Below are 72,089 nucleotides of genomic sequence, written 5' to 3' on the forward strand. Positions count from 1 at the left end.
ATTATTTAGACGTTTAATTATCTGCACTTTCATTTTCAACTTTATATCACGAGTAGCTTTTTTTTTTTTTTTTTTTTTTTGTCATTTTAAACAACTAAACGATTTTGGGTTCGAATGATTAATTGTAGGAAAGAGTACTGATTGAATACCTAAAATATAAACAGTTGCACTATGAGGTAGCCTTAGGAATGATGTTCACAGCTTAAGAAAGTGATGGACATACTTATGACATAGTTGTTGACCAAAAAAAAAAACTTATGACAGAGAAAGCTTGTACAACATGATACCTTGAATTTGTAATTATTGTTTAAATTGCCCTAAAATAAATAAATAAATAAATATAGAGAGATAAGATGATGTCATGCGCCGCAGGATTAGTCGAAGTATTTGCTAATTGCTGATGATGGGACTATGAACGAACCAAACCAGTTACTACATGAATTAGTTTGATTGGGTTACGCTAAATAGTACATATTAATCTGAGACTAACACCAATCTAATGTCGTGATATTATATTATTACTATGCGGTTTGAAATTGAACAAAACCGAACCTCGCCGAACCTGAAATATAATAAATCCAGAATCCATGAATATGAAAATCTCGCGTATTTGAAAATGAACCCTAAATCATTTATCATGAGCATATATCTGATTTTAATATATCAAGGATATAAGAGTAGAAATTAGTCATATATAGAAGCAGGCAACAGAATGGGATCAAGATCCTTTCCGGATTCTCTTTGTGAGGATTCTAAGGATTCTCACATCTTATCTATTTATGGTACATCGTGAAATCAGCTTTCGTTAGATACTGTTTGTGTTTAATGTTCAACAAAAATTCAAAATAATTTCTGACCATACGATGTACAGTGAACGGATAGGATATGAGAGTCCTCCTTAGAATCCTCATAAAGAATCCAGATGGGATCGAAATTCATCAGAATGGGCTGCATGGGAACTACATTCTTAAACATCGCCAACCAAAAACATGGAAATGGCAACCCACAAAGCTATACTAAAACGAAAATTTTATGGTGCTTTGGAGTATACTTTGAAATTTTAAATCATTAGATCTTGATTATTATATCATTAATCAAGATTTAAAAGCATCTCTACTAAGAGATGGAACATGCCTTAAAATAAGAATTTTTCATTTTTTCTTGGCCGGAGAGCTCTTCAATGGCGCATGCAAATTGTCTTTGTCGAAATATGTAAATAAAATGTATATTTACATTTTTTTTTTGTTGTGATCTATATTTATCTGACAAAGGAATAGGGCTGGCGGCAGAGGGAGAAAGGGAATAGAGATGTGAGTTTGTAGAATTGTAGGGGAATGTGTGTTGTTATCCCTCCTACATTGTGCCTTTATTTATAATAGTAAAAGGAGAGAAGATATTCCTTCTTCTCCAAGTAATACAAGTTGTAATAGGAAAGGATAACTAGAATCAAATCTAATCTAGGATTTACACAATCATACTTAAACTAGGAATGTTCACAACACTCCCCCTTGAGTGTGTAAATACTCAAGGTAGATTCAGCATCATGCAAAAGTTGAGGAAGTCGACTCGTCGGCACTGATTCCAAGGAACAACGCTTATTCTCAATAAGGTAGGAACTTGCATAAGTAGTAAGTCTCACTAAAAAAAACCCTAAGGCTATGGCAAAAACCCAAGTAGGGACAAAATCCATAGTCTAAGGAAAAATGTATTAGAAATGCAAAGTCAAAAGAAACATCTACAGGACGTCATCAAGGATATGACCAGCCCAAGGTGGGTGCCTCGTTAAAACCTAGTTAGGTAGCAAAAACTTATTAGGAAAAATGCTCCTAATCGTAGGGAAAAAGAGTACATTAAGATCAAGCAAGTATCTACAGGATACTCCCCCTGAGTTTGACATAATTCCAAAGAGAAATAGCAAAGTTACAACTCAGAAAGTTTACACATACCAATTCCATGAACAAGCTTCTGAAACGTCACCTTCGGTAGTGATTTGGTGAAGAGATCGGCCAAATTGTCTTGTGAACGGATTTGCGTGACTTCAATCTTCTGATGCTCTTGTTGTTGATGTGTAAAGAAAAACTTCGGCGTAATGTGCTTGGTGTTGTCTCCTTTGATGTAACCCTTCTTGAGCTGTTTGATGCAAGTTGTGTTGTCCTAAAAAATCGTTGTCGGGGCATTAACGGCGGGATGAAGATCGCAGGAGCTTCGAATATGGCCCACTACTGCTCTCAGCCAAAAGCATTCCCAAGTTGCTTCATGTAAGGCGAGAATTTCAGCATGGTTAGATGAAGTGGCAACTAAGGTCTATTTAATTGACCTCCAAGAGATTGCGGTGCCTTCAACAGTAAAGACATAACCCGTTTGAGAACACGCCTTGTGCGGATCGGATAAGTATCCAGCGTCGGCATAACCAATAAGGCTAGAATCAACCCGATGAGCATAGGGTGCGACATCACTCAAGGATTCGTAGGGATAGAATAAGCCCAAATCCATAGTACCTTTAAGGTAACAGAAGATGTCTTTCACACCAGTCCAGTGTCTGAGTGTTGGTGCATTGTTGTATCTTGCTAAAAGATTAACAGCGAAGTAGATGTTGGGTCTAGAGCATTGAGCTAAGTACAATAAAGCGCCTATCGCACTTAGATAAGGAACTTCAGGCTCCAAAATCTCTTCATCATCCTCCTTCGGACGAAAGGGATCTCGTTTTGCATCTAGCGTAAGAACGACCATAGGAGTACTCAAAGACTTCACTTTATCCTCATTAAAACAGGTACAAAAATATATGTTGCCAATTGCACAAGTCCCATTCCCTAGCTGCGCTTTGACGTCAGATTTAAATGATGAAGGTGTATAAGAATTTGTGCATGTATTAAAGAAAGCAGAGGGAGAGATTGAGGAGGAGAGTTGAATTCTTTACCCATCATCTGAACTCAAACCAACGTAGCATTGATGTTTCCATTCCAAACCATATGATGATGGAGATAAGAAGAGGCTAAAATATTTATGTGAGTTTTTTTAGTCCTTAAAAAGATAGATTATTATGATGAAACTACCAACTAGTCCTTTTAAAAAAAAATTGATCAGAAGATATGCCATTAAACATCACGGCCCGGCCCCTTAATTATGGAGAGAGAAGAGAAAATACAAACGTCTTTGTTTTTCCTTCCTTTTCTTTTATTCCCGTCATTGTTTTCTTTATTTTCTTTTCTATACAAGCTCTCTATCTTGCATGCTCACCGTCAACTACCTCACTACCTTGCTTAGTTATAACTTATGTACCTTGCATTTAAATAAGGTCTAATTAGATTATTAGTCCTCGTTGTGATAAGGTAGTCGGAAGATAGCCTCTATACTTAAAAAAATTAGGATTTAAGCTCATGTTGTGAATGTTAGGATTTAGATCCAAAATTAAAAATTTCATCAACTCTTTGTTAAGTATTAGCACATGAGGCTCGCTTGTGAAGCTAAAACGGAACTCTATGTTAATTGTTAGCATGTGAGACTTTACCTGTGAGGCTAGAAGAAATGATTCATCGAAATAATGAGTCACCATCGATATCGACACATCTGAGATCGCCAAATGTTCGGGAGTTCCTCTATTCAATCTTTTTCCTTCTTCTTGTTATCTTTTTTAGCCTCACACATGATCCATGTGCTAACTGTTGCGAGTTATATATTATAGTTAAAGTGTAAATAGTAGTTTATTGTCCCACATTGGTGAAGTACATATGTAATACCAATTGTAACTCCATATATACTCCACTTTGGAGATTAATAAATATATAAGAAATTCCCAAATATTGTCATATATATTTTTGGTATTTACCATGTTTAGTTTAATGTGGCATCAGAGCAGTTCGCTCTTAATGACCTGTGTGCTTTAATTTTGTGCCCACTTTTTTTAGTGATTTCCTTTTAAAAAAAAAAACAGTGAATAGTGTCGCGCTACAGTGCGTGAACAGTGATCTTCTACAATGCCGTAAACAGTGATTGCTACAGTCTGTGAATAGTGCTCTGCTACAGTGCGTGAACAGTGATTACTACAATGTTCTGGTAAATTGTTTTCATTTTGCTGCGTATCTTTTGTGCCTTTATTGTTCGTGATTTTGTTTAATGGCTCAATATAATCTTAGTGTTGTTATGCATCTTGGTGGAACAAATAAATAGATAATTGATACTGGGCCCCCTGATCATGTGACTAATGACCCTAGAGTGTTTGATGAGTTATGTAACTATGTTTGTGATCCGCATATTACTAGTGCAAATGGAGCATCTTCCTCTATGAAGGGTGAAGGCACTATCTCTCTGACTCCAACCTTATCACTGGTCCGTGCTTTACTTGTTCCTGATGTTAAGTGCAATCTTTTGTCGGTAGGAAAACTTCTTGATACCTTATATTGTTCCGCTCACTTCTACCCTACATATTGTTATTTTCAAGACATTCATACTCAAAAGATAATTGGTCGTGATAAAAGAATAGAGGGTTTGTACATCTTGACTATGGAGGATACTGTTATTTCCGGTTCAAATAATCATCAAGTTTTAAGTGCTAAAGTGGATGACAGACATCAAATTTGGTTGTGGCATCGACGATTGGGACATCGATCATTCAGTTATATGAAGCATCTATTTCATTCTTTCTTTCGCACTTATAGTGATTCAAAGTTCAAGTGTGAAACATGTGTCATGGCTAAGAGTCATCGTGCTTCCTTTCCCGTAAGTGATTCTAAAGCTACTTTGCCATTTGATTTAATACATTCTGATGTGTGGGGTCTGGCAAAAGTTACTTCTAATGGATAACGTTGGTTTGTTACTTTTATTGATAATTATGCTCGGTTAACTTGGGTGTTCTTGATGAAGATTAAGAGTGATGTTTCGTTACTTCTTCAAGAATTTTGTGCAATGGTGTCTACTTAGTTTCAGACCAAAAGTTAAGGTATTCAGGTCTGATAACGGAAGAGAATATGTGAATCACACTTTGGCATGCTTTTTTCGTGATCATGGTATTATTCACCAGACAGCTACTTCATTTACACCTCAACAAAATGATGTGTCCGAACAGAAGAATCGTCAAATAATAGAGGTTGATCGCTCCTTGATGTTGGATAAATGTGTTCCTAATCATTTGTGAGGTCATGCTATTTTGGCTGCTGTGTATTTGATCAATCGTGTTCCAAGTAGGTTCTTGATTTTCAAACACCGCTTGATGTGCTACAAAAACATGTTTCTCTTGTTTCTATATCAAAGCTTCCTCTGAAAGTGTTTGAGTGTATTACGTATGTGCATGTCTACTATCATCAGCAAAGTAAACTTGATGCATGTGCTCTCCGATGTGTTTTTATTGGGTATGCTAACAATAAAAAAGGTTATAAGTGTTATCATCCTCCGACTCAAAAAACTTATATTACCATGGATGTCACATTCCATGAGGAAGTTTCGTATTTTGTGAAGCCCTCTTCCGAATCTCTACTTCAGAGGAAGAGGGGGAGTGAAGTGCAGATTCGAAGAGATGTTATGGATGATGTGCTACAGTCAGAGTTGGGAACATAAACTATTATATTGCGTGATACTGATCAGTCGGTTATAGATAATGATCGGTCACTTGTCATTCCCGGAACTATTTCTACTGATGACAGATCAGATGTGCCCAGCGAGTTGCCTGTTAGTATGTCTGACGAATTACCTTATGATGATTTGTTGCATATTGCTGATATGTCTAACGAGTTGCCTGATGATGGTTTGTCCAGTGATGATTTTTCTAACAGTTTGGTACAACATGGTGGCATACATGAGGTAAATTCTAACAATTCTTTTACTTATCAGTTGCCTCCACGAGTTAATCGTGGAAAACCTAAAGTACAATATGAGCCTGATATGCATGCCAAAGCCAAATATCCTATCAACAATTATGTGTCTACTCATCGTTTGTCCAAACCATGTGCATCTTACATATGTCAGCTATCTAGTGTATCAATTCCAACAAGATTGCAAGATGCTTTGTCTGACCCTAAGTGGGTTAGTGCCATGAAAGTTGAGATGGAAGCTTTGGAAAAGAATTCTACTTGGGATTTGGTTCCTTTACCAAACGGGAAGAAAGTTATTGGATGTAGATGGGTGTTTACTATTAAGCACAAAGCAGATGGTTCTATTGACCGATATAAAGCTAGATTAGTTGCTAAGGGTTATACTTAAACCTATGGGGTGGACTATCAGGAGACTTTTGCTCCTGTTGCTAAACTTAATACTGTGCGTGTTCTTCTGTCCTTAGTAGCAAACCAAGATTGGCCTCTGTTGCAGTTTGATGTTAAGAATGCTTTCCTTCATGGTGATCTTAAGGAGGAAGTTTATATGGATCTCCCACCTGGTATTGGAACATCTCCTGGAAAAGGTGTTGTATGCAGGTTATGAAAGGCTTTGTATGGTTTGAAACAATCTCCTAGAGCGTGGTTTGGGAGGTTTACAAGTTCAATGAAGAAGTTTGGGTATATCCAGAGTCATTCAGATCATACGTTGTTTCTAAAGCTACAAAATGGTAAGCTAACTGCATTGATTATTTATGTTGATGACATGATAGTGATTAGTGATGATCAGAAGGAGATACTATGCCTTCAAAATTACCTAGCTACTGAATTTGAGATGAAAGAATTGGGTGAATTGAAGTATTTTCTTGGAATCGAGGTTGCACGATCCAAGCATGGTATTTTTCTGTCTCAACGGAAGTATGTTCTTGATTTGTTAGCTGAAACAAGTCTGTTAGATTGCAAACCTGTTGATACTTCGATTGAGCAGAATTACCGTCTGAGCTTATTTCCATATCAAGTTCCTACTCATAAGGAATGGTATCAAAGGCTTGTGGGGATATTAATTTATTTGTCTCACACTCGCCCTGACATTGCTTATGCAGTTAGTGTGGTAAGTCAGTTTATGCACTCACCTAGTGAAGCTCATATGGATGCAGTAACCCGTATTTTGAGGTACTTGAAGATGGCTCCTGGCAGAGGCTTGGTTTTCTCCAAGAATGGTCATTTGAATGTCGAAGGGTATACAAATGCAGATTGGGCAGGTTCTATCATTGATCGGCGATCTACATCTGGATACTTTACGTTTATGGGTGGTAATTTAGTTACTTGGAGAAGCAAGAAACAAAAAGTGGTGGCTAGGTCAAGTGCAGAAGCAGAATTTTGTGGTATGTCTCCTGGCGTATGTGAGTTGTTGTGGTTGAAAAAATTGTTGAGAGATCTTGGGTTTAAACCCAATGGTGCTATGAAACTTCATTGTGATAACAAGGCTGCTATTGAGATTGCTTATAATCCAGTGCAACATGATCAGACAAAACATGTGGAGATTGATCGACATTTCATTAAGGAAAAATTGGATGTTGGAATTGTTATGTTTCCGTTTGTGGGATCTGAAGATCAACTTGCTGATGTTCATACTAAGGCTGTGTCTAATAATGTGTTTTTCAACTCACTTGACAAGTTGGGCATGCGTGACATCTTCGCACCAACTTGAGGGGAGTGTTGCGAGTTATATATTATAGTTAAAGTGTAAATAGTAGTTTACTGTCCCACATTGGTGAAGTACATATGTAATACCAATTGTAACTCCTATATATACTCCACTTTGGAGATTAACGAATATATAAGAAATTCTCAAATATTGTCATATATATTTTTGGTATTTACCATGTTTAGTTTAATACTAACAACTAACGGAGAATTGACGAAATTTTCAATTTTGGGCCTAAATCCTAACAAACTTCACGACATGAGCTTAAATCCTAATTTTTTATCCACATGGGTTATCTTCCGACTACCATATCACCATGGGGACTATTAATCCAATTAAGCCTATAAATAATAACACTCAACCATACTATGTATGTGCAAGTCGTATAGATAGACAACTTAACCAAGACAATGTGTATGTCTTCGTGCACTTGAGAGTAACTTTGACACAACATTATAAATTAAACAGAAAAATCGAAATAAAAATCCTAAGCCAAAATCCATTAGCAATCTGGAATCCAACAGAGTTTGAAAAATAAAAGCTCAAGTTTATTGATTGAATAATAATAAGATAGCAAACCCTAGCTCCTTTAAGAGGTATCTCAACCCTAGACTTGCTTGGAAACCTAAAACGAAAAAATATAGTGAAATCTTAGAATTCTACTTTTGATAATAAACGAAGGAATTCAGCTAAAATTCCAACTAGTCACAACATCGTAGAAGTTAGTCATGATAGTGGTACTGTTTTCTTTTAGAACGACTAGTCATGACCCAAATCAGACATTAGTGTCCAAATCAGCAAGTTTTTCTACATCCAATCTGGTGGTGTAAAAATAAAAACCAATATATGTACATAATTTGAAAGATAGGAGAAGAGTAAGGTGGAAAATTTGGAACCATTACAGGGTGACTTAGTGATTGAGATGAATTTCAAACCCGTATTTCACACGGCATGTCCTGAGTTTGATCTTTAGCACTAGTAAATTGCACAATGGTAACCAATGAGAAGCTAAAATGTCTCTATAGGTCTATCCGACCTCCGAAATGATGGACTGCCGTGGCGAAGAAAAGTGGAAATTTTGGAGGTCCAAACCAAGTATAGCACGCTTTGCGTAACGCAGTTCCCGGGGATTGCTCAAATAGATTCAGCAAGCGTGAGAGCAAAGGCTGTCAAAACTCCACCAGCCACTACAAACGTGGTTGCTGCTTTTTGGACTCCCTAAACCCTAAAACACAATGCAATGCACTTCTTTTTAACTAAACCCCCATACAGAATCTCATAATTACCACATTAACACCCCTTTTAATTTGAATTAATTTGAATTTTGCCCATTTTTTTCTCAAGGTTTGAGGTTTGGACCATTTTTGGTGTTTGGTAAGCCATAGTTTGATCATGTTTTTGTTGATTAAGTTTTGATTCTATCGGTAAAATTGTCCCCTTGTGTAACTACAGAGAATGCATTATCCCAATGAGCACCAAACTTTGTGCTAATTAAACCCACTTAATTAGTGCCTAAATTAAGTTTAGCTAGCTGTAGTACAAAAAGGATAAAACTAGTAGTAGAGAGCTTGTCGTTTTACTAGCTTTTTCTTTGGCCAGATTGTCGTTTTACTAGCATAGTTTGAATTTCAGAGCATTTTTTAGAGGTCATGCACTCTCAGTCTGCCAGTTTCTATTCTTCTATTCTATTCCCACTTCAAACTCCTATAAAAGATTCCTTCTCATTCTGTCCCCTTAATATTTACTTTCTATAATATTTATTATTATTATTATTATTATTATTATTATTATTATTATTATTATTATATTATGGAATTTAGAAAAAAATAAAATATAAAAACCCATATGCAAGTATTAATGTTGAATAAAAATGTTATCAGCACTTGGCACTACACGATTCTGACCATTTAAAGTCAATGTTCAATTATTTGCAAAAACAAAAGTATGAAATGATTGTTGTAGGGAAAATAATTTGAGAGAGAATGAAAGAATTTTATTAGATAATTTCATGGTGTGTTATAATGTGAGGCATAGCCACATTTAAATAGTGGTGTGGCTATCCTATAAAATTACAAAAATATCCCTAATTCTATAGAGAGAATCAATTGCCTAATCAATTGAGGAATGAATGGCCTAGCAGTTATAGCAGTCAAATGAGGAATGAATGACCTATTCATTTGTGGAATCAATGGCCTATTCATACCAATTAGTGGAAAACCATAAATGTCCTGCAACACTTCCCCTTAGACATTTATGACTTCAGGCATGGCTCAAGTGACGTATGACCGTTACTGTGGGTGGTGCGGGTGCTTGGGTTTTGTGGGTGAGAGAGACATGGGAGATTCGACAAAATCAAAATCGCAAAATCGAGAAGATGGCCGATGCAGGTGCCTGGGTTCTGTGGGTGGTGCGAGTGCCTGGGTTCTGGGATGTCGTCGAGGACTCGCGACGACGATGATGTCGGGATGGTGGAGGAGATGGCTGACGGAGAGTGACGGAGTGTGGGTGGAAATGTGGAGGGGAGAAGGTTGTGTACCAGGACAAGCAAACCGTTTCGGAGGTGAACTCGGCGGATCCTAAATCGGAAACCGAGTCGAACTAGGACTTAGACTCGGACATTACGAAGCAGATTTGGAGGACGAAATTGGAGAAGTTGGGAGGGAGCGAAAACCGACGAAGCTACGCAGATCAGAGACAGAGGCATCCTGAGAAAGAGAGAGAGACTGTGGGAGAGAGAGATCAAGAGGGAGGAGATTGAGAATCGACAGATCTGAAAGGGATGACTAAGGAGAGGAGAGTCTTCGAAAAGGTGTGAGAAAATAGGAAAGGAATGGGAAAATGTTACAAACAGGTCGGTCCGGGTACCCCTTTTTCTATACTTCTGGACTCAGCCCATCCCGCACCATTTCTCTTTTTAAAAATTAGGAACCGGCCTGTACCCACCGCAACCCGCTATTCCTATACCCGTTTGCCCACCCCTACATATAGTTCAATTATGCTTTATAAGATGTTTTTGGCATTGAGTGGCAGTATTTTTTTTTTTTTTTCTTTCTTGGTAGGACATGATTGTTGAGTAGCAATGTAGTGCAGTGCATTTAAATTTTCAAAATAATGGAGAGGAGCAAACAGTTGAAAGAAAGTAGAGACTAAAAGTAGGTGATGGTAATGAGTTGTACTGCCTAATCATATGCCGGGTAATTGCAGGTACCTATAATTAATCATAACTTTCACTTCTGTTTATATATATTTTTGGCTTATTAGTGGAAATGTCTCTTGAAACTGCTATTGAATCTCAGTTATCTCCTAAAATTGGTTTTGTCTCACTTTGCCCTTAGAAACTGACATTTTCAACTTTTTATCTCACTTTACCCACTTCTGTTAATGAATTGTTAAATGTAAGGGTATTTTAGACATTTCAATTTTTACATATTTATTTACCTCTATCCTACACATTAAACAAGTCTCAATTTTATTTTTGATAACTCTAATTCAAACGCATAAATTTTGGGCATTTTTACAAATAAATTATTCAATCAATAGAAAATTTCCGAGCAACAAAATCATTGTATCAACCAAAATAAGGGTTACATTTGTTCATAGAGCATCACTTGCAAGACATCCATGTATTTGATCGAAACTTAGCAATTGAAAAATATTCATTACAACAAAATCATTATACCATTAAGCTATCCTATCCAAAATACTTCCCAAACCAAAAAAATTATTTAAAGAAAATGTGCACCGTTTGAAACAAAAAATTTCACATTGTTGAGCATTGATTCCACTAGACATGAGCTTGTTCAGGAGCAAAGTGAGACAAAAACTGAGACTCAATGGCAGTTTTAGGGGGCATTTCGACTAATAAGCCTAATTTTTAAAACAAACGATGGTATCTTCAAATTCGCCTTTGTCGAGAATCGAATCTAAGACCTCTTACTTACAAGTGAAAAAAAATACTATTAGACCGCAATACTAAGTGACCATATCTGTTTATATATTTAAGATTGTAATTTGCATAATCCTTTAGAAAGAACACATATCATGATTAGAATAGAACTGTTTTGAATGATTTTGTTGACCTCACATGTTTCGTCCTTTTTATATTAATTTATTTAATTTAATTGATGTGGGATGTTTTGGCCTCACTTTCGGACCTGGATCATTTCCAAGGCAAACCCTCGAGATCCTGCTGAGCGATAAACATGGGCCGTTGGATTTCGATCCAACGACTATAAACAGGAGGGTCCTTCTTAAAGTTATAATAATTGTATCTGTTGGATCGAAATTCAAAGGCCCGTGTTTGTCGCTCAGCATGATCCCAAAGATTTGCCTCAAAGAGGATCCAGTTCCCTCACTTTCTGTATGTATCTCTGTCACTAGATTTTCTGGCCCCTAACTTGTGCTACCTATTCTCCATGAAAACAAAAAATCAAAAAAAAAAAAAAAAAAACTAACAATAAATTCATCTAAATTGTCCATAACAATGCTCATAATGTTACCAATCCATCTAAATTGTAATACATCACAATAATATTTTAAGATATAGTATTAATAATTATACAACCCTATAATATAAGTAAATTAGTAATACTTTAGGAGTTTAAAAATCCTCTCATTAATATTCCTCCGAAAAATGAATAAAATAGAATTCCTCCTAAAAACAAGTTTAATACATGATGAACAAATTAAATTCCTTACAATTGCAAATTCAACCGTTAACCAGGTTTTAAACCTCTCGATACATAATTCCCTCAAAAGTGGATGATAGAGAGTCCATGTTTTTCACACAATATTTATAATGCTGATACAAGAATTAACATTAAATTGTGATATGACATAGAGTTTATGAAAAGTCTCAATTTAAAAATGTCACATCCTGGCCTGGGGCGGACCACTTCCCGGGCCTGTACCACCACCGTAGCACGATATTGTCCTCTTTCGGACTCGACCACGCCCTCACGGTTTTGTTTCTGGGAACTCACGAGCACCTTCCCAGTGGGTCACCCATCATGTGAGTGCTATGACCACCTTCTCGCTTAACTTCGGAGTTCCGACGGAACCCGAAGCCAGTGAGCTCCCAAAAGGCCTCGTGCTACGTTGGAATGGGAATATACATTTAAGGATCACTCCCCTAGGCGATGTGGGATGTTACAATCCACCCCCTTTAAGGGTCCTCGTCGGCACACTTTCGACCAGGGATTGGCTCTGATACCAAACTGACACACCCCGACCGATATCAATGCATGCTGCCCGTCATGTGAGGGTGACGTAACCATATGCACAGTGCAAAAGCGATAAAGATAAGAGTTATACGAATAAATAAAAACCGAAAGCTACTAAAGTGCACTAATAAACAGTAAGTGCTAGGAGTGAAATACAAGTGTAAATACTCATATTCAGAGCATAGAAAGTCTAGGTGCAGTCCAGTAGGACAAGTACTAATTATACAGTACCATAAGATGTCCTACAATTATTTTAATATGTCAGAACCGCCGAAGTCCTTAAGGCCACCAACAGCAAGCTTACCTAAAACCTGGAGGGGCGCAAAACAGAAAGTGTGAATGGGCAAAAAAAAAAATGTTTTACAAAACCATTTCAGTTCTCAAAGTTCTAAACCCTCGCCGTAAAACATGTATAATTTTCCCAGAAGTGGAATATAAACATATGCATAAATATATATGTAAATATAACCATTCAAATCATGCTTCACATATTCATAATCATAAATATGCCATGCCAAGATATAACAGAGTAAGTAATTCAGGTGAGAATAAATTCATGGGAATATATTATGTTAGCCGAAACCCTTATGGAAGTCTGTACGGCTCAATTCATATCTCAATAGTTAAATCTAGCCGGAGTCACTATGATGACCTATACGGCACTCTACTGCACACGAGTCAGAACCAAATGAAAAGGTTTGTACGACAATACTGGGTGTAATATAATTATGCTCAATACTACTCTCTCATAATAGCTGGATGATAAATAGCTAGTCACCTACGAGTCAGAACCATAGTAAAGGTCTGTACGCACCAAAATTGGATCCAATATGAGAATATGGTGCGTGAGGTGACATTGTACAAACAGGCCTGTGCCATATCTTTGGCTAAATCACAATCACCCTAGGTGCAATTTTTTAAGCTCAACGTTATTCAATCATATGCCATTAATCATTAATTCTCATCACAAAACATAACTCACCTGGTACTTACCTGAGCGTCCACAACACCACAATTATATATAAGCATCATATACTAATTCATATACGAAACATAAATTTAGATGCATGGCATTCAAGGCATACTTTCATTTAAACGCATTTTTTGGGAAAATATCAGGTATATAATTATATACTAAAAAACAAAAGCTCACTCATTGATATGTCGAAGGGTCGTAACACCCGAGTCACCCTTGACTGTGCTCGTCCTCGGGATAAGTCTCACCTATATGCGAATGAATTGAATAAACGTTAATTCAAAGCACATAACCAAACCTAGCTAATAACTTCTCATACAATGCTCAAATGGGGTGTTTGAATATACCAACGTGATCTACACAACTCCACGAACATCCCCATATTTTTAGAAAAATTTTCCGACCACCCACGCACAGTCACGCATCGGCCAAGGCACGGCCAGACAAGCCGCCCACGCGCCAGCATATGCCAGGCACACTGACGGTAACCCTAACGACGTTAGGGAATATTCTGTTAAAAAGTAGCATATACCATTAATTATTAACGGTGTCATCTAACAGCGTTAGCATATTCCGTTAGTTTTGATGGAATATAGCTTCATCTTCTCTGACGAGTCGCCTGACGCCAGTGACTTCGCCGGTTTCCGGGTTGATTTTCAAAACCTTATATCTCTCTCGTTTTAACACCAAACTTCATGAAACTTGAACCATTTTAAAGATCTCACCAAGACGAATCAAACCATACCTGAGTCAAGCCCTGAAGCCGTCAGAAACCCGCCTAAAAAAGCCTTAATATTCAGGCCAAACTTAAAACTCGTCGTTCTTGCTATTCTGACATCCAAAATCTTCCAATGAACCACTCCTAGCCTCGTGAGGACCTCCTTAAGCTACCTATAAGCTTGAAATCACAAAAAACATGAGATTTTACGTTTGCATGAATAGTACCTCAAATCGAAAGTTATGGTTTCTTGGGTTTTTCAAAGTTTCAAGTCCTAAAAATGACATATACAAACTCAGGGACATGCAAGGAGTTCTAATCTTACCTTCTTGACGTAGATCTATGCTTGAAGTGTGAGTTTGGCGTTCGTCCGTACGTTAAGGAAGGAGAGAGAGAGAGTGACTCCGAGGGAGAGAGCACGGGAGAGAAGAGAGAATGAGAGTTTGTGTGTGTGTGTGTGGTCCACATGGGTCACCAACCAAAACCACAAAAATTCCTTTCTAATTTCTTCCAAAAATTAGGGAAAAATGAAAGTTTGAACCCCCATGTACATGCATAACACACCACAACGTTCACATCCAAAGGTAAAATAGTCAATTCACGTCATCTATAATTTATTTCGTGACAGGCTATGACAATTTGGTATCAGAGCCTAGATTTAGTAGTCCTGTATAGTTCTTGAATATTCTAATTTTTGTGATGTCTTCTGTCAGAACTATACCGCATCGTAGAGAGCCCCATCACTCAGCTGAGCCTAGTTTCCTTGATATTGCTCAATTATGGGAAGCTATAGTTAATGCCATTCGGTCTACGTTTCGTCCTCCTCAAATGACACATCTTAAGACTGTGTATAACCTGAAGCAAACTCATTTCATGGGAAATGAAGGACATAAGGGAGCGGAGAAGTGGCTTAATCATGTTGAGAAGACTTTCCTTGTGATGCAGAGTCAGGGGAATCTTCCTCCTGATAGGTGGGTCGAGATGACTACCTAGTTTGTAGGTCCGAAGCTTGCATCCTGGTGGAGACAGGAGTCATATCAGATGACACTAGAGGTTATAGCGGATTGGGAAGTGTTTATACAGTTGTTTCGGAAAAGGTTCATTCCTCCTGAGTACATTGATCGCAAGAAACAAGAGTTTACCCATTTGAAGCAAGGAAAGATGTTAGCAAATAAGTACTACAGGAAGTTCACTGATTTGTCTCGATATGATCTGGAGGTTACTACTAATCTGGTTGAGATGCTCTGTTGATTTAGGTTGGGTACTAAGAAGAAATGACGTTCTATAGCGACATCGACTCCCTGTGTCACTTACCAGGAGTTTTATAAGGTTTTACTGAGGATTGAGGACTCAGAGAACATGCCCAGTGAAAGTGAGGATGAGGAAGAAAAGAATGTGAACCAGAGGCGAGATGATAAAGGTAAAGGTCAATCATCTCAGGGACCTTGTAAGACCTAGAGTTTTAAAAGAAGCGGTCGCAATTCCAGCTCTTCTAGCGGAGGTTTGAGCTCTAATATGCTGAGTAGAGGTGGTAGATTTCCTTGAGGCTAGAGATTTCAGAGGCAAAGGGATTTTGGTGGTTCAGGTGGATCAAATGCTCATTTATGCTGTAGGTGTAATAATAGGCATTTTGGGAAGTGTATGAGAGGCAGCGGTGAATGCTATACTTGTGGACAGATAAGGCATAGGGCTGCTCAATGCCCTAAGAATTAGCAGAGGCCCCAACAGCCTTCATTCCCACCACCTATGCTGACCCAACAAGATTCAGGACAGTATCAGTACTCTCAAGACCCTCAGCATCATGGAGGTTCTATGTCATATCAACCACATTCAGCCGGTGGATCCCAGTGGTACCAAGGGGGACAGTCCCAGCAGGTAGAGATTGTTGTTAGCAGTGCAGGATCTTCGAGGCAGTTTGGTCAGCCAAGACAAGGATGTGGTGTTCATGCTAACAGAGGTCGTGGTGGACGGCAGCAGAATCAGGGACGTATTCATAACATGACATTGCAAGATGCTCAGAATAATCCTGATTTAATCATGGGTACGTAAATATTCTTGGTCATTTTGCTAAAGTATTGATTAATTGTGGTGCTACACATTCTGTTATCTCACATACATTTGCTCAAATGACGCAACCTTATCCTACACCTCTAGGATTTGATTTAGAGTTTTCTATGCCTAGAGGGGATAGATGTTTTGTGGATCGAGTATATCAAGGATGTCCAGTGATGGTGGAGGATGTTGTTATGCTAGCTAATCTTATGTTGTTAGATATTATGGATTTTGATGTGATTTTGGGCACTGATTGGTTACACTATAATCGTGCCAAGATAGATTGTTATGGAAAGACAGTTACTTTCCATCGTCCTAGATTACCTGAAGTTACATTTGTAGGAAAGCCTAGTGGGGTGAGGCATGGTATTATTTCTGCCGTGAAAGCCAACAGATTGTTTTCGAAAGGTTGTCAGGGATATTTGGCTTATGTGGTGTTGAATGACGATGCTCCTAGTAGTGTGGAGGATGTACGTGTGGTCAGCTATTTTTCGAATGTATTCCCTGAGGATTTGCCTGGATTGTCGCCAAATAGAGATGTGGAGTTCGTTATTGATCTGCTTCCAGGTATGAATCATATATCTTTGACTCCTTATAGAAGGGCTCTTGTTGAATTAAGGGAATTGAAAGTTCAGTTGCAAGAACTAGTGGTTTTATTCAACCTAGTACTTCACCTTGGGGAGCTCTAATTTTATTTGTGAAGAAGAAAGACGGAACCTTGAGGCTGTGCATTGATTACAGGCAGTTGAATCGGGTAACGATTAAAAACCGTTATCCATTACCTCGATTAGATGATTTATTTGATCAACTTCGAGGTGCCTGTGTGTTCTCTAAGATTGACTTGAGGTCTGGTTACTACCAGTTGAAGATTTGTAGTAAAGATGTCCCTAAGACCGCATTCAGGACTTGATATGGTCATTATGAGTTTCTTATGATGTTATTCGGGTTAACTAATGCACCAACAACTTTTATGGATATGATGAATCGAGTATTCCAGCCATATTTGGACAGGTTTGTCATTGTCTTCATTGATGATATTCTGGTATACTCTAAGTCTAAGGCTGAGCATGCTAGACATCTTAAATTGATGTTGAAAAGTTTGAGGGAACACCAATTATATGCTAAGTTTAGCAAATGCCAATTTTGGCTAGATCAAGTGGCATTTTTGGGACATGTCATTTTTGCTCAAGGAATTCAAGTGGATTCTCAAAAAGTGGCAGCTGTGGAGAATTGGGAACAACCTCGAATCGTCACCGAGGTATGGAGTTTTCTTGGCCTAGCAGGCTATTATAGACGGTTCGTTAAGGATTTTTCAATGATTGCTTTGCCATTGACGAGGTTAACCCAAAAGGACGTTAATTTTGAGTGGGATGATAATTGTGAGCAAAGTTTTTAGTAGTTGAAGTATTATCTCACTCATGCACCTGTTTTAACACTCGCAGATGATAGTGGTAATTATGAAGCTTACAATGATGCTTCTTTGAATGGCCTGGGTTGTGTATTGATGCAACATGGTAGGGTGATTGCTTATGCTTCGAGATAGTTGAAACCTCATGAGAAGAATTACCCTACTCATTGTTGGAAGTATGCCCACAAAGCTACTCATTTGATGTAATAGCTTTTTGGAATACTTAATGTATTAAACTTTTATATGGTTAATGAAGGGCAAATCTTATTGTTAATCACTATTTATTGTATCATGTGTTTAAGCAATAAGAGAATCCAAGGAATGTATTTGTTCTAAGAGATAAGTGATCTAAGTGAGTTAGATTATCGAGACCCTTCTCTTATGTTCATTCCTAAAACGTTCCTAGCCATAGGATTGCCAATTGGGCATTGACAATCCGCTAAGGTTAGTATGTGTTGTGTTGACTCAAGCGTGAGTATGACTAGTCTCAAGTCATTTGGTGTTGGACACTAAGACAAACACATAGGTGCTCGAAAGAGTAATCGAGTACACTGAACTACGATCAAAAGAGAGTTCGAACATACATGTCATGTATGAACTCTAAAGTTACAATATGCAAAGTAGTCCTTTGACCTGAGGCATCATAGATGTCTAATGGTTAGGTCCTTGATCTTTGATCATGTCAAACGACATTCCATAGGAGTGTCCACGGCATTGTTGGGGTCAAGCTATCTAGTCATGTAGGCATATGAATGCACAACAAGGGATCTCTAACCTTCCATGGTGGAGGGAGAATACTCTAAGATATGATTCTAAAGTCTTTGGCCAAAGCAAATGAATATGACTTAGGAAGTTTGTTCCAAATCATATTCAAGGGAATCATATAGGAAAGTATCACATTGGATAGTAGACATGAAACAAACTATCACTTAAACAATGTGATTAAGAGTATTGTATTAGAGAAGGACCGTATTGCATTGTAGTTGTAACTGGATAGGTTCTCCAACCAATTCTACTTAGCTTGGGTAACCATGACATACTGCTAGGTGTCACTCATGGTTTGTGGAAGCCCAAATGATTAGGTAACACTAATCATTAAAGGGAGAATTGAAATGAAGTTTCAATTCACAAATCGATAGTTAAGAGTAACATCGCCCACTGCCTCGCTAATTGGAACCTAATGGATCGTACACCGAGTAAGGATGTATGTGAAGAAATTATATGAAATGGATAAGCAATTAAATGGTTTAATTGAAGAATGGTCAAGATTAGTTAATTAGTTAATTAATTTTACGAAAGGTTCGTATTGGGCATATTTGTTGGTTTTGGGTTTCGGGGCCCAAAAGCGTTTTGGTCCAAAAGGCCCATTATGTTCAAGTTGTATGACAACTAAAACAAAATGGGCAAATAGCCCAATAACACCAAGGAGGGCCGGCCATTAAGGTGAATGGGCAAAGTTTGCTTAATTGCAAGTTTGCCACTCACCAAAGAAAAGGTTATAAAAGCAACTTTATAGCTATTTTCAAATTAGGGTTTTTCTTGTTGAAATTGGGTGAAACATTTTCTCCATTTTCTTCTAAGGAGGCCGGCCACTAAAGGAGGGGACATCTAGCAATCTTTTCTTCCTTTAGTCATCCATTTCATCTTCACAAGATACAACCTTGGTGAAGAGACTTAGAGACATCAAGCTTTTGATGTTTTTGGAGAACAAATCCTTTTTCCTCAAATCATCAAAGGAGCACTAAGGGGAAGAAAACACAAGGAGGATTCAAGGAGCTTGGAGGTGACTTGAAGGCCCTCCACTTGGGTGAATCCCTTATGTAAACAAGGATGAGCTTCAAGGGTAAAGAATCACTAAATCTTTACTTCTCTTTAATTTTGTTAAAGAGTTTATTTTGGTTCACCATATACTAGGCTTTGAAAGTCATGGGTTTTATGAATTGTTTTTGGATGCATGCATACTTTAAAGTGTTGATAGCTTGCATGTGTATTCAAATGTTCATACTTGTTCTTAGCTAGGAAAAAATTTTTCCTTCACTCATAACCTGGAGTTAGCGGCTATTATCTTTGCTTTGAAGATTTGGAGACATTATCTTTATGGTGAGAAATGTAAGATCTTCACAGATCATAAGAGTCTTTAGTACCTATTTACTCAAAGAGATCTTAATCTTCGGCAGCGGAGGTGGATTGAGTTACTTAGTGATTATGATTGCACAATTAAGTATCACCCTCATCGTGCAAATGCAGTGGTGGACGCACTTAGTAGGAAGACTCCAGCTAGACTCAATGCCATCTATGATTGCTATGTTTCTCTTCTAGCAGATTTGAGGTCCACTGGAGTGGAGTTAGGAGTGGAAGATCGAAAATTTTCAAGTTAGGCCAATTTTAATTAATCATGTGCTCGAGGCCTAGATGAATGATGAAGAGACCCAGGAAATAATTCAAGCAAGGAATCAAGGCAAGAAGAAAGATTTCAGGATTCGAGAAACTGATGGTATGCTTATGCAAGAAAGCAGAATGTATGTGCCGAATAATGCAGAGTTAAAGAAAGAAATCTTCGATGAAGCACATATTTCGACATATGCAATGCATCCAAGATGCACCAAGATGTATCATACCATTTGACCATTTTATTATTGGCCGGGTATGAAAAGGGAAATTGCCGAATATGTGAGTAGGTGTGCCATTTGTCAACAGATTAAAGCTGAATGGAAGAAACCGTTTGGGTTGATACAGCTTCCCATTCCATAGTGGAAGTGGGAAAATATCACTATGGATTTTGTGTACAAGTTTCCTCGTACACAGAATGGTTATGACGGTATTTGGGTGATAGTTGATCGGCTTAATAAGTCAGCACATTTTATTCCAGTGAGGGAAAAATATTCGTTAAGCCGATTAGCTAAGTTATTCCTATTGAAGATTGTGAAGTACCATGGCGTTCCAGTTAACATTATCTCGGATCAGGACCCTAGATTTACTTCCAAGTTCTGGGTAGCATTTCAGAAAGCTCTTAGTACGAGATTACTTTATAGTACAACATATCACCCTCAGACAAATGGACAATCTGAGAGGACTATTCAGACATTAGAAGATATGCTGAGATCTTCAGTACTTTAGTTTGGCAATAGTTGGCATGATTGTTTGGTTTTGATAGAGTTCGCCTACAACAATAGTTACCATTTGAGTATTGGTATGGCACCATTTGAGACACTTTATGGGAAATCTTGTCGTACACCTTTATGTTGGTCAGAGGTTGGCGAAAGAGTTTTAGTGGGCCCTGAGATTGTGGATGAGACTACTCAAAATGTTCAGGTAATTAAGTCTAACCTGAAAGCGGCCCAGGATCGACAAAAGAGCTTAGTAGACAAGCATGCCACTGACCGGAAGTATAATGTAGGTGATTTGGTATTTCTGAAGTTATCACCTTGGAAAGGTGTTGTACAATTTGGAAAGAAAGGCAAGTTGAGTCCTAGGTACATTGGACCATATATGATCATTGAACGAGTCAGTGAGGTTGCTTACAGGCTTGAGTTGCCTTCAAAGTTGTCCAAGGTACACAATGTGTTTCATGTTTCGATGCTTCGTCATTATGTTACAAACCCTTCACATGTGATTCCTCCTCAACCTTTGGAAATTAATCTGAACTTGACTTAAGAAACCAATGACACTTTTGGATTGGAAGGATAAGGAACTAAGGAATAAAACCGTGCGTTTGGTGAAAGTATTATGGAGAAATTATTCAGTGGAAGAAGCTACTTGGGAGATAGAGGACCGAATGAGAGAGATGTATCCACGTCTATTTTATGATTATTAGTGGATGTATTGGTTGTAAGTAAATTTCGAGGACAAAATTTTATAATGTGGGTAGATTGTCACAGCCCATCCCGAAATAAATTATAGATGACGTGAATTGACTATTTTACCCTTGGATGTGAACGTTGTGGTGTGTTATGCATGTACATAGGGGTTCAAACTTTCATTTTTCCTAATTTTTGGAAGAAATTAGAAAGGAATTTGTGTGGCTTTGGTTGGTGACCCACGTGGACCACACACACACACACAAACTCTCATTCTCTCTTCTCTTTCGTGCTCTCTCCCTTAGACTCACTCTCTCTCTCCTTTCCTCATTTACAGACGAACGCCAAAATCACACTTCAAGCATGGATCGACATGAAGAAGGTAAGATTCGAACTCCTTGCATGTCCTTGAGATCGTATATGTCATTTTTAGAACTTGAAACCTTGAAAAACCCAAGAAACCATAACCTCCGATTTGAGGTACTATTCATGCAAACGTAAAATCTCATGTTTTTGGGGATTTCAAGCTTATAGGTAGCTTAAGGAGGTCCTCACGAGGCTAGGAGTGGTTCGTAGGAAGATTTTGGACATCGAAATAGCAAGAACGACGAGTTTTAAGTTTGGCCAGAGTATCGAGGCTTTTTCTGCCGGTTTCAGGGCTCGACTCAGGTATGGTTTGATTCGTCTTGGTGAGATCTTTAAAATGGTTCAAGTTTCATGAAGTTTGGTGTTAAAATGAGAAAGATATAAGGTTTTGAAAATTAACCCAGAAACCGGTGAAGTCACCGGCGTCCGGCGACTCGTTGGAGAAGATGAAGCTATATTCCGTCAAAACTGACGGGATATGCTAACGGCGTTCGATGGCGCCTTTAATAATTAATGGTATATGCTACATTTTTAACGGAATATTCCCTAACACTGTTAGGGTTACCGTCAGTTTGCCTGGCACGTGCCCACGCATGGGCGGCGCGTGGGTGGTCGGAAAATTTTTCTAAAAATATGAGGATGTTTGTGGAGTTGTGTAGATTACGTTGGTATATTCAAACACCCAATTTGAGCATTGTATGAGAAGTTATTAGCTAGTTTTGGTTATGTGCTTTGAATTAATGTTTATTCAGTTAATTCGCATACAGGTGAGACTTATCCCGAGGACGAGCGCAGTCAAGGGCGACTCGGGGGTTACGACCCTTCGACATATCAGTAAGTGGGCTTTTGTTTTTCAATATATAATTATATACTTGATATTTTCCCAAAAAATGCGTTTAAATGAAAGTATGCCTTGAATGCCATGCATCTAAATTTATATTTCGTAAATGAATTAGTATATGATGCTTATATATAATTGTGGTGTTGTGGATGCTCAGGTAAGTAACAGGCGAGTTATGTTTGATGAGAATTAATGATTAATGGCATATGATTGAATAACGTTGAGCTCATAAAAATGCACCTAGGGTGACTGTGATTTAGCCAAAAATACGGCACATGCCTGTTAGTACAATGGCACCTCCCGCACCATATGCTCATATTGGATCCAATTTAGGTGCATAGTCCTGTCATACAGACCTTTACTATGGTTCCGACTCGTAGGTTACTAGCGATTTATCGCCCAGCTATTATGAGAGAGTAGTATTGAGCATAATTATATTACAGCCAGTATTGTCGTACATACCTTTTCATTTGGTTCCGACTCGTGTGCAGTAGAGTGCCGTACAGGTCATCGTAGTGACTCCGGCTAAATTTGACTATTGAGCTATGAATTCAGCCGTACATACTTCTATAGGGGTTTCGACTAACATGATATATTCCCATGAATTTATTCACACCTGAATTACTTACTCTGTTATATCTTGGCATGGCATATTTATAATTATGAATATGTGAAGCATGATTTGAATTGTTATATTTACATATATATTTATGCATATGTTTATATTCCACTTCTGGAAAAATTATACATGCTTTACGACGAAGGGTTAGAACTTTGAGAACTGAAATGGTTTTGTAAAACATTTGTTTTTGCCCACTCACACTTTCTGTTTTGCGCCCCTTCAAGTTTTAGATAAGCTTGTTGTTGGTGGCCTTGAGAACTTTGGCGGTTCTGACATATTAAAATAATTGTAGGACATCTTATGGTGCTGTATAATTAGTACTTGTCATACTGGACTGCATCTAGATTTTCTATGCTCTGAATATGAGTATTTACACTTATATTTCACTCCTAGCACTTACTGTTTATTAGTGCATTTTAGTAGCTTTCGGTTTTTATTCATTCGTATAACTCTTATCTTTATCGTTTCCGCACTGTGCACATGACTACGTTACCCTCACGTGACGGCCAACATGCCTTGATTTCGGTTGGGATGTGTCAAAAAGAGTCTTCTTATTGTGTCTCTAAAACTAAATATGATCATAAAACCATGAATAAAATTGAAATTATGATAAACAAAAACAACACACAAATATGACGAACGAATTTTATCTCCAACAAAATTAAAATAATTAAGTATTAATATATAAGACTATTGAATCATATTTTGAGTTCAAATTTCAGTAACAACAATATTATTGAAAAAAAAAAAAAACAATATTTAACTCCATCAATTTCAAGTGCAATTCCATATAAAATCCCAATACCACAACCAGACACTCTCTGTCTCTCTCTTGTCCCGACAAATTAAAACCCAAATTAATGATGAAATTTGTTTCTTTTCATCAACATGCCTCCCCCCTCCTCTCCCCCCTTCCCATGAAAAGAAAGAGACAGAAATCCAAGTGGGTAATTCCAAATTCCTCAGAAGGGCATTTCCGTAATTTCGCAACCCTCACCTGTTGAAAGTTGGAAACCCCCCATTTAATAAACGCGCCATCTCTCTCTCTCTCTCTCTCTCTGCAAAATTCTTTCTTTTCTTTTCTCCCCAAAAAAACCCGCTCGGAGAGAAGTGGAAGGTGTGGTGAGATACGGTTTCGTTTTGAGAGGTCCGTCAATGGCGAGTGGGTGGGTGAAGTCGCTGCAATGCAAGTCGAGAGCGTTCGAAGACGTTTACCATCCGAACCCGAAAAATCTGATGAACAGCACGAGTTGCAGAAAGAGCGTTCAAAACATCAAGGACGTCATGGACTCTACAAAACCAAGAAAACCAAAGCCGTCGCCGCCGCCTGGTCCGCCGCCCAAGCGGTCCAAACCCAAACACCTGGGTCGACCCACAAAACCCGAGCCCAGTTCGAGCCCGACCCAACCAGTCCGAACCGGTCAGCCGCGACCCCACGACCCGTTCTTGTCGTCATTGACGGAGCTCCCGGAGGACCACCCCTCGCGCAATGTCGTCGAGATTATCTTCCACACCAGCTGGGGACCGAAGGCCTTTTCGGGTCGGATCGAGATGATTTTTAAAGTCCAGAACGGGTCCAAGACCGTTGCCCGGTTCGAGGAGTACAGGGAGGTTGTGAAGGCGCGGTCCCGGGCCGGGTCCACAGGCGGGGCCCAGTGCGAGGAGGAGAATGCGCGGTGCGTCGCGGACGGAAACGAGGTCATGCGGTTCCACTGCCTCGGTCCCGCCAGCTCCGGCGTTGGGGTGTATGACGCTTGCAGGGGAATGTGGGGGTTTCACGGCGGAAAGGGAAAAGCGATTTGCACTTTTTCCGGTAGCGGCATGGCCCACGAGAGCGCAGGTGCTGGTGGGGCCAGGGGACGGAGGGCGATGCTGGTTTGCCGGGTCATTGCGGGTCGGGTTTCGAAGCAGTTGGAGTTGGAGTCGTTGTTGGATGGCCGGGTCGAGTTCGACTCGGTGAGCGGAGACAGCGGCGAATTGCTGGTGTTTGATTCACGCGCCGTGTTGCCGTGCTTTCTTATCATCTATAAACTGTAAAAATACAAGGTCCTTTTTTAAAGAATTTGTCCCTTTTTCTATTTATTTGTGTTTTTTTTTTTATCACACCTTGTTCTTGCATTTATCAATTCAATTTTTTCTTTTTTTTTTGTTTTGGGTTTTTGATATTGTGGGTGTGATTTATGGAAAAATTGAGTTGATAAATGCCTAATTAACCAGTTTTTGGTTTTAATTCATCTGTGATTACTGTCATGTTCATATTTTTTACTGTTTTACTAATGTAATTAATGGGTTTTTATTGCATGATTTTGTTAAATTATTTTGCTCGGGAGATAACAACATTACTATTCTCTTTTGTATAAATGGTGAAGGTAACTTCGAATTTAGAACTCTTTCAACACGGTTGCATTGGTTGGGATTATAAAACTTGAAATCTATTTTTGATAGTAATTAGCATTAATCTGTTGTTATTATGGGCAGAGTTCATATTTTTCATGAGCACGATATGGAAGTTTAACTGGTATTATAACAGTCACCAACAAACATAATGATGACAATTGTGGGATAATTGTAACATATATATATACAAATTATTACAACTTCAGAACTAAGTATTAATTCTGAGCAATTATAACTTCGGATATTGGTTCAACAGCTAAATTAAGTCGCCACCAACTAATTTCATTAGTCAGGTATAATACATAGATACGTAATTTCAGATATGACATGTTACCAGCATTGTTCTAAAAAATTTCGTCTAACGTCGCATAGGTTCCGCTTAGGCGCTAGGCAGCTAGCTACTGTCCCGATTAATCCCTAGAACTTTCAAAATTAAGAGAGGGCGACCGTCTAGACACTTACTTAGGTCGCGACTCTCACATAAACAAAAAATAGATAACTTTTTTTTTTGCAGTTTTTTTTTAATAAATTATAAGATATTTGTTGAATAGTCAGATGAATACTCATTATATCCTGGTTCCCCATGTTTTCAATATATTCTAATATGTCATTCAATTTTTGAATGTATGTATGCCAAGTCAATTATGTAATTTTTAAGTATAAACAAATACTTATTTATGCGATATATAATACGTTTACTTTTAAATCCGTCTAATCCACTTAGATTCTTGCCTAGGCCCTATCTAGGCGCTAGACCCTGCCTAGGCGTTAAGCTCCACTCTACCCCACTAAAACCTAGCATTTTTTAAAACCTTAGTTACAAAACTCGAAATGTGTATGAATAGTATAAATAAGCCCAACATGAAAATAAACAAGTAAACTTGAGCACCACGCATTCATTGCCCATGCGTAATATTCATGTTACACAAGAAGGATTTCTTTATGCTGTTGAAGGAATTAACTTGTGTAACACAAAAGTACAATCTTAAGAAAAGAAAGAACTGAACTTTTTCCGGATTTTGTTAAAGGGATAGAAAATAAGAGACGAGGAATGAAAAGCATAGGTGTTGTTTTTCCAATAGAAGTATAGTTAGTTGATGTTGTTATTTAGGTTTTTAGCATTCTGTTTTCTGGTAAAAAGGCTTTACATTTTCCCTTCTTGTTGAAATCGAAAGGGATATTGTCACGGTTTAATAATGCAACAGCCCCTTTCATTAGTATTACGTTCTAGTATTATTCATCTTTAAGTGAGAGATTTTAGGTTTGATTCTCGTCAAAAACGAATTTGAATTACATTATTATGGCTGCCCATTATGAGACTTAAACTAATCCATCACCACTTAGTGTAGATAATATCATATGTTAAAAAATATATATAATGCAACAGCCCCATGTGGCCATATCCCACTATTTTCGAAGAACAGATTTTTATTGTGTAAATTTTAAGGGAGACTTTGGATGCGGTCCCTAGTTATGAACAGTCTTTGACTGAAACCTTATTGGTTTTCAATTTTTGATCCAAGTCCCTGAAATTAATTGATAATTTATTTCTATGTACGTTACTATATTTTTTAAATTAAAAATTAAAATTTATAGTTGTTTATAGTAATGAGATTTTAAATAAAAAACCATAATTTGTGGGATTAAAAATATTAAAATATAAATATACTATTGTGTGTGTGTGTGTAAACATGGGTACATTCATAAAAATAACCAAAAAATTATTGTATCAAAACATGGGTACATTCTTCAAAATGGGTACATTTAGCAAAAATAAAAATGGGTACAAATAAATAAAAAAATATGGGTACAATACAAATAAAACTTTAAAAAATATGGGCACAAAAAGAAATTAATATATGGGTACAAATTAAAACTGAAAGGAAAATTGGTACAAATTAAAAATGGGTTGCAAATTAAAAATGGGTACAAACTAAAAATAAAAATATATGATAAAAAAATTAGCCATAAATATAAATATACTAATTGTAACATTTTTAATATTAAATGAATATATTTAGAAATAAAAAATATTTTATTATTGAAATAATTAATGATATTATTAATACAAAGGACCTTGATCAAAAATTGAAAAGTAATAAGGTTTTAATCAATAGAGTAGTAAAAATAAGGATGAAAACCTAATTACTCCAAATTTTAAAATCGGGATTTGGAGCGTTTCAACTTATTGATCTTCATTCAAAGATTATGTCCAACAAAAAAATCATTTGAATAAAAAACCAATTAGTGATCCAAATGTATCGAGCAACTCGACGATGCGAGTCCTATTAACATAGTTAAGATGAATCGTTCATTTATTTGATATATTTGGATGACAAAATGATTTATGATTTGAATGACTACTTGCAACATAGTCATGATGAACCGTTCATTTATTTGATATATTTGGATGACAAAACGATTTACGATTTGAATGACATTTTGTATGGATGATCTAACATAGTCATGATAAACCGTTTATTTATTTGATACATTTGGATGACAAAACAATTTATGATTTGAATGATTTTTTGTATGGATGATCTAACATAGTCATGATGAACCGTTCATTTATTTGATACATTTGGATGACAAAATGATGTACGATTTGAATGACTTTTTGTATGGATGATCTTCAAATGAAAATTGAGAAATTGAACAATTTTCATATAAAATATAACAATTAAGATACGTTATTTACAAAAAGTGAGATATGTACATTTCACGTGACAATAAAATCGTTCCAGAATCAAACTTGTGAGGTAAGCGTCCGTTTCATTTTCATAGGTTTGTCTTGGTCCATTGCTATCCCTCTCAGTGAGTAGCCTCAGCAGATTTGATGCTGCTGAATAAGCCTAATTTGGTTGACTGGCAAAGTACAGCGCAAGTCACGCAACTGTTTTGCTGCCAAAACCATTGCTTGGCTTAAGAGAAAATGAAGGGTATGGCCACAAATCACAATCTTTGATGTGCACCTTGTGCCCAATAAAATTTAGTTCCACTTACCAAAACTCTCTAACCATTTCCAATTTCATGCATGTTTTTCAAGTTAAGCAAAAATAAAATATTGTTCCGTCTGCTAAATGCATTGATTCTACACCTAAAAATTTTGGAATGCCTCATTTTCTAAGATAAATTGAAAGAGCTTACTGGATGCACCATCGACTTCAGACAGGTCGACCGGGCGGAAGAAGAGCTAAAAAGAAAAAAAAAAAAAACCATAGTGGGTAAGCAAAAAGCAAATACCAATGAAAACCGGACGTGGAATTTCAAACAAGAAAAAGTAGTAGCCTAGCCAGGGAGGGAGATTCTCCAGCTCGAGTCCTTGTTGTATATATAGTTGAAAATAGAGTGGAAACTACGGTTCAAAATCAAGGCCAAAAAGCGATCCTTACGAGAGCTTTTCTTGTTTGATATTTGTTTTCATTTAATTGAAGTGTGTAATGGTCCGTGGCTATCTTTTAAAGATTATAATTTATAAGTCAATTGTATTAACTATCTCAATCCTCTGGGTATAGTCGTTCTTAGTCGAAGAGTGCCTTTTGTAATGGCCATGGGCATACTACTCAACCTCGGATCTAGAGCGGCTGGGGTTGTTGGTTTTTTGCTTGGCAAATCACTATGAGGAGGAAGTGTTGGAAATATGCCCTGAAAGTCAATCTTTGGAAGAAACCTTTCAGGACAAATGAATCGATGTATAGATGACTCTTATACATCAAATGGCAAAGATACTAATTAGGACTATCTCAACAAACGATATATGTCCTAAATAGTATATCCATGGACAATGGATCGATTGAAGAAGTAATCTAATGATGTTAGATTACAGAGACCTTCTTCACATAACCATAATGTTCAAAAAGGTTCCTGGTCATTGGATTGTCGGAGGGATACTGACAATGCTTAGACCGGTACATACTGTGTCTGCTTCAATTGGAAGGATGAAAAGTCTCATCCCATTCGTGTGGTAACACTAAGACAAGTATGTAGGTGCTCATTAAGGGAATGAGTTCACTGAACACAATCGAACGAGAGTACTTGCATGGAGGTCTACTCACATGTCAAGCAAGTAACTCTAATGGTTGGAATAATGTAAGTAATCCTTTGACCTGAGGCATCGTCGTTGTCTTGTGGTTAAGTACTTAATTTTTGATTATGTCAAAGTCTCCCCATTCGCGGGTGTCCACGGCATAATTAGGGTTAAGCCACTTAGTCATGAAGGCAAGTGTATGTGCAACAAGGAATCTCTAATCCTCAATAAGAGAGGAAGAATACTCTGAGATATGATTCGGGAATCTTCGGCCGAAGTATCGAGCGTAATAAAGGAAAGCGTTCCTATACGACTCAATAGAATCATATAAGAAGGAATAATCACATTAGGGGTTTGACATAATATATCCATACCCTAGTAATGTGATTGAGAGTATTGTTTTAGAGAAGGATCGAATTACATTGTAATTCCAACTGAATAGGTTCTCCGAACAACTTCTACATTAGCTTGGGTAGCTATGACATATGGTTAGATGTCACTCATAGCTTATGAGTTCTTCTAGATGATTAAATGTAGTCATCAAAGAAGAAGGTGAATTAAAAGGAAGTTTTAATTCACTAAGTGATTGAATTAAATATAATCAATTGGATTGATGCCAATCACCTCACTGCCTTGCTAATTAGAACCTAAAATGATTGTACACTGACACACTATTGTAGTAAGTAATTAATGGATGAAGAAATAATTAATTGGATTAATTAAGTATTGTGATTAATTTAGAAAGTCTAAAGAAATCATAAAAGCGATAAAGATCGTTTTGGGCTTAAAGAAACGTTCGGGTTTTATTGGGCCCATTGGGCCTAAACCCATTGGGCTTTTATTCAAGCATAGGATGACTTGAAATAATAAAAGCCCAAAGCCCAAACCAAACACTAAAGGCCCAGCCACTTAAAGGGTTTGGGAGAGATATTTAGTCAAGTTGTTGACTAGGTTTCTTTTTGTCTATATAAGGAACTTTATAGAGATTTATTCCTCAGGGTTTTTGTGTGTTTAAAACATCAAAGAGGCAAAAGATATATCTCTCTAAAACTACACAAAGGCCGGCCACCTTGAGGGTGTTTTAGCTAACAATTTTTCACCCTTTTGGTTATTCCTCCATCCATCTCACTACACTAGTGGGTGTGGATCTTTAGAGGTCTTCTCCTTTGGAGACTAAAGGAGAACCTTGGAGCACTCTTACCAACAAAGTGGAGGAGGCAAGGAGGGAGGCTAGGCTCAAGGAGTTCAAGGAGCAAAGGGCTTGGAGTTGGTCCATCCTTGGTCTCAAGTCTAGATCAAGAGGTATAAGACTAAACCTTCACTTTGTTCTTCTCTAAAATGTTTTGATGCATTATATATAAACCTATGAACCTTGAAGGGGATTTGCATGACTATAGCTTTGATAATTTGTGTTAAATGCTTCCGCTGCTTTCGTATATAAAATTTGATTTGTATATGCATGATAGTCATTTCGAAATCCCTATGTGTAAAACTCATAATTTTCCCTTCAGGAAGCTCATGTTTGCTAGAGGTGAATCGTAACGGTGCTTATTTGTTGACTCTTGCAATTGTTAAAGAATGTTGTGACATTTTCCTCATGGTGTCTTTATGGTAGTTATCCAACTCTCAAGGTTTAGCCATCACAAGTGCCATCTTCCTTCTTGGTTGAGTGTAGGTTTTCCTTTCTTGAGAATTGTTTTATGTTTCTATTGAATTTGCCATCGTGAATTGTGGTGTTTATTTTGGCACCTCTAGCGTATTGTTCATGCTCTTGGAATTTTCTATGTGATTTCTTCCCGAGTAAGGATTGCTTTGAGGATCACGTTTTGTCCAATGTAAGTTAATGATTATTTTTAACGAAAATAAAATTTAAGTTTGTTTCTGAGAATTTTTAAATCACATGAATCAAATTGAGAATGTAATAAACCCTTTTACAAAAAGTGGAGAACATAAATTAGAGGACACGTGAGTCAATCAGCATCAGTTCACCTGATCAATATAAAATACAAGTTACATTAGGACATGAGAGTTTAGAGCTTAGTTACGGTACATGTATTTACTATATACTTAGAAGTCAAACTGGGACATGTCCTGTAGCCGGTTTCAAGAGTTTGATATTTGGGTTAAAAATTCAAAAATAACATTAAATCATGACTTAGACATTTCATTTTTTTTTTAATTTTTTAATTTTTTAAAATAAAAAAGGGAATCAACTGATCGCTTCACCATGACAGTCCACCATTCCGGGAGCTGAAAAGACTCACCAATGTATTTCAACCTTTCCCTAACTACTATCGTGTAATTTACCAACATAAGAAATTCATCCTAACCGTTGGGCCATCCCACATCTCACTGTTTTCACCAAACTGATATCTGAACTCAGAAGCCCAAACTCTCTAGTTTTTTATTTTTTTTGCTGGCAAATAACCGAACTCCCTTTAGAGGCAGTGGTTAACAAATGAACTCCGTTTAAGTGCCAGAATAATAAGAACCCATGCCTTTACATAAAGCTCTGAACTGCGAGAACCATAGGGCAAGGGCTACATCAATTCGGTTTGGGGAAAACATAGAAACTGAGTCCTACAGCAGTTGTCAAACGAAACGCTTTCCCTAAATCGATGCTCTAATGCTACTAGTACTAGCTAAAACAACGAGTCTCAATAACTGAAGTTTTTATCAAAATTCATTAATCGTTGAAACTGGGAAAAAGGGGATGGATGGGGTGAATCAAATCAGATTCCGGAGATGGGAGAGCCCGTAATGTGCCTCTAATGTACATGTTTGTCATGCAGCACCAATGCAGATGAATTATAGTCTCGCCACGGTCATTGGTACTCAACTAGTACATACAATGGCTTTCCATTCAACCTCTCACGTCCCTGCAACATCCAAACAAGAAGTCACTGAATGGACAATGGTGGCTCAAAACATAGCAATGCAAACTGAGGAAAGCCAAGAGTCAAACCAACTCACTTGTAAATCTGGTAATTCAATTAAGCATGCACATTCGACCACTTCTGCTCCAACGCGTTCTGAGATAAACATTTCGTTTAAAATCAAACATACAGAATCACCGCAAAGGTCTGCGAGCATCCACAAATCCAAATTATGTATTTCAAGAAAGTCAAGCAGATAAATTGATACTTAGTACACAACTGGAACGTCAATTGAAATACGAAAGTTAGACGCAGATCACCAACGGATGCACCAGTCATTAGTCCCATATAAGCTATCAGTTGTTCCAATAATTTAACCAACATCCTGTTTATATTATCAAAAGAGTGATTACCCAATAAATTCATTGCAGCACAGAGTGTGCCTCCTGTGGCTATTAAATCATCTACCACCAGAGCACGCTCACCAAGTTCTACTGCTCCAACATGCATCTCAAGACGGTCCCTTCCATATTCCAAAGTGTATTCTTCAAAAATAACGTCACCTGCCCCAACAGAAAAGTTTTACAACAATCCTAATATTAGCCACAACTTCATCTCAAGGGGAAAAAGAGGTGCAAAACTATACGCAACTGATGTCAGATGACCATAATAGAATGTTAGAATTTAAAATATATATGCTCCTAATTGTCAAGAGCATCATGAACAATCTAGGTAGAGTATACAACAAACAAATAAGCCCTATAGTTCACGGAAACAAGAATGCAAAGATAATCCTTGACCTTTTAAGAACAAAATTAATCCGAGAGATTCTAACGTTATAACCATGGCATAGTGAACGACATGCAAGAACTGGAGAGGACAGAAATAGATATATTTTATGCAAGATTAGACAACAAAACCACAACAGAACACAGAGCATCTTAAATTATCAAGGACTATGAATTCCGAGCAGTGTGTTCGAAGGACCAACTGGACAAACCCAAATTGTGACCTTGAATGCGGGTCTATAATCTGCCAACCAAGCAGACAATTTGGCACTTGATCACAAAATGTTAAGGTGTATAAATCACTACTCTCTTGCACTTGATCTTAAAATGTTAAGACATATATCGGTCACTGTACTAAGAGACTTAGCAAACTTTGCTATATCAACAAACTGAAAAATTGCTTATTATAAAACATGTCAAAATACAGTCACTTATACCAAGAGATGTACACAAAATATCTAATAGAATAAAATTTACCGGGCAGCTTTTTTGGTTTTCTCAGGGGAACGAACTTTGCTCCTATTGCCAATGCAATTGGAGGACCAAAGATAAAACCTCGCGCCTCAATTCCTGGAATAAACAAAAACAGAAACATCATATTTCAGAACATCACAAGGGTATGGCAAATTGTCATTCTCAATTGTCCAACTATATCCAGGTCCCTGGCTTGACAGAAACAGTATTCAAGGACACAGAAAGACGTCAAACAAAAAAAGAAGGTATTTTGAACAGAATTCCTGAATGCAAAACATGGAATTAACATGTCCCTGATACAATTACGAACTCATAAACAGAAGAAAATCTTTAACAAATTACAATATCTAATAAGCACAAGACTACTAAAGACATGGGATCATCAAGGTTAAGATTTCACTTCAATGGTAATTGACGAAAATATAAACCTATGAAATACTGGTCCTTCTAGTAGAAAAATCAAGCATAAACAATTGCTCAACTAGGTAACATCAATTCACATGAGAATAAATACGGCATGCTAATCGTTATCATCAAGAACAAACTCCATATCTTTTTCATGTCAGGGTGTAATTTGAAGATAGATTCCAAAAGGGAAACAATAACCACTCTTTTTCGCCTCCTACACTCGTCTTCATTTCTAGCCGTCAAATTGAATATATCAAATGGAAACAATGGACAAGATTAAACATGGGTGTGTCGGAGGAGAAAAAGGGTCTCTGATTATCATTTCCCATTCCACAATAGATAAAAAGGCTTTCACACAACAAGAGAGCGTAAGTCCACATAAGCGCACAAATAGAGAACTCCTAGTGTACATAAATCATGACAAAACATACATAAACAACTTTGGACCAACTCATTTGGAAAATGAATATAATAACTGAGAATCAAGCCCCATCAATAATGAGATGACATTAGATTTTCAACTCTGTAGGACCTAAAGTAGTACATTAGCTATGATCAATTAGTACTGAAGTCAATCACGATAGATTCCTCGAGACATCATTGTGACTTTACAATCTCCATATACGCAAAGTGTAATTTTCTTCATAATCTTCCACAATGTAATATTTACCAAAATTTGTAGGGCCAAACAAAAGTAACTCCAATCCATAAAGTGAAACCTCAATAGTTCCTCTATCAATTTTTGAAGGGCTAAAACAAAAGCTATCTACAGAAACAAGCCAAGACAGCAAATCATTCATACCTTATTACAGTAAACTATTCACGTCATGATAATAAACTCCAACAATGCACGATGCAAAGATTAGTATGTATGGCTGAAATAGTTAGTATAGTACGACGTACCAAACACAACCTCAAGGAAATAAACAAAGGTAACATGAAGAGTGTAAATTAGGGTCATTCAACCGTAAAGTTGGGCAAACCCACATTATAATGAAGCCAAAAAATTCGGCCCAATTGAGATGGGGGTCCACTTTTAACAAGGTGGGCAGCATCACCAACCACCATCCACGCAAATTGAACCCAACCACATGCCAGAGAGAGAGAGAGAGAGAGAGCAAATGTGAAGAAATTTACAAAGGAGAATAAAGAAAAGAACTTGAGGGAGAGCTATCATCAGTGGCACAGCCCACTAACAAGGCTTAGAGTCAAACAAAAAATCACTCCCAAAACCCATTGTGACTTCCATTTCCATAATGTCTCTTAGAAGCATTCTAAAGGACAAGGAGAAACTTATGCAAATATAACAGTAGACAGCATTTCTTCATCACTCACACCTACTTTTTCTTCTAACCATGGACCCCACCACCTTCAAGTTAATCACTGTTATCAAAAGTTCATCAAAAGCTTAGGCCTTTGGCACGTTTATTACAAAAGACACCACTACTCTAATTTGCACTAAGGGAAGGTAGCTGAGTTTGAACCTGGAACGCAGCAAGATGAAGAAGACGGGCAAGTGCAATCCACCAATTGCGTTTATACTTCTTACAAAAAAATTGCTATTGAAAAAAAACTGGTCTTTATGTTTTTTACCTGCAACCACTGAAATATTTTTGCCTTTGTATCTCTCAACGAACAAATCGATGGTGTCCTTAAAGGATTTTGGGTCCAATAATAAAGTTGTGATATCTTGGAACATAATTCCTGCAAAGTATATGCCAGTCCCAGTAAATCAACCAAACCAAACCATATTTAAACAACCCTTTGATTATTTGGTAAGAAAAATAGATGAAGGTCATCACTTTCTGCACTAAAAAAGAAAACCCACTTCAGCTAATCAAAGTTTTAAACAGCTTGATGAGCCAAAAATACACACACAAAAATAAATTACAGCAAAATGTTTAAACGGGATGAAAAATATATAGAGAGGAAACGAAGAACAAACCAGGTTTGGGAAAATTTGGGACGACCCGAATCTTGGTTTTAATGCCGTGGATGCGAGGATCTTCGTCTTTCAAAACCGACATTGTTGTTTATGCAGGAGACCCAGAAGAACTTGGTTTATGTTTATGCAAGTTTCCTTCACAAAAATTCAGTTTCTTCTGAACCCCTGCGTGCGAGAGTGTAATTCTTCAACAGAACAGAGTGAGAGAGAAGGGGCGCAAGGCACACAGAGATAAGAGAGAGAACTGTATTTATAGAGAGAGAGAAGCCAAAGTGTGCAGCGTGTTTTCAGTTTTCACTTTTAGAGGGAGGGAGAGAGAGAGAGAGAGTGATTTAAAAGAGGAGAGATGAGAAGGTAAAAAGTGAAAAACCAAAACAAAAACAGAGGAATCACGAGGGCATTGTGCGCGCGGGGCTTGCTTTAGGCCGATTTCGCGCGTTCTTTGAGTAACTGACTTATGATGTAAATATTCCAAGATTTTTCGCGCATTATTTGTAGTTTCTAGTTAATTTGTATTTAACTGAGCTAAATTGGTAGTATATCCGAAGTCGAATCATTTTTCTCATAATTAGACTAGTTTAGAGTAGGCTATTGTTTTTATAAAGAAAGGGGATTGAATTCTTCCATGGGCAATGCAAATACTTTTTTTGAATAACGTATATTTACCACATAAATCAGAACTATTCAATTTCTTAAACTTCATTTGAAAATCATCCAGACAAAAAAGATTCTTAAACAGAAAAATGATGTAACATATTCTAACAATTTTCAAAGGCTTTGGTCGTGAAGGTTCTTTTAAGGGTAGTGTCCATCAAAACCTTCCTAAATTACAAGTGCGTTTGCAAAAAGTTATATGGTTTACAATTCAGAATCTTGCAGTGTTTGAATCTAAATCTAAAAGGAGTCGTGTGAGGTATGAAGTGTAGGAGGCGTGTGAGTGAGGGAAAAAACAAAACCAAGAAATGTACACTACATTGCAATGTCTGAATTCAAATATAAAACTAATATAAAAATAGAACCAGTAAATGGACTCTGCGTTGCAGTGTTTGAATCCAAATGCAAAATCAGACGTGTGGGTGTGAAGCGTAGGAGGCGTGTGAGTAATGGGAAAAAAATATGCCTTTTTATTTTCTGTACCTTTTGCTTTCGTTTTTGAAAGATTGCCTTTCACTTGTTTTTGTTTCCCTTTAGCTGTTTTTGGGGACATGTTTCAATTGTAACAGAAAAAAAATATGAAGTTTGTGCTGGTGATATGAATATTGTATGTTTTTGTTTTTTCATCTAATAAAGTCAGAAGCTCAATCCATATAACTATAAAAACAAATGCTACATTGTAGATTCTGAATTCAAATATAAAAGCAAAAGCAGGTTGAAACTAATTAAAATGTAGAGCCTAAGTCCAAATGTAAAAGATAAACCGGAAACAAACATTGCAACACAACATCTGAACTGCAATGCAAAAATAAAACAAGAAATAGACACAACAACGTAGTGTCTAAATCCACATATACGTACAATGTGTTTTGTATATGTTTTTTTGATATGCCCAAACCAATTTTAGCATCCAAACAACTCAATTCTCCAAACTAAATTTGTGGTGTATGGTTTCGCATATATTTATTGATAAGTCCAAGCCAATTTTAACATCTAAACTACTCAAACCCTAAAAAACACAAGTAATTACCACTTAGTACTACGGTCTGGTAGTATTTGTAACATCCCACATTACCCAGGGGAGTGGATCTTCTAAGTCTTATATGTATATTCTCATCTCTACCTAGCATGAGGCCTTTTGAGAGCTCACTGGCTTTGGGTTCCATCGGAACTCCGAAGTTAAGCGAGTTCGCACGAGAGCAATCATGGGTGACCCACTAGGAAGTTCTCGTGTGAGTTCCTAGAAACAAAACCGTGTGGGCGTGGTCGGGGCCCAAAGTGGACAATATCGTGCTACGATGGAGTCGAGCCCGGGATGTGGTGGGGGCCCAGGCCGGGATGTGACAATTTGGTATCAGAGCCAATCCCTGACAGGAAGTGTGCCGATGAGGACGTCGGGCCCCTAAGGGGGTGGATTGTAACATCCCACATCGCCAAGGGGAGGGGATCCTCTAAGCCTTATATGTATATTCTCATCTCTATCTAGCATGAAGCATTTTGGGAGCTCACTGGCTTCGAGTTCCATCGAAACTCCAAAGTTAAGCGAGTTTGTGCGAAAGCAATCCAGGATGGGTGACCTATTGGGAAGGTCTCGTGTGGGTTCCCAGAAACAAAACCATGAGGGCGTGGTCGGGGCCCAAAGCGGACAATATCGTGCTACGGTGGAGTCAAGCCCAGGATGTGGTGGGGGCCCGAGCCGGGATGTGACAGTATTCCTCTTCATTTGTAAGTGAGAAGTCTTAGGTTCGATTCTCGCTAAAGGCAAATTTGAACCACATTATTGCTAGTCTATTGTGAAGCTAAGCCCATCTCCCTTCCCTTTAGCGTAGATAATATCGATTATTAAAAAAAAACACAAGTAATTCAAATGAATTTTGTGGTGTAGTGTGTTTGACATATGTTTATTGATATTCCAAGCCAATATTAGCATCCAAATAAACTGGAATTCTTAAAAACACAATGAACCCATACAAACACACAAGGAATTCAAAGTAAATATAGGGTCTAGTGTGTTTTCCATATGTTTTTTGATGTGCCTAAACCATAACATCCAAACAAGCTCAAATTCTTAAAAAACACAATGAACCCATACAAAACACAAGGAATTCCAACTAAATTTGTGGTCTACTATGCTTTGCATAATTTTTTTTATACGCCCAAACTAATTTTAACCTCCAAACAAGTTCAAATTCTCAAAAACACAGTGCACTCAAGCAAAAATACAAGGAATTCAAACTAAATATGTGGTGTAGTGTGCTTTGCATATGTTTTTTTGATATGGCAAACCAATTTTAGTATCCAACAAACTCAGATTCAAAATCAAAAGATGTAGTGTGCAAAATTAGTTTCTCTAAGAAGAGTAAGTGTTTAGGGCTTTTTAGGGTTGTAAAACCTTACCGAAATTTGGTAGAATTTGGGATATATATAGGGGAGTGGCCGTCCATGGTGTTAGGGTTTTACCATACACATGGCGACATCCTATTGGCCAAGGTTTTATGGAGAAATATTGTCAAGATATTAAATATGAGATAATATCTTGAGATAATGGAGTAAATATCCCTAATTGACTTAAATAGAGATCACTTACTTGAATGAAGTCAATCTTCAATTGGGAATGTATTAAAGATAGGATTTGGGTAATTAATGCTTTAACTTTTCCTTGCCAAGGGCAGGTGAGCCGTGTGTAGTCGTATTTAGCTGCAGGGACTTTCAGGGGTGTGAGCCGAGCGTGGGAGTATCTAAAGAGCCTATCCATTTAATGAGGGCGATCTTGCCTTTCTTGAGCAAAAACCCACATGTCGCCTCTAGAATTTTTGGGATTATCTTAGGCTTCACAAATGCCCCCACACCTGCTGGGCTACACGTAGGAAAAGGGCAATAGGTGTAGAAATATTAAGCTGCACGGGCTTGTAGAGTTGTTTCCCAATTTGAACTAGATCTCTTTCCTTGATTTGGAGATAGACTTCTTCTAGGAAAAGGAAACCAATTGCCCCCAATACCTATTTAATTCTGCGTGAAGCAAGGAATTAAATAAATTTGGAGAACAATCATTATTCCAACAAGGAAGAGATAAGCCACAAGAAATTTGTTCCCCCTCCCTTAGTTTTTTTCTTCTCTTGCCCTATGCAAAGAGTTATCTCTTGTTGTTGTTCTTCTTCTCCGTGTTGCACCAAGGTAAGAAAAATTTGAATTTTCTTCTTCTTAATTTTTAGGAGCCTTAGGGCTTGAAAAATTGGCTCGGCAAGGCTGAGGTGGCGTGAGGGAGGAGCAGGCTTGGCCTGCTATGGCGGTAGGAAATGAGAGAGATATCGGCATGGGTTGGGTCTCTACTGCTAACAAGTTGGGCCCTATTGGGCACGCTGGGCGTGAGAGAGAGTTGGCAGGGGTTTAGGCCCTTTGTGGCCTAGCCATGTGGGCAAGCTGGGTCATGGGGCCTGGCGCGAGGGCGTTAGGCTCTGTGGTCCTTTATATACATATCTATATTTTTTTTTGTGAGCTGCCTTCTAAATATTTTTCTTCTTACTTTCTTATAGAAATTTTGAGATGACTTTCTCCGATCGTAAAAGTGACAAATATCCTTCACCTTTGTACCATTAATGTGGTTCTTTCGGCAAGGTGGGCTACTTCAAGGCTGCACATGTCAAGATCACTTCCGATGAGCTATTTCAGGATTTTCTTGAGACGTACAAGCATGCGATTCCGTCAGGGGTTCGCGTTAAGCAGGTGAAGGATGATAGCGGCCATGAACCGTGTGGCAAAGACGCCACTCCTAGGAAGAGGGCTATCAAATTCCATTCGTATTACTTCATGTTGGGATTTTATTTTTCCATGCCGTGTCTTTTCTAGGAGGTTATCTGCTTCATGAAATGCACACTTGCTCAATACTCATTAAATGCAGTTCTTGCGATAATGGGGTTTTCGAACTTGAGTAGGTTCTTTGATCTTGGCTTGACCATATATGAATTATGGTACTTCTTTGAAATTGGCCAGAAGGAAGGCATGGGGCAACTGAGGTCTCACCATAGGTTGCTTGATGTTCCTGTAAAGGTGATCATGAGTGGGCGAAAGATACCTTGGAGGTAAATGGAGAGTGGGAGTCTGACTCCTTTCTTGAACTGCGTGTTTCGACTGTCTTTATCAGTGGTAAGTGAACTGCTTTATTCCTGGCCTGCTTGAATTTTTGTTGAGCTGCTCCATGACTTCAATTTATTGATCGTCATTCTTACTTTGTGTAGATTCGGATTTTGGCTTAACTCTAAGAACTTCGGCTGATATGAAGAAATTGCACATCGCCATGGGCATTCCTATTGAGTACTGTGAGTGGCGCTGGCTACTCAATCTTCTTTGTCGGGAGAAAGGCAAGCTTCCTCCGAAAGAAGAGATAATGTGGATTAAAGAAGAGGCGTTTGCTTAACCGATCTCTACTATAGAGCCTGCTACCAATGAAGGTGGAAAAAAGAGATATTTCTTACCTACTAGTGAGTGTTTGGCTAAGAAGAAGCCAAGGAATTCCTTTGTTGCTCGCGGAGGCTCATCTATTGTTAAGAAGCTTGTCATTGATCTGACTTCCTCTAGGGGAAGAAAAAGATTATTGAGTTTGAGCTTGTGAAACTTGCTGCTCCGAAGATGGCCACTACCATTGTTAAGAGGATTGCCCAGTGGAAATGTTCGGTGGTGCCCTCGAGTGTCTGGGTTTGTATCGAAGCACGCGTCAGGAGCTAAGTCTAGTTCGGCTTCTGAGAGGCTCGCCTCTATGAAGAGTGGGAAGGTGGATTCTGCTACTAAAGTGGTGCCTGGGCCTATTCTTCCTTTTGCTACGACTGAAGCTAGGGAGTGGTGCCTGGGCCTATGAAGAGTGAGAAAGTGAAGTCTACTCATACGGGCAATTGAAAGATCCACCGAGTCTGAAGCTAGGGAATTTCCCAAGGTTTATGTGCTGCTGAAGGCTGACTGCTGGAGGACATCGATCCATGCACCAAGTTTGTTGATAACTTTGGGCAAGTTGTCGTCCGCTCAAACTCTTTTGCGAAGCATCCTACTTACTCGAGATGGTCCTCCTTGCTTGCTACAATGCATAAGACCTTGATCCTGACAGTTGAGTCTATGCAGGTTGATCAGGATGCTATCAAGTGTCCTAAAAAGGCAGAAGTGGCGTTGACGGCTCAGCTTTGCTTAGTTGTTGAAAAGATCGAGAGGCTCAGATCTGAACTCGTCGTTTTGAAGGGGTCTGATGTCTCTTCCCATACTTCTATGCAGCTGGAGACCGTTCATCAGGAGGTCATCAATTTGAATGCCAAGCTTAGTGCGACTCAGGCGATGTTGGAAGTTGTAGAGAAGAAGTTATTCTCATTACACCGGTGGTTAAGAACCTTGAGTGTGTGAATTTGGAGCTACAATCTGCTTATTTCGCCAAGGACGAGCAGCTTGTCTTCATGCATGCTGAAGTGTCTCATCTTAAGGCTGTTGCTAGTAAGCTTGAGTCCAAGGAAATGGATCTGCAAGGTGAGTGTTTGCTAGCGAGAACCTGAAGAAGGAACTGGATGAGTTGCATGATGCTCAGACTGGGCTTGTTGAGGAGAATGTGTAGCAGAAGAATGCGAAGGTCGGTCACGAAGTGGTGCTTGCTTCTTGTTAGATCGATTTCTACAAGCTAGGCTATGTAGACCATCTCGAGGATAGGCCGTCGAATTATGAGTTTTTCGAGAAGGACTTCGAGAATTTTTTCATTTCTCCAGTTAATCTGCTTGACTTCTTGTTTGATGATGCCTTTGGTGGAGCAGCTAAGGATTATGCAGTCTAGGCAAGGGCGGCTAAGGATGAGCTGATGGAAGCATTGACTGTTGAGAGCGGTGCGGCTGTTGAGGCATGGCAGTTGAGGAACCAGTGGTTGTGCAGGTTGTCGATGAGTAGTTTTTTTTTTTTAAGACTTAAGAATTTTCTTTTTTTTTTCCTTTTCGTTCTGCCTTATTTGAACTTCATTGGCTTTCGAGCCAGTTGATTAATTTGCTAGAAATTTAATAAACAACTTTCCTTGCTTTGCTTCATCCTTACTATTTCGCTATATTTTTTTTGCAAAACTTTACTATTAGACTGGCGGTTAGGCGAGCTGCTTTGAGGAAGCAGTCGATCCCACGTCGTCACTTAGGTTTTACTTTTGGCTTCCGGGCTTTAGGAGCCTTGCGTGCTTGACGCGACTTGTAAAACTTTGTCGTAGGACGGGTAATTGGATTAACTACTTAGATGAAGCAATCAATCACACGTCATCACTTTAGGTTTTAGTCTTGGCTTTGATGCTTTAGGAGCTTTACCCGCATGAGCAAAAAAAAAAATGTAAAATTTCTAACTTATGGAGCCGGCGGCCGAACTAGTAACCTCTGTAGGAAGCAGGTGAGTCTGTGTAGCTGTTATAGTCGTGAATCTTAGCTTTAGCAGCTTCACAAGCCTTAGCCCTCCTAAGGCATGTTGTGAAATTTCTAACTTATAGAGTCGGTGGCTAGACACGTGCTTCTTGTAAAAAGCAAAGGAGTCTGCATAGTTGCTATAACCGTGAATCTCAGCTTTAATAGCTTCACAAGCCTTTACCCTTTTGGGGAATGTTGTGAAATTTCTAACTTATAGAGTCGGCGGCCGGACACATGCTTCTCGTAGATGAGTAATCGTAGCTACTCTAGTCGTGAATATTAGCTGTAGTGGCTTCACGATCCTTGGCCTTTGCAAGGCATGTTGCAAAATTTCTAACTTGTAGAGTTAGCGATCGGACACGTGCTTCTCGTAGAAAATAGAGGAGTCCGTGTAGATGCTATAGTCATGAATCTCGGCTTTAGCGGCTTCATGAGCCTTAGCCCTCCCAAGGCATGTTGCGAAATTTCTAACTCAGTGTCTGCGACCAGACACGTGCTTCTCGTAGAAAGCAGAGGAGTTAGCGTAGTTGCTATAGTTGTGCATTTCGGTTTGGCTCTTGCAAAACTTAAATAGTAGACCGTTGGCCGGAATGCTGCTTTTGAATAAGCAAATGGGTTCGCATAGTCTTAGTAGGCGTAAGTCTAGGTTTACAGATTGCCTAGGACCGTCGGCCCGGCGTTTTACTTACAAAAGTAGATTACTTGTGTGACTACTTTAGGCATTGGTCCTGGCTCTTGAAGATGTTTTAGGCTTAAGTTGTATGCGAAATCTCAGCTCGATATGGATTTGTTGGGCAACAATTGTAACTGATTCTGCAGATTGCTTAACTAGTATTGCAACACTTTAGAGCCAAATTATGTTTATGAAGATTTCATGTTGAGGACGGACCATCTAGTCACATGAATTATTTCTTGGGCAGGGATCCTGCACTTAACGTCTCTTCCAGTTAGAGACCTGGGCTCTATCGGAATTGAATCCTTCAGTCGGCTAAGTCTTTTTAGGAAAAAGTCTATTTTGGTCAATTCTGGGAGCTGTCCGTTGCAGGTAGTCAATGCATTAAAGGGAACTGAGCAGTCGAACAACGCATCCACGTTTAGATATCCCAGATCAATTTACCCTCTCTTGATGGGAGAGGACACGCCATGTCTGCAAGGGCAGGGCGTCTTTTGCTTTGGCAGGGATGGTTAGTTGGGATGCATTCGGCCCAGGCTTGTGAATAATACCTTCTATCTTCATTGAAAATAGAGTAATGTATTAACTTTGCTTGTAGGTAGAAATAACATAACAATTGATAATCCTTGGCATGCAAGGTTTTGTTTGTCGAGCTACTTGAGTCTTTCAACTTTATTTGTCTTGAATAGGGTCCAAGGAATGGTGAAAGGTCACACGTAAGTAATTTCTCAGGTTATAGGCATTCCACTTCTTTTCGATCTCTTTGTTGCACATAGTAGTGAGGGTGTAGCTGCCTTTCCTACCTACTCAGCTGATTTTGTACAGACCTTCCCAGATATGAGCCATCTTTTTGGAGCCTTCCTCGTGGGCGGTTATGAAGGGTTTTCTAAGGACTAAGTTTCTTGGCTAGAACTGCTGGATCTTCGCCTTCTTGTTGTAGTTGGAGAAAAGCTGCTGCTGATAGGCCGCAATGTGGGTGATAACCTTTTCGTGCTCTTTCTCTGTTAAGTCTAATTTTGTGGCCATCTCTTTCTCGTTTTGCTTAGAATTCAGCAGTACAATGCTGATACTGGGAACCACGATGTTGGAAGGAATGATTGCCTTATAACCAAACGGTAGGGAGAATGGAGTTTCACCGGTTGCTCGTCTCTTGGTAGTGTGGTACACTCATAGAACACTAGGGAGCTCGTCTGGCCACTTGACATTCTTGTCTAAAAGGGATTTCTTGAGGCATTCGAGAATGGTTTTGTTGGACACCTTGGCCAGCCCATTGCCCTACAGATATCGGGGCGTAAACATATGCTGCTTGATGTCATATTTTTTGAAGAACATGGCCAAGTCTTTACCTATGAACTATAGACTATTGTCTGTGACGATGAAGTTAGGGATGCCGAAGTGACAAATGATGTTCTTCCATATGAAACACTCTATGTCCATCTGGGTAGTTGTTGTCATGGGTTCATCTTCGACCCATTTTGTGAAGTAGTCGGTCACTATGATCATCATACCTCTGCCCCCAATGGCAGGCGTCATTGGTCCCGTCAGGTTAATCGTCCACTGCATAAAGGCCAAAGGCTTGTTTCGGGTGGAGTTCGTTGGCAGGTAGGGCGGAAATGGGCTTGAAGTGCTGGCAAGCTGCCGCACCTTTGTACATACTTATTGATGTCTTGATGCATGGTTGGTCAGTAGTAACCTGTGTTAAGAGCTTTCCGTGCTAGGGAACGGCCTCTGCAGTGATTTCCACAGACACTTTCATGGATTGAACTAAGAACATTTAGGTCGTCGGGATGTGATAGGCAACAGAGATGTGGTCCTGAAAATGATATGTGAACGAGTATGCCATTCCATATGTAGTAGCGTGCTGCCTTCGTCTAAAGCTTCCTAAACTCTAGTTTGTCTGCAGGGAGCGTTTCATTGACTATGTAGTTGATGATGAGATCCTACCAACTCAGAGTTGTGTTGATCTGCACCACCTCGGCCGCTCGTTCCGTATTTATGCTTGGCTTCTCCAAGTACTCGACTGGGATGGAAAGTTTAAGCTGATGGTCTATTGCATAGCCTAGGCTTGCTAGTATGTCTGCGTGGGCATTCTGCTTGTGGAACCTGAGTGAGTGTGTATGACTAGAATGTCACTAGTTGCTCTCCTAGCTTCTTTAGGTATCGGGCCATCCTTGGATGGTTCATTGTGTACTCCCTTGAGGTTTGGTTGGTGATCATCTATGAATCAAAATGGATTGCGAGCTTCTTCACCGCTAGTAAGGCTGAGGTTTGGTCGGAAACCTATTAGTAAGGCTTCATACTCTTTTTCGTTGTTTGACATTTTGAAGCTTTGAGTGATCGCCTGCTCGAACATAGAACTATTTAAGGTAGTGAAAACTAGGCATACTCCTGATCCCTGAAGTTGGATGATCCGTCGACATGTAAGTGCCAGAAATCTTCTGTAAGTAGGGCTGGTGTGGCTATGGTGTGCTCGGCTGCCTCTGGGGCATGTTGAGTTGCTGCGTCATTTAGGCTTGGGGTGAACTCTACTATAAAGGTCGACAATGCCTGGGCCTTTATCGTTGTGCGGGGTTGGTATGCTAAGCCGTATTAGCCAAGTTCCAACGCCCACTTCATCACTCGATGAAAAGCTTCTGGACTATGCAAAACTGATCACAATAGGTACTGGGTGATGACAATGACCGGGTGTCCCTGAAAGTAAGGTCTTAACTTTTGAGCTGCAACAACTATCGCCAAAATTAGCTTTTCAATCTTTGAGTATCTGGTTTCCGTAACTAGGAGAGCTTTGGGTGTGTAGAATACTGGCAGTTGGGCCCCCAACTCTTCTCATATGAGGGTTTAGCTCACTACTACCTTCGATACCTCTAGATAGATGTATAGGTTCTCCGTTGCTTCCTACTTGGATACTAGTGGAGGTGATGTTAGGTTACTTTAGGTTCTGAAATGCTTTCTCGGACTTATTGTCCCATTTGTCTATTTGTGGGCTTGCATCGGTCGGTGGATCGTGAGAGGAAACGATTGAGTGTAGCTGCTTGTCTGGTTAGACTTTGGATCTCATTCAGAGTCATGGAAGATTTCATGTCCAGGATTGCTCTGATTTACCTTGGATGAGCTTTGATTCCTCATTAGGTTACAAGGCACTCTAAGAACCGGCTTAAGGAGACTTCAAATGTGCACTTGACTGGGTTGAGCTTCATTTTGTACTATTAGAGGATGTCAAAAGTCTCTACCAAGTTGCCAATGTGGTATGTTTTCTGCTTGCCTTTCACCATGATATCGTCGACGTAGACCTCTATGGATACTTTGATTTACTTCTTGACATTGTGTTGACGAGTCGTTGGTTGGTAGCTCTTATGTTCTTGAGGCTAAAGGGCATGGCCTTATAGCAGTATATGCCTTGCTCGATCACGAATGCGGTTTTCTCCTTGTCAGGCTCATGCATGGCAATTTGATTGTAGCCTGAGTATGCATCCAAGAAGTTGAGCAGTTGGTTCCAGGATGTTGAGTCAACGAGCAGGTTGATTCGGGGAATCGAATAGTTGTTTTTAGGGCACGCTTTGTTGAGATGGGTGTAATCTAAGCATACTCTCAATTTGCCCTTCTTTTGTTTCATCACCAGCAAGACATTGGCCAACCATGCTGAGTGCACCACTTCCTTAATGAATCTAGCCTTCAGTAGCTTGTTGATCTCCGGCTCAATTATCGCTACTTGCTCGGGTGTGAAATGTTGCCTTTTCTGGATCACAGCTTTGGTAGTGGGGTTGACATGCAACTTGTGGCAAGCTCTCACTGGATCAATGCCAGGCATGTTAGAGGATTCCCATGCGAAAACGTCATGATTTTCCGTAAGGAAAACTGTAAATTCCTTTTGGATTTGCGCCTGGTGGAGCAGCAGAGCCTTCGGCTGCTCTTGGTGTTGACCTGCTAGTTTATAATGCTCTTCTGCATGTCCTGCTCGTCTATGCCATGATCACGGTGCATGTGGTTCATTCTGTGCTGCTTGTCGTTGTTCTTAATAGGGGATGCTAGTGGTACTCAAGCTGGACTACTTTCGTGCCTTCCTCGGTTCGTTTTGTGGTTGTCTACTTAGGTGCCTCATAGGAGGATCTTCGTGTGGGCCTAGCCTTGTGTGGACCCTTAGCCTGGAATGTTCGTAGTGCTTGTTGAATGTTTAGAGTGCTTGTTAAATGTTCGGAATGCTCGTTGAAGTGTAGAGCTAACCTTGAATACATACTGACACTGGAATGAACACTTCTCTGCACATTGAGGCATGAAAAGACGTTTTCCTGGGGGTCCAAATGAGAGTGCACACTACCCGAATGCACAGTTTATGGCGGGCTGAGCGACTGTTTCCTTGGACGTCGCTGGAATGAGTCACGATCTTTTGCCCTTGTCCTGCTTTGGGACACCTCGTATGAGGCGTGCTGCGACTCGATGAGCTCAAAGAGCTGGTTCACCAGAGTGGTCTACTACACCAGGGTGCTGCTCAAATTGGCGACCTGCTGCATGTTTAAAGCTTGAGCCCATAAAGGGAATTTATGCAGATAAGTGGGGTGAAAATAAACCCTGGGTTGATGGTATAACTATTGGTCGAAATCAGGATCGTCAGAGGCGGTCTCGGATTGGACTAAGCCGCGGGTCGGGTAGCCAGAGTGGGTTGCGGGGAGGGCCAACCTGACTGGGTGGCTGGGTCGTGCGCTGCGTACTGGGCCAGTGCCTGTTCACGTTGGGCTGCTGTGGCATGGCTTGTTGACTGGGTGCATTAGGCTTGGTTTTAGGCCTGCTGTGCAGCAAGGCCTATCGTTGCAATGGGTTGGGCCTCTTGCCCCGGGCCTACTATAGCAGCTGGCATAGGCTGGGCTTGTTGCTCGTAGCTTGTTAGTGCCTTAACAGCGCAATGGGCCGTTGCAACGGGCGTCTGGGCCTCGACTTGGACTGCTGCTGCTGTGGTGGTCCTTACTATGGGCTGCAAAGTGGTGGCCACGATGATGGTGTGGCTCCGGGACAGTGAGGCTTCTCCTACCATCGCGTTGAGTCTTGAGGATAGCCGTCGTGGGGCTACATCCTCGTCTTTGCTCTTTGATTTAAATCCTTGTAGGTATGGGGTTCTGTTCGTCATGGTTTCCGTATTTCCTACCATTGTATCCTTTCTCCAGGGATTGATGAAGAAACTTTTCTAGGAAAAATTAATTGATACGACGTGTGAGACATTCAACGTAACAGAAGAAGAAACCAAATCCAAGAGGCTTCTTCAATTGGGAATGTATTAAAGATAGGATTTGGGTAATTAATCCTTATCTTTAGTACTTTGACTTTTCCTTGCCAATGGCAGGTGAACTGTGCGTAATCGTATTCAGCTGCAGGGACCTCAGGGGTGTGAGCTGCATGTGGGAGTATCTGAGGAGCCTGCCCATTTAATGAGGGCAATCTTGTCTTTCTTGAGCAAAAGTCCACATGTTGCCTCTAGAATTTTTTGGATTATTTTAGGCTCCACAGTCACCATTTGCCTAGTGCGGTGTGAGACCAGTAGTTACGTGGTGTGAAGCATAGATGCGTTTGAAGAGTAGAGGTGTTTGAGTCGTAGAGACTTTTGAGTGTTAGTAGCATGAATTATAAATTTTATTTGATTGGGGTATTATAGTGTACCTCAAAGTCTCATTGACGTATTTATAATTAAAATGATAATTTTTTTGATTTTATACAAAATCACCTATATTCTTAACCAACTGAATTTTAAGATCTCGAGTTTGTATATAGATATTCTAAACCAACTGAAGTGCAAGCTTGATTTCTATTTCTTTCTGTAAATGGTGGCTTTTCGAGTCTAATTTCATTTTACTTTTTTTTTTAAAGGGAATTGTTTTTAGCACTCTAAAAATTTCATTCTACACTCCAAACTTTCTACATTAGGAAAGAAAAATACACTTGTAAGGAGTGTAGAATGAGATTTTTAGAGTGCCAATAACACTTCCCTTTTTAAATACACACCTTAGTTTACATACTTTTTTAATCCTTGAAAATTTGCAAATGTAATAATGAAAGGACTTTGCTGTTATTTTCTCAATTGGTTTTGGGAATCGTCATCATATACTTACCTTAAAAAAAAGAGTTTTAGTTGCAATGTTACATAAACCCTAAAAAAATGGGAGTTTTAACAAAACATTCCCGGTACTGTTCACTTTTAACAAAAAACCACATTTATACCTTTCCTGAGACTATTCATTATACCTTTAAAAAGAACTTTTTATTAAAAGGGAAGTTTTTTTGAACTTTTCGTTAATTTTCCTTAAAAAAATATAGGCAGCTAGCTGTTGAGTATAACAACAGTCACAACTGGTGGGCTATGGTCATGAAATGGGTGGCTAATGTAATTTGTACATAGGTTTTACCAAATACCAATGCCACGCCAAAATTTTGTGTTTAAACAGTCTTGGTAGCTCCATATTCTGGCTTTTTGAAACCAATGCTACTGCATCCCAGAAATAGTAGTTATTATAAAGAAGCTTTAGTAGTACATATTGTTCACTTACGACCCATTTCATTTGTCTGTTCCATTTTGATGAATGTTATTTCAACATCCACCTACAATTTGCATTTGTTACAACCATAACTACAACAGCAAATGGTCAACTTGATATGTTAGCTACCTATTATATCTATATAAATGCCCCCAATATATATGGGGACAACCCTAGCTACTTTGAAATCTAAGATGTATGGTAGATAAAAACTGTAAAAACAATAAAGCAGATGTAAATGTGTTTAGGCAGCAACATCATCCCCCAGTCCGATGCTTCTTAAGCAGCATGTGAATGTCATTGTCCTCTCTATGCTTTGAATATACAAAGCACGCATCATGCTTCTTAAATAGTGGCTAAGTGATACAATATTTTGAGTAATGATAGCTAGAACTAGGGCTTCGTTGGTTTGTCTTCCTTCTTGTAAGTGAAAAGTCTCAAGTTGTTAAATTGAAACCCAAATAACTTGATCGGCAAAAAATGCAATGAGCTTTCTGAGTTTTCTAAATGGGTAGAATGTTGAGGACTTGAGCGTATGTGTATGAGAATGTGTGTCAGAGAGGGGGTCTTTTTTTTTCTTCTTAGAGCCTTGTATTTATAGGCTTTCCAAGTCTTGATGGAGGCTTGATTTGGACTTCATTTTGGACTTAATTAACTCATGAAAGAACCAAGACTTGATTTTTGGTTTGGTTCATGATTTGACTACATCAAATAATCTTTGTTTTAGTAAAAAAAATCTTTTATTTAAATCAAATAAAACAGTCACATTTCATCCTTAAATTGGCCATCCATGATTTGGCCAATCTTCTCCGATTTGCCATTTCATTTGTTTTAAATTTAAATCAATTAATTTCTTTGAATGAAATTAAAATTGGTTAAAGAATTAATAAAGATAATTCCTTAATTACTTTTCGCCAAATGTCACCTGTGTCACTCTTAATGACTTGTCCAGTTTTGATGAGTCACATGTCATGTGTACGATTTGTGGGACACACAGTGCATGCCATGTAGAAAGTTTAATGTATTGGTGAACATTTATTTCATCAAAATTTCGACGTCTACAAATACATTTCATGTTCGATACTTTTGAGTAACTTATACTGAAATTGTAAATCCATAGTCACATTGTCAATGCACTGGAGACATAAAACTCATATATAAATCTCTAGCCAAAGCGGCAACTAAATTTGAGTTTCATATGAATTTTTTTTTCAAAGTGGAACCCATGCTCAAGCAAAAAAAAGAAAAAAACAGAAAAAATATTATTGAACAAAAAAGGAAAAAAAAAAAAAAACTGAGATGTGACTCTAACCATCTCCAATGCATGTCGTGAATTTAAAAACTCACATGTAAAGACTCGAATCTTGAAACTTAAAATACAAAAATATTTTCTTAAGAATAGGGAGATGATTTATGAATAGGAAGAGAAAACCCATAAAACTCAAGCTGCCAATCTTCTTCAATTCAAGTAAAAGAATACAGGTCTACTGGTCTCGTCATACAAATATAGAAGATGACCTAAAACTACATCATGACGATGCTTATTAGTACCTTTGCTGGAGACAACACAACTCATACGTCCTCAACCCCACCGTCCCCATACCCCCCAAAGGAAAGACTTTGTTTCATTGTACCATGCCATCTGCATAACAAATTGTTCATTGTACCATGCCATCTGCATGTCAAAGATAGGGGGAAAGGACCTGGTTCATGGACCAAATAATTTTACGTTGTCTGGATTCCCCTCTCCCCACCCTGTGAAGCTGGAATCTGCAATACATGTAACTAAAATATTTAAGTCAGAAGAAACACAACCCAAATTACAACAACTCCCAGACAAATTGCCTCCCCATATCTCTATCTCTGTGTATCAGAGGTTGCTTTCAAACTTTCAAATCTGCATTGTAATATTCTGTGGGCAAGTCTTGTCCCTTTCACGTTAACCCAAATATCATTCTCGGTCCATGCAATGTTCAAAGTAGAGCACCTGCCTAACTGTAAAAATTAAAAAGCAGAGACAGTAGATTTTCGGAACCCTAATAAAAGGAATAAGATTCTCTCATCCCCTATTACCATCCCCTTCCATTCCCTCTTCTCACACTCTTCTTTTTGTCTTTTTTTGTTTTTTTTTTTGTCAAGCGATAAATTTTGTTAGATTAAATGTTAAATTAGCCACCAGCGGGGTTTGAACCCATGGCGTCATAGAAGGGCTCAACACATTTCCACCATTGTGGTAAAGAGCCACTTACCTTATTCTCTATATAAAAAATTCAAAACATAATGTAGACGTGACGTAATCGCAACCGTTTAAATAGGAGGGGATGGAAACGGAGATAGATTAGGAGGGGAGAAAATCTTACTCCCTAATAAAAAGTATACGTACATAGGCTATTGTATCCTAATCAACTTCACTCTTAATAGCCCAAATTAACGATGCCCAAATCATGTTTTCACATATACCTTTGGCTTTGGCTTTCTCTTTGAAGTCACTGAAAATCTTCTTCACAATGAATAATATTAGGAAGACCAAATTTTGTAAAAATTAAATTTGCAAACCAAATGATGTTGTTGTGGATAATTGAATTATTATTTAAACATTGGTTAATGTGCTTATTTCCTATTGGTAGCACATCATTTGATTTGCAAATTTGGTTAAAATTTTGGTCACCCTAACATTATCCCTTCACAATAAATCTTGGTCTCTTCCCTCTTTTTCTTTCGGTTTATTTTGTTTTGGTGTAGAATTGTTGCCATAAGGTTTAGCTATGGTGTTGGCCAATAAGGTGCTCCGACTCTTGGATGTCCGTAAGTCTTTTGATTTTGATTTTGTTTAATATTTTCCGGAAACTATCTTGGAGTTGGTTTTGATTTCTCTCTTTATGGGAGTTTGTTAGTTTGATTTCTCTATATAGGAGAGTTGCCTCATTTTAATTTTTGTCTTGGTGTGCTACTTCTCTTTTGGATCTATTGTGAAAGGTGAAGTTGTTTGATTTTCTTGATCTACTTCACTTGGTATTCTAGGATCGTGGTGAATAGGTGATGTGATTAGACCCATAGGCATTGGACTCTCTGTTCCAAAATGATTTGAGATTTTTTTCTCTCATGATCTCCATGTAACACGAGGTTTAACAGCTTTACTCATCCGTGTAAGCTTACGATTCCCAAATAAGTGCTTGAAGTGTACTCATTGCTTTGCGATTGGTGCTGTTTTATTTGAATAATTTTAGATCCAGTTTGCAAGGACCCTTTTGGGCCCAAATTCTTCATGATATGTATTTGTAATGTCTTCTTTTAATGAACGAAACATCATACTTTTCTTGAAAAAAATAATTATATATGCTGATTGCAGACATGTGCATGATACTACAAAAAATTTATGATGATCTAGAGTATTTATACTCTAGACTACTGTTAGGTTTCGATTTTGGTACTTTTAACAAAAGATTTGTGTTAAAAAACCCGAAGTATCAAGACTCTTAAAGTAACATAGAAAATTTCATGATTTTATCCCAACTTTCTCTTTTCTAATTAAAGTAGGCATTTTTTATCTTAACCGTTGCGAAAGGAACATCTTGGCAACAAGTACACAAAAAGAATCTGCTGTAAAAAAAGGTTGGTAATAAATGGTTCAGAAAGCTGCACAGTTTCGGCCCTTTAGTTTTAAAGGAAAAAAGATTTGATCAAGACAATGGACTCAAAGACCACACAATTTCCCCTTGCTCAACCGAAGGGTTTAATAATCTTAAGTCGAATTTGCAACCACAATTTACGTCCTCAACAAAAGTGATCATCACTTTATCGGAGCATGCTATTCTAGGTGTGCATTACCTTATCGTTGTTGCTATTTACATTTTTCTTAAATGTTCATGCTTAGAAACTTTTGTGCACTCATTTCTTATGATAATATAAGAGAAATTAATTTTCCAAATAGTGCAATATGACTTTTTAAAGTGTACATGTTGAGAATGAATCCCATATTAATGGAAAGATGAACTTTGTATGTGTTTATAAGTAACTGGGTTGTTCTCCATAATGGTAATTGGTTTTATGGTGAAACCTTATTTTTTTTCATGGTATCAGAGCAGGTTGCCCTTTGTGCGAATCCCAATGATCACACATGCTCCACATCAATGTATTGTGCTATCAAAGTGCTAGGCTTAAAAATTCGTCACACGTGAGGAGTAGTGTTGAGAATGAATCCCACATTGATGAGAGGATTTGAACCTTGCATGTGCTTATAAGTATTTTGACTACTTCCCATATTGTGAATTGGTTTTGATCATCATCTTTCTTCATGGTATCAGAGTAGTTGTCCCATGTAGGAATCCCAATGGCCACACGTGCTCCACATCACCAAATTTGTCCCACGTGCTAGGCTTGAAAAATTCGTCACGTGAGGAGGCGTGTTGAGAATGAATCCCACATTGATGAGGAGGGACCTTGTATGCACTTATAAGTAACTTTGCTACTCCCCATATTGTCAATTGATTTTATAGTGAAACCTCAACTTTCTTCAATACAACATCATTGTTTCTATGTGTGAAATCTGAAATCTTTGCATTCTTAATCATTTTAAGCATTTTGTGAGAGTGTCCAATAATATTATGAGGTCCTATCGATGAAATCATGAAACTTAAGAACATTATGATAGGAATAAAAATCAATCACACAAACTAAGAAAAAAAATAAAGTAGTAGGGTTGTTTTATTAATACCTCACCTCATATATTTTTGAATAGATCCCACATACTTAATAAATTTCATATTTATAGCAGAACTTTGATAATTTAGTACCCGATAAATTAATAACCTTGGTTAATAATATTTTTGGGGCATTCTATTCAAAATGGTTTATGAGATTGGCATAACTCCTCACTTTGGTCCCTGTGATTTGAAATCAATCGATGTGGTCTTGGAGTTTGGTCTCCATCAATTACGTTCGTCCTTCGGTAGAAAATCTCCATTAGATAAGGATATTGTTTATTAAATTGAGGGTATTTTTGTCATTTTAATCCTTATTTAACAGAATTTTTCACATAAGGACCCAAAAGATTGAGGGTGAACAAACTCATGGACCACTTTGATCAACTTCAAGTCTCAGGGACCAAAGTGAAGAGTTATGCCAATCTCATGGACTATTTTGGCTAAAAAGTTGGTTTGGCCAATCCCAACTTCAACATAACGTGCTAAATTAATAATTCGCTAAATTGATAAAATAATGTTGTGAAATGATAGGATTAAAAACACACCACAAAATATCACACAAATGTCCTATTGATTTTCCCTTTTAACACTAGGATTTGTCCATTGTAACATATGAAAATAAGGGTTTTTCCCGCAGAAGATTGTTTTATCTAGTTACTTAAAATGTCACAAAAATTGGGCTGCTATCCTTACTGACCAGCCATCGAACAAATAACTATTAGACTAACTTACACTTATCTAAATTCAACAAAATTTATACTCCGACAGTAGACACACAGAGGTACATTCACACGGGATTTTTGGAGTTGATTTTCTATTTTAATTAAATAAAACAAAAACAGGACAGAAACGGATTTTAAATAATAAAAACAGATTGTAGATCACAAAGTTAGAAAACAAGTTAGGGGAATTGCTATCCACCACCAAATAATCATGCAAACATGTTATGTTTCATTCAAATTCCTTTTATTTCCGAATGAAGATGATGCTCAATTAGGTACAATGTTAGAACATAAACTATTACTCTTTCTTACGTAGTGTGTTAAGAGAATGACGTTTTCAACTTAACTTAGTCCCTAGCATGCAATCTAGAATGGCATGTTCATAGATTTAACAAATAGAAATCATTAAGAACAAAAAGAGTTTGAGTCATCACAAGGCATCGTAAGTACTGGTGTTGTCTTACTTATCCTAGATTCACATGTTAATCGCAGTTAACAAGTACACGCGTTAGCTCCAATTTCCCTTCTCGCCCCAACACGCCAGGCGGCCTAACACACCAGAAGGCCAGGCATGGTCCTTCCCACGGCTCACTGGCCTTGTGGCCCAATCTAAATGGAGGAGGGTTGACACCCCCGTGCCTCCCCCTCTCTCTATTTCTATCCTCTCACATATGGGGCCGAGCCCAGCAAAAAGGAAGCCCGTACCTCCTCGGCCCAATCCATCATGCCAGCCTAGCCTGTGCCAGGTCTAGCCCAATGCCCATCAGCTCAGCCTAAGGCTACTACTTTCCTTGACACGCTTCACACGCACCCCAAACGCATGCTTTTACGCTTCGAGAAAATCTTTGAACGAGTCATTGGAGCTAACTTTGAAGTGAGTAGCCTTGAAGTAGCCCACTTTACTCAAAGACCTACCTTGATGATACACCATCATCACATTTGTGGCTTGAAGAAGGCATGCTCGAGGAAATTCTACAAAGAAGCGACGCACAAAAAAAGAAGAGGAAACATTAGGCCTTATGGCCCAAAAGCAGCAGCCAAGGGAGCCCAGCTCGCGTTGGCTCTCATCTCCCCTCTCGGCCCAACATGCCAGGCGGCCCAGCGCACTAGAAGGTCCGACATGCCAGGCAGCCCAACGCACTAGGCATGGTTCTTCCCAAGACCCAATCCAAATGGAGGGGGAACTGGCAGCCTCGTGCCTCCCTTTTTTTTCTTTCTTACACACGGGCTAGAGCCCTGCAAAAAAGAGGCCCGCGCCTTCTCGGTCTAATCCAGCATGCCAGCCTGGCCCGTACCAGGTCTAGCCCAGCACCCATTAACTTGGCCCAAGCTGAGCTGCACCTGGCCCAGCTAGCCGTCGGCTCATGACAACAGCCATGCCGTGGCTCCCCAACCAGTTTTTGACATGTTCTTGACCCCCGTTGAGCCAAATTTCAAGCCCCGAGACTCCCAAAAATTACGAAGACAAGGAAAAATTACAATTTTCTTACCTTGGTGTGGCGCGAAGATGAAGAAAGCAACAAAAGATGGTCCTTTGCACAAGCAAGTGTAGAAGATTGCTAAGGCATGGGGAAAAAATAAACTTTAGAAGTAATTTATTTCCCTTTCCTAGAAGGATCTAATTTCCAATTAAAGAGGAAATCTACATCAAAATAGGAAACCTTAAATAAAACTGAAAGAAGAGAATGCCAAGATTTCCTTCTTCCTCCTTTATTGCTTCCCGTCAGCTCCCTTTTCTCCTTGCATTTTATTTTTTTTCTATTTTCTTATTTTCCTCCCACCTTGCCACTGCAACCTGTAGCCTTTTTCCCTTTACAACTTGCTGCCCCATTTTTTTCTTTCAGTTATATCTTTATTTCCTTCCATTCATTTCCTTTAAACAACATCCTTGCTGCCCAACGTTCCTCTCCATAAGTCACCCAACTAAATAGCCATTTAGTGATAGGAAATGCCAAAAAAAAAAAAAAAAAAAACAATTGTAACTCTTTGGGTAGCCTTTATGCCAATTACTCCACTTAATCCTCATCTTTAATTCCATTTCCTTTGTTATTTGAATAGGTGTCAGCTAGCTTTCTCTCGGCTGCATCAGTTTTGGCTACAAGGATTTATTGGGTTTATTGCTTTCATAGCTTCTTCAGTTACAAACTGCTCAGCCTCTTGGGAACCTTTCAATTTTACAACGGGCATAACTTCTTCTAGAAAAATACTATTGACAAGCCGCAAAATGCTCCAAAAAATAGACATTTGTAGCCTTCTAAGAATATAAGGCTCATTCTCTAAATCATTATGAGTTATTCGCAACTCGCTTCTAAAATCAGCTGATCTGCACATGCAGTTTTGACAAATTTGTTACTTAAAATCCCACTTGTGCTATTTTTCTCTTCTTTGCTTGAAACATGCTACGAAACACAAAAACAAAGTAAATAGCTCAAAAATATAAGGAACTAACTTAGAAAAGACAAGTGAATTTGATGTAAAAGATATATAAATATGAGCTTATCATGAAACTAATTATAAAAGTGGGTGAGAGAGAGAGAGAGAGAATGTCTTAGGTGTATGAGAATTGTGTCCTCAGCCCTAGGCCTTGTACCTTTATTTATATTAATCATGATGGTTTTATTGCCTTGCAAGTAATGCAAACCTATGAGGATTTGATCTCCAAATGCTATTAGGATTTTAATTTAAGTTTACACATTCGCATTCCTAATTAATAGTTCAATTCCATACGCTCCATCTTGAGTGTGTACAACTTAAGAAGTAGTCACATCAAGTCTTCATGATTAGGAGATGGCGATTGTTGTGGTCAGTTCTTGATAGGTACAATAATTGCTAACATGAGTCTCATAGTAGGGTGTATATCAAAAGCAAATCTCACAAATATCTTACTATGTTAACCCAGTAGTCTTAAGGAGAAAAAGTGAGCTAATGAATGATGTTAATGTTGCACACAAGGGTATGATCAACCTAGAGTAGGTACCTCATCAAAACCTCGTCAGGTTAGTAAAAATCCAATGAAAAAAAATGTTCTTGATTATAGAGAAAATAGTAAATTAAGGTCATGAGAGTATACTTCATGATACTCCCCCCGAGTTCGACAAAACTTCCCAAGAGAATTACTATGCAAGTCTAAAAGTTTACGCAATCCAATTTTGTGAACAAGCTTTCAAAAGGCTAATTTCGGCAATGACATAAGATCTTAGAGTGATTTGAAGAGGTAGCAACCAACTCTTGGTTGGTTGATCTCTAAGATTGTTGCATCTCCACTGGTAAAGACATAACCTGTTTGAGAATATGCCCTGTGCGAGTCAGATAAATAACCAGAGTTAACATAACCAACAAGGCATACATCATTCTACGGATCAGGGGGGTTGGATTCACTCAAAGATGTGTGGGGATAGAATAAGCCCATATCCATTGTAACCTTAAGGTAATGCATGATGGCTTTAACAATGCACTTATACTCTTCATCTTTAGGATGGAATTGATCTCGTTTTTCATCTAAAGTTCAAATGGAAAGACAATATCGAGTTTTCCCAAGATCTTTGATCTTAAATTCCAACTTTAGGTACGTAGTTGTTTTCTCAAGCTCTTTCAGAGTCCCAATGAGATTCATATCATTTATATAGACTGCAACAATCGTAAATCCAGAATATGACTTGTTAATGAACATGCAAGGGCATAACTTGTTATTAAAATATCCTTGATTGATCAAGTACTCGCCAAGACTGTTATACCAGATCCATCTAGATTGCTTTAATTTGTAAAGCAAATGTCTTAATCTAATAGAAAGTGTGTTCCGTGGTTGAGAATTATTTAAGCTAGTCAATGCAAGTCCTTCTAGAACTTTCATATAGATATCCGTATTTAGATTGCCATAAAGATACATAGTGATCATGTCCATGAGCTAGACATTCAGACCGACAAGGTAACAAAATGTTATGACCTTCATTACGGGGGAATAAGTCTCCTCGTAGTTAATTCCAGAGCCTTGAGAGAAGTCTTGCGCCACAAAGAGTGCTTTGTAACATACTATTTCATTACGCTGCCTTACTAATACCCATTTGTAGCCAATAGACATCACATTAGGTGGAGTTGGAACTACAAGTTTAAACACTTTATGCTTCGCTAAGGAATCAAGTTCAACCTAGATTGCTTGCTTCTATTTTAGCCAATCAGTATTACGTCAGCATCACAAATGGAATGAGGGCCAATGTATAGCTAATCAGAGTCTCAGTAGCTATTACAAATGCAAAGGCATTGTCGACGATAATCTTATTCCGATTTCAAAGCACATCCAAGTTAGTGTAATGGATCAAAAATATGCTAACGTCGAGCTTGGTGCATAGAAAAACCATTTTTTCGATCGAGAAAACTACCACAAATCTTCTATAGATATTCTCAGCCAAAAGCTGCAAAAAAAAAACTCTCATCATTGATCATGTTGCTTGTTCCCGCCTTATTTCCTTGAGTATTGGCTTGTGCAGCCAACTGGTTAAGGAAATAAATTGATTGATGCTCTCAGCCAAAACCACAACCTCTCGGAGAGAATATGAGATGAACGAATTTTGACGTTGATGACCAAGTGTCTTTTAACCTTTTTTTTTCAATATAATAGAAATTTAAAAGAAATGACTAAACCATAACAAGAGGCGACCAACAATGCTTTATGCCTAGCCGAGATCTTTTGATATCATTGTTTTCAATCTAATTTTGTTCTAGGCTGAGTAAAGGATCATCTCTAAATATTCTTGTCTTCTCCAGATATGAAATCTCCTCCTTGAATTTTACTATTCATTTTTTTTGTATTTCTTATTTTGCGAATTTATTTAATTTCGTTAACTTTGAATTTTTCGTTAACTAGTTAACAAGTTTTATTTTCTATAATTAGTCACTAAAAATACGTATACCTTTCAGGGGCATTCTTTGTAATTTTAGATAGAGGGAAATCTCACGAGCATGTTGGCCAAAACCGACCACAAATCGAAGTTATAACGAATGAGAAATAAGTGAGCAAAGATAGGGGCACTATTATAAATTGCACTACTATATATAGAAAGGCTTTGGAATTTTAGGGGGGGGGGAAGGAGGGGGGACTTCTTGAAAATAGAAACCCAGCTCGTGGGTTGACTTGACAACACGGTTCCTTTGTAACTTGACTCGACTGACTAGCAAGTTTTCAGTCTTTTTTTCTAGCGAGCTCAGACGGGCCCATCACCTTTCGACTCCTCTCTTTCCCACGGACATAACCCACCCAACCTTTGTTCATTATGGCAGTCAAAGATCATCCACTTTTCCTTCATCCCGACCATAGCTTCAGAACTATGGGCTCTAATCGTTCATTGGATGTTAGACGATGGTGCTTCGCAGATGGGTCGTTCTAAGCCTTTCGAGGATCCTTTGGTGGTTTTCATCGTCCTTTGGTAGTTCTAGACTCTGAGGCAAGTATGACTTTTACTCTACCCTTTCTGACTTACAAATTAATACAATTTGGGTACATGTTGGTGTTGGCTAGACCAAAACCAAGGATTAGTTTCCTCTATTGAGCTAAGGGTGAGGATCCTTCTGACCAAGCTCATCGAGCCGTTGAAATTTTATCCAACGGCTACAAACAGGGGGCCCCTTTAAAAGTTATATAATAATTGTAACCGTTGGATAAAATTTCAACGGCCCGATGAGCTTGGTCAGGAAGATCTTCACCCTTAGCTCAAAAGAGGATCCTGATCCCAAAACCAATGAGGTGTGAAGCCATTGGATCTCAAAGGTACACGAATCTCAACTGTAGAAAAGCTGCTTTTTGTGGTCTCACTTGCAACCAATCTAACTCTTGTAATACATCAATAATCTTTGTCACCTTACATGCCCTTTTACCTTCCTTACTATAATGAATATGTTTTTTTAGTTGTTATTGAATTTCATCAATCGGCTAGACTAAGCCATATTGGAATATTAAGACATCATTTGAACTTTGCAATTTTAGCACTTTGGTCCCACTGGCCATGCCAAAATATTGACCCTAAAAATTACACAACTTAGGTGGTGCGTGGGCCGAAGTAATTAAGAACTAACTTCGTCCTTCGGTGGCTTGATTGCTGATGTGGGCATGCCAATTCGCTACTAAAGTTGATTGGGCAAATGTTATGGGTATGATGGTGTGGTGAATCGCGTCGTTGGCTCCTAAATCGAGCGACTTCGGCCGAGGAATGAACGTTCTTAGTCTTGGGTTCTGTAACCTGAGCACAAGGTTATGCAAATTACTATGAAGTTTCGGGTTTTGTGCATAAGGATCGACAACCTCGATTATATAGGTAAAAGTATAGGTCTGTCAAATTGGTGTTAAGCTAATGAAACAAAGATACTCAAAATAAATTAGTGTCTTTATTCTAACAGTTCGGTCATCTGATAGTCGAACTTCAAACATGATTTGATAATATCCAATCATAAAACACTCCACTTCATCGAAAAGGCTAATGAAATGACCTATTTAGGTGAAAGAATAAAAAACTCTTTGCTTACACACACTTGGGATAGTTAATCAGTCAAACTTGAGAAACTCACCCATCTAACCAGGCAGTCGTCTAACCAAGCAGTCGCCTTTGCTGGTTGCTTCTAGAAAACGTTGTCTAACCAGGTAGTCGTCGTTTGTCGATGCCAATTCAAATCTATCTATCTAACCATATTGAATTTTGTGTTGGCCTTGGTGAGCCAATTCAAATCTATCTATCTAACCATATTGAATTTTGTGTTGGCCTTGGTGAGAAAATTAGTGTTTTTTTTCTCAAAATTGTGAGAGGTTTCGTATAAAGCATTTATTTGTGTATTGAATTGAAGGTTCTCTCTATGTTGTAAACCCTCGTATATTTATAGGAGCAAATTCCTTGATGCCTAGTCTGCCGAGTTATAGATTTTTAATAGTAAATTCCTTGACGCCCAAGTTCTGACTTATAGAGTTTTAATAGTGCTGCAACTTCCTCGGCAAATATTATCTGACTGCACTTAGAATTATCCTGGCAAGTCCTCTTGCCGAAACTCTATCAATATTGAGCCTCTTACTCTTCGACTTGAACTAAGACTCTAAACATTTACTTGTATTTGATCGATTCACATCCCATCCAGTTGATCTGTTATCCAAATATCAATTTTGATCCTCAAAGGGCTCTACTTCACCTAAGACTCAACCAAACCAGAACCAATCCCAATCATAGTCCTTAAACAATCCTACTTCATCTAGGACTTGGTTATGCCATCGAAAATACATTACTGGGCCAAGCACTTCACCATTGGGCCGGCACTCACAACCTCCTTTCTGAGCTGTCAACCAACTCGGCTGAAGCCATGATTCTAGGCCTAAACATTGCGTTTGGCCAATAAGAATAAATCGTGTATAAACAACTATACATACAATTTGTTGGCTGGGTTATGCAACTCCTAATGTACATCACATATATTTTTTTATATTCCATCATTATCACATGTTTATTGTATTTATCTATTTATGTTATAAGTACATTGATATATGTTGACTACTATCGTTTGTTAAGTGGAGGTATATTAAATTTTTGCACATTCCACCTCCATCACAAGTTTAATATACCTTTATTATAGGTTGTTTTTTTGTTTGTTTGTTTGTTTGTTTGTTATTAATCTACCTATACATCTTTTTATTCCTTGCATTGCATATTATATGTATTTTATCTATCTACATATCACAATTTTTGATAATTTGTCTTGTGTTATCTACCTATATGATAAACAGATTATTTTGTATTATTTATCTATATCACATGTTTTTTAATAATCTACGTTGATGCACAAAACCGGAGGTCTTGGAACAACGTAAATCCAACCGTGAATCTGCAAGTAATGTAAATAACACAAGAGGTATCGTGGTTCACCCCAAGGTTTGGGCTACGTCCACACTGATTGTATTTTATTTCTCTGAGAAGTGAGGGAGAGAGAGCTCTGGGAGTGAAAGCGTTGAGAGGGGTGAGAAGGCTCCAGAAATGGCCTCCCTAATTGTGATGGTGAGGGGTCCTTTTATAGAATAAGGATTCCTCACTTATTACATATTTGCCCCTTTCTTTATCACATAATTACATTTAAGTCCCTCGAGTATTTGTACGAGATCTAAATACGAGGCCCTAAATATGGTATAAACAGTAGTCCCCCAAGTCTTTAGTCAAGAAAGTCTTTTGGCTGGAGACTTGAAATTCAGTCCATGTGTGGGCTGAAGTAACTAGATGTTGTCTTAAACTGATGTTCGATATGAAGCGGTGCTCAATCTGAAATGATGCTCAACTAGAAGTAGCACATGCTGCGAGATTGCTCGGCTCGTGGCTTATGTTACCTTGGTTGGCTCGGTTTGCGGTGTTTGAAGGTGAGGGAGTCCGTTTTATAGAATAAGGGCTCGCTCCTCAATACATGAATGATGGGCTAGAGTTGATGCTCTCTAATGATGGTGATGGAGTCCCTTTTATTGAATAAGGGCTCGTTCCTCAATACATAAATGATGGGCTAGAGTTGATGCTCGCGGCGAGGCGGTTGATCAGTAGGCGGCGATGCTCTCTATGAAGGAAAAATTTGTAAAAACATGTTCATTTGAGCAACATTTATAAGCATACAATTAACAATTAAAGGCGGAATCATGCTAGCATGCACTTAAAAACAAAACATTACCCATGAAATTCAAAGCCAATTAAAGAAAGGGTATTATGAACCTAAGCGTACAATAATTGAGCTATGTGAAAGGCCGTCTCTTAAATTTGTTTGAACCATGGGAATGTGTAGATTAGATTTTGCAAGTGTCAAGAACACACATTTTGAAGGTGTTCTAAATTGTTCTCCTCATATGAACTACCAAAGAAATTGGAAACAGAAAGATTGTCTTTACATTGCAATTTGAATAAGGAACTTAATTCCGTCACTATAAGAGATGGATGAATGTTTTGTTTGACAAAACATTGTTCTTTATTAATGAATGATTGGATTATTGTAATCTGATTGTTTGTCTCTATAATAGAGATGATGTGGTAGTGTAAACTATTTAGAATATAACGATGCTTAAAACCCAAAAAGTTTCAAGGTAGTAACTAATCCCACTTAGTTGTGAAACCTCTAAAACATAAATTACAAGTTGGTCATAGATGGATGCTTTGGATCGTTAGATCCTGATCCAATGCCTTCTTGTTAAAATTGTATAGATGCGAAATGTTCAAATCTTTATTCTTTTGAAAAGAAGAAAGAATCACAAAGTTGATGAGGTTAATTCAATTAAATGTTAAGTGGCACTTGTCCACAACATAATACTACTCATGTTGTATCACATTCACCGAAGATCGTTCTCGGTAGGACTATCGTTTATTTTGAATAAACACAAGTCCGAATACTTTGCAAAAGGTTTCAAAGAATTCAAGAATGTAAGTTGATGAGTAAGACGTCTAAAGTATTTACCTCCTTAGATTTGATCCAAGGAAAAATAACACTTTAGAAGAGTTTCCTTGAAAGATATAAAGGAAAGTAGCATCAAATACCCATATATAGGATATATACTTCTAAGACAATATGATTGTCAATTAGAAGAACTTCCAAAATTTTCATGACTCCATAGGATGTAGTTGAAAGAAAGACAAGTCTTAAGCACGTTAAGATTTGAGGTTGTGTGCTAACAAGCAATATTTGTTTGAACAACAATCTTGTGGGATATCCTTAAATTAACCTTTGGATATCACTTCTATAAACTAACTAACAAATGTTATTTGTTGGGTAGTTCATTGTAATCCTACAATAGGATTTGCCCAAGATAGAGCAAATGAACGAGAGATAGAACTTAAAGAATGGGTTCTTTGAGAGATAAGATGATAATCAACAAATATAACAACCTAGTTCCTACACCACTAGCTCCACGATAGTCGAGAAGGATTTATAAACCATCACAGTTGAATGGTTTGAACTTTATGACTATGGACTCGTTTGGATGTGCTTTTAGAATGACTAAAAGTGTTTTTAGAAAAAAAATGTTATAGGTTTCAAAAGCACTTAAAGTGCTTTATGCAAGAAGCACCAGTTATGTGCTTCTTCCAAGAAGCACTTTAAGTGCTTTCGCAGGATTTACTTGTATTTTTACTAAAGATTGGTTCTAACAGCATTTTCACCAAAAGTGCTTTCAATCATTTTAAAAGCACATCCAAACAAGCTATATGTCATAAAGTTACACTTCTTAATTTAAAGGAATTAAGAATGAAAATCCTTATGACTACATTAAGTGTATATATGACATATACTCAAGGAAATGGTATAGTACCATTTGACCTGAAATAGTGAAACATTCATAGCTAATTGGTAGCTTAAGATGACTACAATGAACGAGATTGGTTGACTTGGAAGAAACCATCCCTGATGTAGTCTTGGTTTATATTAATTCAAAGATTGCTAGCTACAACTAAACAATGATTCAATGTTTGGACATAATATGGGTTTCCGGAACCATTATCAAGATAGTCTTGATAATATATGTCTAAGACTAGGAATCACAAGACATGTAAGTTGTAGAGATCCATCCATCATGAATCTAAGCAAGCTAGTGGGAGCTATAAGCGTCTTATGAAAGAAAGATCAAATCGTTTGATTTCTCATAAAGATGTAAATGAATCTTTTGTTTACTAGGTTTACAAAATATTAGCGGGAGTTAATCATATTCCTAAATTTGAACATATATATGATATATTAATTTTGGAAATGAAAGGAATTCTTCTTAGTTAAAGTTATGACTTTAAACATTCTATAACGATAGAATGTATATGGGAGACGTAGTCTATATACAAGGGATGTAAATCTATAATGATAGATTTCAAGATATAATTGGATTATCTCAATCCCTATTGATAGATGATAGATGTATGAAGTTTCTCGAATGATAAACTTCAAATGAAAGGACAATTCCAGTCAGACTGGGAGTTGCTATTCTAAAAGGGAATGTACCCTTTTGATTCCCAAAGAAGCATAAAGCGTAAATAGAATCCTTTATGCATACGCAGAAAGGTGATTTACGTATTTCATATTTTTGAAAAACATTGATATGAGTTGTGCCAAGATTGGTACAAGACGATATTAGTGCAAGCCCAGGATCAGAACCATGGCAACTGTCAAGTGAGTCCTTGAGTATTTAAGAAATACTAAAGGATAGAGTCCTTATATATTAGATTATGAATCTAATATCGTATCCATCATTGGATGTCTCTTTATTCTGAATGAAGAGATAATTGGATATCTCTTTATTATGACTAAAAAGATATTTGGGTGGAAACGTTAAAAGTAACGACTTTAGTGTGTTCCATTATGCAAAATATATCGCCACATAGAAGCTTGCAACAATGTTGTTTAGATAGGAAAATTCATTTATGAATTCTCCATTCGGTTCCAACCAGAAAGTGTCTCTAGTGTACCCACACTACGACACTAATAGCAACTCTACCGTTGCAAAGGCTCCCTAGGGCAAGTCACTATTGAATAGTCTCCAATGAACAGTAACTGCCTTAATAAACAGTAATTGCCTTTTGCATCTCCACCCCTATACTGAATAGCCATGGCAATAGGTAATAAAATATTAGTATTTTTTATTTTAAAAAATAATACAAAATAATTATTTGTGGGATTTCTTTTACTTTGACAGGTTTCCTCACCTAGCCCTCTCTCTCTCATTTCCCTTACACTTTCTCTCTCTCTCTCTATCTCTCTCTCTCTCTCTCTCTCTCTCTCTCTCTCTCTCTCTCTCTCTCTCTTTAATCTCTCGACACCCTCATTCTTTTTCTACAACTCTAAAAGCTCTCATCCTTCATCTTCTTCAAAACCGAAGCAAATCAAACTAACAAACTCTGAAATCTCAATCACATGGATGAGAGGAACTCGAATATATCATTGCATGCATCATCACCCTCGGGTTTTTGATGTGTTTCGAATTGAAACCCTTTGGTTTAGTCTCTGCCATTTGTTTGTGGGTGTATCATCACCCTCGGCGATGAACTCCGATGAGAGCCGTTGAGTTTGAAGCTTGCTGGGTTTTACATTTTTTTTTAATTTTTTACTTTTTTAATTAATTTTTACATTTTTTATTAATATTTTATATGTTTTTATTAATTTTATATTATAGCTGACGTCGTCCTAACGTCAGCATTGCATCACCCCCACCTCGGGCTTTCGGGCCACAGATTCTTGTCGGGCTTGTCACTTGGGCCCCCTCCTGCGCTGAAACCCTCATGGGTTGAAGTTGATAGCCCCAACAATTTGCTCCTGTGCAATCCATGGTCCATCAGGCTAATGGCCCTGCTAGACTTGCTTTAATAGGGCAATAGTTCAAGCCAGGGAATCAATGTCTCATCAAGATCTGAAATCAAATGAGAGATTGAACCACATGATTGAGAATCATGTATAATGTTGACGTCGTTATTCTCAAGGTCGCTTCTATGGATAACATATAGATATCCATTATCTAGGCCTATTACTTAACAATTTTTGAAATGACAACATAAGAGGTATCATCACTGATGACTAAGCTGATTGGCTCTAGTGTAAGTGGGAGATTGTTGGAAATGTGCCCTAAAGCCAATCATATGATGATACTTTACGGACATTACACGTGTTATACTAATCTAGTTTAATATAAAGGGCAAATATTATTGTTTAAAGCCATCTCATATAAATGTTATATGCTTAAACAATAAGTCCAAGGAATATGTAATTGGGAGAATGTGATATAAAGAAATTAGATTCATGAGAACATACTCTTTCGTATACATATCATAAACGTTCCTGATCATAAGATTGCCAATTGGGCATTGACAGTCCGTTAATATCAGTATGTGTTATGTCTTCTCTTAAAGAGAGTGACTAGTCTTGAGTCAATTGTGTGACCGACACCAAGACAAGCATGTAGGTGCTCAATAGAGAATGAGTCCACTGAACACGATCTACGAGGAGTTCTCATACACATGAGAACTCATGGTTGGGATAATGCAAAGTAGTCATTCGACCTGAGGCATCATAGTTGTCTTGTGGTTAGGTCCTTGATATTTGACTATGACAAAGTCACTCCATCAGAGGGTGTCCACGACATAGTTAGGGTTAAGCCACTTTGCCATAGAGGCAAGTGAATGCGCAACAAGGGATTTCTAGCCTTCAAACCGTTTGAGGGAGATTACTCTATGATATGATTAAGAATCTCTGGCCAGAGTATGAATGAGATTTAGGAAGTCATTCCAAATGACATTGAAGGTAATCATATAAGTAAGAGAATCGCATTGGATAGTAGACATGAATAAACTATCAAACCAAACAATGTGGTCAAGAGTGTTGTATTAGAGAAAGACCATATTGCATTGTAATCCCAAACTGGAAAGGTTCACCACCTCTTCTGATTAGCTTGGGTAGCGATGACATACTGCTAGGTGTCACTCATGGTTTGTGGAAGCCCTAAAGGTTTTTAATCACTAAAGGGAGAATTGAAAGTAAGTTTCAATTCATAATCGATTTGAAGAGTTCTAATCGCCCACTACCTTTCTAAAATGAACCTAATGGATTGTACACCGAGTAAGGTAGAGATTGAAGAAACAACGGAGATGAGTAAGAATAATTAAATGGTTTAATTATTTATGGCTAGGATTAATTAATATGTTAATTAATCAAACGAATAAGTTCATTGTAGACCTCGGGTTAGTTTTGGGCCGCAAGGCCCAATGGGATTTGAATGTCAAGCCCATTAACTCAAGTTGTATGGCAACTTGAAAACACAAAAGGCCTCAAAGCCCAATAAAGCCATCAAGGTCGGCCATAGGGTGAAGGGTAGGCAAACTTGTGTTTATTGTAAGTTTGCCACTCCATTGTGAGGTGGTATAAAGGCAACTTTATAGCCATTTCATCTTAAGGATTTTCTAAGGGAAAAGAAGAGAACACAATTCTCTCTCTTCTCTAATGAAGGCTAACCACCCTAGAGGAACATAGCTAGCAATCTTCCTTCTTCTAGGTCACTCATCTCTTCATCAATGCTCTCCTTGGTGTGGAGACTTAGAGTTATCTATTTTGGGAACTTGGAGAATCCAAATCCTTCATCCATCCAAGATGTCATGGAGCCAAGAAGCAAAGTTCCTCCATCCACATCCTAGATTACGTGGGATCCTCGACTCGGGCGACTGTAACAACAGAGCAGCACAACGTTCTTACGACATTGGCTCGGTTGTTAGGAGCCATTGCTCCCTCTAGTGGGGGTTTTGGAGAGTGGTCATGGGTGAGATCAAGGACACGATTCTTCATAAGTTATCGGTTAGTATTGTCAACTTTTATTAATAATATTTTTGAAATTTGCAGCATAACTACGATCTTTAGGGCCTCAATGCCAATCAAACCAAGTACATACATGAGATGTTCTTCGGCCGGTTCACTCGGTGGAAAAGCGATTCCACAAGCATTATGAGAAATTCAAGGATCTGGATATTAGTCTAACAAGTTGGTGCCCCAAGGAGGTGGTGAACCACCCTAAAGATTAGGCGTGGCTCTGCAACATTTTCTGAATGAAAAATACCTAGTAAATAAAATATATATTATTATATTCTAATACTATTTAGTAATATTTAAAATATTTCAATATTTTTTTTATTAATATACACACTAATACGTTTTTTTTTTGTTTAATAGAAAATAGTCAAGGCCAATGCAATAAGTAGGTTGAAGAAAAAACTTCTCCATCACTCCAGCTCGCGACGCTTCTCCTATAGGATGGAAGAGCAACACCAGGTAAACATATATTTATTTTAAACTTTAAAAAATTTTAATAGAATATTTGTTAATGTTTTTTAATTCAGGCGAGGTCGAAGTTTCCTAAGATTAACATGTTCAAGGAGGTAAACATGCAGCCTGGTGATAAGCTAACGGAGCAACTCCATGTAAGTTTTTGTAATTCTTAAATTTATATATAGTATTAATATTAATCATTTTTAAATAAATATAAGGGTTAATCTCAGTTTACTACCCTCAAATTTCTTGATTTTCAATATTTAGTACGTCAAGTTTTTTTAGAGTGATACATGAAGTCATAATTTTGGGACACTTTCATACATCCGTTAAGGTTAATATTAAATCAACTGTTAATTGGTGATGTGGTGCCAACGTGAACAATTATTGGGTGCCCCATGTCAATATGGGCCCACATGGATATTAAAAATAAATAAATAAACTAAATACCTAAATACATCGACCTTTCCCCTCCCTCTTCCACTCCACTTTCCTCTGTCTTATCTTTCCATACACGACCCACCTCTCCCTCACCACCTGAAGGATTATTTTGTAAAAAACATGTTCATTTAAGCAACATCAAATAGCATGCAATTAACAATTAAAGGCGGAATCATGCTAGCATGCACTTAAAAACAAAACATTAACCAAGAAATTCAAAGCCTAGTAGATTGGTGAACCAAGAATCAACTCAAAACAAAGTGAGTTGAGATTTATACCTTTGTAGATTCCTCTTTGCATAAGCAAAGGCTAATCACCCAAAGAGAGGGCCTTCATTCCTTGCATCTTAAATCTATATTTTTGGATGGAAGAATAGGTTTCTCCAAGTTCCCAAAGTAGGGAACCTCTAAGTCTCTTCACCAAGGAGAGATTGGAGAAGAAATGAGTGACCTTGGAGTAGTGGGATTGCAAGATGCACCCCCCAAGGGGCCGGCCTCTTTAGAGAGAAATGGAGAGACATGTTCTCTCCAATTTTCTCCAAAAGAAACCCTAATGAATAAAAAAGCTATAAAGTCATATTTATACCTTTATTCATTTGAGTGGCAAACTTGTAATTAAAGCAAGTTCACTACCCTTCCTCTAAATGGCCGGCCATGGGGTGTTGTTTGGGCTTTTGGGTCTTAGTGAATCATTATTCATTAAGTTGTCATACAACTTAAGTCAATGGGCTTGACGTTCGAAGCCCATTAGGCCTTAAGGTCCAAAACATATCC

At 38.2% G+C, this 72,089-nt stretch overlaps 2 protein-coding genes across 2 annotated transcripts; one reads left to right on the forward strand and one right to left on the reverse strand.

Annotated features, from left to right (window-relative positions):
* The first annotated feature begins 24,544 nt into the window (after positions 1-24,544).
* LOC126627093 (uncharacterized) lies at positions 24,545-25,593 on the forward strand. Its single transcript, XM_050296516.1, has one exon. It carries the CDS (start codon positions 24,667-24,669, stop codon positions 25,546-25,548), a length of 882 nt encoding a protein of 293 aa, XP_050152473.1. The 5' UTR covers positions 24,545-24,666; the 3' UTR covers positions 25,549-25,593.
* Positions 25,594-32,389: 6,796 nt separating this feature from the next.
* On the reverse strand, positions 32,390-36,720 carry LOC126627094 (adenine phosphoribosyltransferase 3-like). Its single transcript, XM_050296517.1, has 6 exons — positions 36,430-36,720; positions 36,078-36,188; positions 34,080-34,172; positions 33,228-33,377; positions 32,912-32,970; positions 32,390-32,817 (listed from the first exon to the last, which is right to left on the reverse strand). The coding sequence occupies exons 1-6, from the start codon at positions 36,509-36,511 to the stop codon at positions 32,764-32,766; spliced, it is 549 nt and encodes a 182-aa protein (XP_050152474.1). The 5' UTR covers positions 36,512-36,720; the 3' UTR covers positions 32,390-32,763.
* Between the last annotated feature and the right edge of the window lie 35,369 nt (positions 36,721-72,089).

Source organism: Malus sylvestris, chromosome 6 (genome assembly GCF_916048215.2).
Source record: "Malus sylvestris chromosome 6, drMalSylv7.2, whole genome shotgun sequence".
NCBI lineage: Eukaryota > Viridiplantae > Streptophyta > Magnoliopsida > Rosales > Rosaceae > Malus > Malus sylvestris.

What these genes read in the sequence shown, in the direction of transcription:
- LOC126627093 (XM_050296516.1), top strand. Translation starts at nt 24,667, where the DNA reads ATGGCGAGTGGGTGGGTGAAGTCGCTGCAATGCAAGTCGAGAGCGTTC.
- LOC126627094 (XM_050296517.1), bottom strand. Translation starts at nt 36,511, where the DNA reads ATGTCGGTTTTGAAAGACGAAGATCCTCGCATCCACGGCATTAAAACC. An exon ending in AAATATTTCAGTGGTTGCAG is followed by an intron (nt 34,173 to 36,077) that starts GTAAAAAACATA and finishes TGTTTATTCCAG; the next exon opens with GAATTGAGGCGCGAGGTTTT. An exon ending in TTGAATTACCAGATTTACAA is followed by an intron (nt 32,818 to 32,911) that starts GTGAGTTGGTTT and finishes TGGATGTTGCAG; the next exon opens with GGACGTGAGAGGTTGAATGG.